Here is a 72,089-nt window from a genome sequence, read left to right as displayed (position 1 = left end):
CTCCACCAATTTTTGTATCATCTGCAAACTCACTAATTAGACCAGCTACGTTTTCCTCTGATTCATTTATGTAGATCACTAAGAAGCAGAGGTCCCAGCACTGATCCCTGTGGAACACCACTAGTCATAGCTCTCCATTGCAAAAAGCATCCTTCCACCACTACCCGCTGTCTGCTATGACTAAGCCAGTTCTGTATCCATCTGGCCAGCTCACCCCCGATACCATGTGACTTCACGTTTTGTACCAGCCTGCCATGAGGGACCTTATCAAAGACTTTATTGAAGTCTATGTAGACATCGACTGCTTTTCCCTCATCAATCACCTTTGTCACCTCCTCAAAAAACTCAATCATGTTAGTGAGGCATGATCTGTCACAGACAGAACCCTGCCACCTATAGCTAATAAATCCATTTGCTTCTAAATGCGTATAGATCTTGTCCCTGAGAATCTTTTCCAATAATTTCCCTATCACCGAGGCCTGTAATTTCCAGGATTATCCCTGCTACCTTTCTTAAACAGTGGGGCAACCAGCCATTGTCCAGTCCTCTGGGGTGTCACCTGTATCCAAAGAGGGTACAAAGATGTCTGTCAATGCTCCAGCAATTTGTTCTCCTGCCTCCCTCAATATTTCGGAATAAAGCCCTCCCAGGGGCTTATCCACTTTAATATTTTTTAAGATGCACAACACCTCTTCCCTTATAATAACAACTTGGCTTAGAAACTCGACTCTGCCTTTGCTGAGATCATGCTCTATCAATTCCTTCTCTTTGATGAATACTGACACATGTGTTCATTTCGGATCTAACCCATCTCTTCTGGCTCGACACACTTTATTCTGACATCATGCTCAAGCAGCTTTAATAATAATTGAACATCAGCAGATTTTGATATTTTGTTATCTGGTCTCTCTTATATTTCCTCGAAACTCAAGTGCGGCACTCATCTTTCAATGATTTCTGCATTTTTATTTCCAATAGGTGATGCCACCCCCAGTTTCCCCACCAAGTCAATCAACCTGGTCTTCTGAAGTTTTTTTGAAACTTTCAGGGATAATTCTGCGACTGGTAGGAGATGTATTTTGCTACTTCCAGTGCAATATCTGAAATGTAGTGTAGAACCCACCACATTCCACCACCTATATTATTTACCTGTATCACATTGATTTTTAATCTCTTCCCTTACAAATCAGTCCCAGATGAACCCCTAAACTTAACTGCACCTCACAGGGCAAATACTGAAAACTTAAACAAAGCTACCTTATTCTCAGAGAGGACACAAAAGTAAAACATTGTAAAATTGTGTAGAGTCCCCCACTACACATGCATGCAGTTAGGAACAGGCACAAAAAAATTGGGTATTATGGGCAGAGGAAAAGATGGAGAAACTAGTTTGCGAATTCCTGTCCTATCCAGGCTATCAGAGATGATCCTTTTGCTGATCAGCTTCTCAATATTCCTGCTCCAGATATCTTCCCTTGTTTGCAGGATGCGTGGGTGATTGTTTCACTCTTAGAAAGGTCTCTGAATTATTAATTAATGATTTCACAAACTGATGAAGGCAAATAAATGGCGCATCTTTGGGCTTGAGATGCTTTTTAACTGAAGAAACATAGAAACATAAAAGATAGGAGGAGGAGGCGGCCATTCAGCCCTTCAAGCCTGCTCTGTCATTCATCGTGATCATGGCTGATCATCCAGCTCGATAGCCCAATCCTGCTTTCTCCCCATACCCTTTGATCTCATCCGCGCTCATCCCCCGAGAGGGTCACAATTTCAAGGTGAGAGGCGTGCAGTTTAAGGGACATATGCGTGGAAAGTTCTTTACGCAGAGGGTGGTGGGCGATGCCAGCGGAAGTGGTAGAGGTGGGCACGATAGTGTCAGTTAAGGCGTATCTAGACAGATACATTAATGGGCAGGGGGCAGAGGGACACCAATCCTTGGAAAATAGGTGATAGTTTAGATAGAGTATCTGGATCAGCGCTGGCTTGGAGGGTCGAAGGGCCTGTTCCTGTGCTGTAATTTTCTTTGTTCTTGGTTCTTCTTTTGTGGAACAGTCTGAAGATATGACATTTCGACACAAGAGGGCAAACTTCATTTAAAATAAACTTGTATTTGAGGAGGACGAAAGACAAATTTAGTTTTTCAGTGATAAATTCCCTTCATTACCTGCCGCGTTAAATACCTTATTACTGACAGTGACTGACTTCCTCATAAGTGAGAATAACATCTTCAGTAATTGGGTATTAACTCTCATAATTACTGAGAAATTAAACCTTAAAATACTGGGAGGTTAAATCCCTCAGCTATTGAAACACTACCTTACTCGTACAGCAGAAGATACACTGTCTAGGCCAGTGAGAGACTACATTTTTCAGTCACTGAAACATTATGTCGCCAATTATTGAACCACTAACTCTTTCAGTTACGGATAGATTAAATCCCCTAGTTTCAGAAAAACGAATCCCCCTGGTTAGAGGAATATTAACTCAATTATTGACTGGGAGTTTTAAAATCCTCAGGTCCTGAGTGGGCAACTCACTAAAATACTGCAAGATCCTCAGTGAGAGGAAGATTAGGCCCCCTAACTCCTGAGAGATGAACTCCCTCAGCGACTGAGATACTAACTCCCTCGGTGACAGAGACACTAACTCCCTCAGTGATTGAGATAGTAACTCCCTCAGTGACTGAGATACTAACTCCCTCAGTGATTGAGATAGTAACTCCCTCAGTGACTGAGACACTAACTCCCTCAGTGAGTGAGACACTAACTCCCTCAGTGACTGAGACACTAACTCCCTCAGTGAGTGAGACACTAACTCCCTCAGTGACAGAGATACTAACTCCCTCAGTGAGTGAGACACTAACTCCCTCAGTGAGTGAGACACTAACTCCATCAGTGATTGAGATAATAACTCCCTCAGTAACTGAGACACTAACTCCCTCAGTGAGTGAGACACTAACTCCCTCAGTGACTGAGACACTAACTCCCTCAGTGACAGAGATACTAACTCCCTCAGGGACTGAGATACTAACTCCCTCAGTGAGTGAGACTCTAACTTCCTCAGTGACAGAGATACTAACTCCCTCAGTGACTGAGACACTAACTCCATCAGTGATTGAGATAATAACTCACTCAGTGACTGAGATACAACTCCACAAGTGACTGAGACATTAACTTCCTCAGTGAGTGAGACACTAACTCCCTCAGTGATTGAGATACTAACTCCCTCAGTGATTGAGATACTAACTCCCTCAGTGATTGAGATACTAACTCCCTCAGTGAGTGAGACACTAACATCCTCAGTGACTGAGACACTAACTCACTCAGTGATTGAGATACTAACTCCCTCAGTGAGTGAGACACTAACATCCTCAGTGACTGAGATACGATCTCCCTCAGTGACTGAGACACTAACTCCCTCAGTGACTGAGACACTAACTCCCTCAGTGACTGAGACACTAACTCCCTCAGTGACTGAGATACTAACTCCCTCAGTGAGTGAGACACTAACTCGCTCAGTGACTGAGATACGATCTCCCTCAGTGACTGAGACACTAACTCCCTCAGTGACTGTGATACTAACTTCCTCAGTGAGTGAGACACTAACTCTCACAGTGACTGTGATACTAACTCCCTCAGTGACTGAGACACTAACACCCGAGGTGAATGAGAAACTAACTCCCTCAGTGACAGAGATACTAAGTCCCTCAGTGATGGAGATATTAACTCCCTCAGTGACTGAGATAGTAACTCCCTCAGTGAGTGAGACATGAACTTCCTCAGTGACTGAGATACTAAATCCCTAAGTGACTAAGACACTAACTCCCTCAGTGACTGAGATACAAACTCCCTCAGTGACTGAGACACGAACTTCCTCAGTGACAGAGATACTAACAACCTCAGTGACTGAGACAGTAACTCCCTCAGTGATTGAGATATTAACTCCCTCAGTTATTGAGACACAAACTCCCTCAGTGATTGAGATAGTAACTCCCTCAGTGAGTGAGACACTAACTCCCTCAGTGACTGAGATACGAACTCCCTCAGTGAGTGAGACACTAACTCGCTCAGTGATTGAGATACTAACTCTGTCAGTGAGTGAGACACTAACTCCCTCAGTGAGTGAGATACGAACTCCCTCAGTGAGTGAGACACTAACTCCCTCAGTGAGTGAGATACGAACTCCCTCAGTGAGTGAGACACTAACTCCCTCAGTGACTGAGATACGAACTCCCTCAGTGAGTGAGACACTAACTCCCACAGTGACTGAGACACTAACTCCCTCAGTGAGTGAGACACTAACTCCCTCAGTGACTGAGATACAAACTCCCTCAGTGAGTGAGACACTAACTCCCACAGTGACTGAGACACTAACTCCCTCAGTGAGTGAGACACTAACTCCCTCAGTGACTGAGATACAAACTCCCTCAGTGAGTGAGACACTAACTCGCTCAGTGATTGAGATACTAACTCCGTCAGTGAGTGAGACACTAACTCCGTCAGTGAGTGAGACACTAACTCCCTCAGTGAGTGAGACACTAACTTCCTCAGTGACAGAGATACTAACTCCGTCAGTAACTGAGACACTAACTCCATCAGTGATTGAGATAATAACTCACTCAGTGACTGAAATACAACTCCACAAGTGACTGAGACACTAGCTTCCTCAGTGACTGAGACACTAACACCCTCAGGGATTGACATACTAACTCCCTCAGTGAGTGAGACACTAACTCCCTAGGTGAATGAGAAACTAACTCCCTCAGTGACAGAGATACTAAGTCCCTCAGTGATGGAGATATTAACTCCCTCAGTGACTGAGATAGTAACTCCCTCAGTGATTGAGATACTAACTCCCTCAGTTACTGAGACACAAACTCCCTCAGTGATTGAGATAGTAACTCCGTCAGTGAGTGAGACACTAACTCCCTCAGTGAGTGAGACACTAACTTCCTCAGTGACTGAGACACTAACTCCCTCAGTGACTGAGACAGTAACTCCCTCAGTGATTGAGATAATAACTCACTCAGTGACTGAAATACAACTCCATCAATGACTGAGACACTAACTCCCTCAGTGACTGAGACAGTAACTCCCTCAGTGATTGAGATAATAACTCACTCAGTGACTGAAATACAACTCCATCAATGACTGAGACACTAACTTCCTCAGTGACTGAGATACTAACTCCCTCAGTGATTGAGATACTAACTCCCTCAGTGAGTGAGACACGACCTTCCTCAGTGACAGAGATACTAACTCCCTCAGTGACTGAGACAGTAACTCCCTCAGTGATTGAGATAGTAACTCCCTCAGTGACTGAAATACAACTCCCTCAGTGACTGAGACACTAACTCCCTCAGTGACTGAGACACGAACTCCCTCAGTGAGTGAGACACTAACTCCCTCAGTGATTGAGATATCAACTCCCTCAGTGACTGAGATACAACACCACAAGTGACTGAGACACTAACTTCCTCAGTGACTGAGATACTAACTCCCTCAGGGATTGACATACTAACTCCCTCAGTGAGTGAGACACTAACTCCCACAGTGAGTTAGACACTAACTCCCTCAGTGATTGAGATACTAACTCCCTCAGTGATTGAGATACTAACTCCCTCAGTGAGTGAGATACTAACTCCCACAGTGAGTTAGACACTAACTCCCTCAGTGACTGAGACACGAACTCCCTCAGTGAGTGAGAGACTAACTCCCTCAGTGATTGAGATATCAACTCTCTCAGTGACTGAGATACAACTCCACAAGTGACTGAGACACTAACTTCCTCAGTGACTGAGATACTAACTCCCACAGTGAGTTAGACACTAACTCCCTCAGTGACTGAGACACAAACTCCCTCAGTAACTGAGACACTAACTCCCTCAGTGACTGAGACACAAACTCCCTCAGTAACTGAGACACTAACTTCCTCAGTGACTGAGACACTAACTCCCTCAGTGACTGAGACAGTAACTCCCTCAGTGATTGAGATAATAACTCACTCAGTGACTGAGACACAAACTCCCTCAGTAACTGAGACACTAACTTCCTCAGTGACTGAGACACTAACTCCCTCAGTGATTGAGATACTAACTCCCTCAGTGATTGAGATACTAACTCCCTCAGTGAGTGAGATACTAACTCCCACAGTGAGTTAGACACTAACTCCCTCAGTGACTGAGACACGAACTCCCTCAGTGAGTGAGAGACTAACTCCCTCAGTGATTGAGATATCAACTCTCTCAGTGACTGAGATACAATTCCACAAGTGACTGAGACACTAACTTCCTCAGTGAGTGAGAGACTAACTCCCTCAGTGATTGAGATATCAACTCTCTCAGTGACTGAGATACAACTCCACAAGTGACTGAGACACTAACTTCCTCAGTGACTGAGATACTAACTCCCACAGTGAGTTAGACACTAACTCCCTCAGTGACTGAGACACAAACTCCCTCAGTAACTGAGACACTAACTCCCTCAGTGACTGAGACACAAACTCCCTCAGTAACTGAGACACTAACTCCCTCAGTGACTGAGACACAAACTCCCTCAGTAACTGAGACACTAACTTCCTCAGTGACTGAGACACTAACTCCCTCAGTGACTGAGACAGTAACTCCCTCAGTGATTGAGATAATAACTCACTCAGTGACTGAGACACAAACTCCCTCAGTAACTGAGACACTAACTTCCTCAGTGACTGAGACACTAACTCCCTCAGTGATTGAGATACTAACTCCCTCAGTGATTGAGATACTAACTCCCTCAGTGAGTGAGATACTAACTCCCACAGTGAGTTAGACACTAACTCCCTCAGTGACTGAGACACGAACTCCCTCAGTGAGTGAGAGACTAACTCCCTCAGTGATTGAGATATCAACTCTCTCAGTGACTGAGATACAATTCCACAAGTGACTGAGACACTAACTTCCTCAGTGAGTGAGAGACTAACTCCCTCAGTGATTGAGATATCAACTCTCTCAGTGACTGAGATACAACTCCACAAGTGACTGAGACACTAACTTCCTCAGTGACTGAGATACTAACTCCCACAGTGAGTTAGACACTAACTCCCTCAGTGACTGAGACACAAACTCCCTCAGTAACTGAGACACTAACTCCCTCAGTGACTGAGACACAAACTCCCTCAGTAACTGAGACACTAACTCCCTCAGTGACTGAGACACAAACTCCCTCAGTAACTGAGACACTAACTTCCTCAGTGACTGAGACACTAACTCACTCAGTGAGTGAGACACTAACTCCCTCAGTGATTGAGATACTAACTCCCTCAGTGATTGAGATACTAATTCCCTCATTGACAGTGAAGCTAACTCCCTTAGTGACTGAGACATTAACTCCCTCACTGATTGAGTTACTAACTCCCTTAGTGAGTGAGACACTAACTCCCTCAGTGAGTGAGGCACTAACTCCATCAGTGAGTGACACATTAACTCCCTCAGTGACTGAGACACTAACTCCCTCATTGACAGTGAAGCTAACTCCCTTAGTGACTGAGACATTAACTCCCTCACTGATTGAGGTACTTACTCCCTTAGTGAGTGAGACACTAACTCCCTCAGTGAGTGAGGCACTAACTCCCTCAGTGAGTGACACATTAACTCCCTCAGTGATTGAGACACTAACTTCCTCAGTGACTGAGATACTAACTCCCTCAGTGACTGAGACAATAACTCCCTCAGTGACTGAGACACTAACTCCCTCAGTGACTGAAACACTAACTCCCTCCATGACTGAGATACTAACTCCCTCAGTGACTGAGACACTAACTCCTTCAGTGACTGAGATGCTAACTCCCTCAGTGAGTGAGATGCTAACTCCCTCAGTGATTGTGACACTAACTCCCTCAGTGACAGAGATACTAATTCCCTCAGTGAGTGAGACACTAACTCCCTCAGTGAGTGAGACACTAACTCCCTCAGTGAGTGAGATGCTAAGTCCCTCAGTGAGTGAGACACTAATTCCCTCAGTGAGTGAGCCACTAACTCCCTCAGTGACTGAGACACTAATTCCCTCAGTGACTGAGAGTTGTAATCCTTGTATTCCTAACATGTTAATCTAACTTCTATTTGAAGGTAATGCATAATGATTGATTAAAGATCCATTTTAAATGAAAATGCTGTGATGATTTGCAGAAGGATTTTGGAAGATATGCAATTGGATTTATTTGGGAAGCCAGGAAAGTGAAATCTGTGTCAGTAGATTTCTGCTTTCATGAATGTGCACAGTGAGAGAATGCAAAGTTTATATTAACTCCTTTGTTAGCACATTTCAGGTGGGAGATCATCTTCAAAAACATTATCTGTGAAATTCTTCGGGTTATCATGAAATCCTAAAAGGGGCTACTGAAATGCAAGTCTTTCTCAATTTCTTTCACGGGGGTGCAGAGGAGGCTAGGGTGTATCAATATCCTGAAGGAATTTAAATTTAACATTCTGTGCAGAGTGAACAGGCAACAATAGCAGTATATTGCATTTACACAGTGCCCTACACAGAGTTAACAGGGATTTGTCACAGCAGCTTTATCCAACAAAAAATTGGACAATGGGACACAGATAAAGGACAAGTCTCCAAATCGCTTGGTCCAAGGCTTCAGTGTTAAGGAGAGTCCTGGAGAACTTGAGATTCCGAGAGAAATTTCCCAAGCTCTTTTCATTGCTAGCACTAATTGGTCGAAAGTTACCGAACTATACTAAAGTTTTAATCATTGTATATTGTATTTTACATAATGTACTGCACTCTTCTTAACAATAATTTTCAGGACGTAGGACAACAAGCATAATTCCACCTGAATAAATCTCCCCCGTGCCCTCCATGTCGATCTGATACCCTCCCCAAAATGCCACACCCACCAGTGGGCTCAAACACTCTGGCCGAAGTCTGACCCAATAATTGAAGTCAATTCAGTTCACAGTTGAACACCAGCCCCCTGCAACTTCCCCTCCAAGCCACTCACCATCCAGACTTGGAAATATATCACCGTTCCTTCACCATTACTGGGTCAGAATCCTGGAATTCCTTCCCTCATGGCATTGTGGGTCAACCAAAATTACACGGACTGCAGCGGTTCAAGAAGGCAGCTGACCCCCACCTTCTCAAGGGGCAACTAGGGATGGGTAATAGCAGCTGGGCCCAGCCAGCAATTTGCACACTTCCTGTATAAATAACAGAAAGTGCATACTTGGCATTTGCACAAGCTTCCTGTTCTTGTTGCTGCGGTATGGAATGCCCCCGGAATAGAATCAGAGAATTCAGACGTCGGGGCGATGAGAGAGGGTGGGTTTCATTCCCACAGATAGCCCCTGGCACAAGCCAGGAGCTATGCAGCCTGTCAGAGGTCTCCATGAGTTGCGGGTCAGGTATAATCAGCTGGGTATTTCACCATAATAGACAGTGTTTCTCTATCGCTGTCACCTCCTCCAGTTCCAACACCCCTCCCTACCTCTGTAACCCCCTCCAATACCTACACCCCTCCCTATCTCTGTATCTCCCTCCAGCCCCAACACCCCTCCCTATCTCCGTAACCCCCTCCAGTACCTACACCCCTCCCTATCTCTATAACCCCCTCCAATACCTACACCCCTCCCTACCTCTGTAACCCCCTCCAATACCTACACCCCTCCCTATCTCTGTATCTCCCTCCAGCCCCAACACCCCTCCCTATCTCTGTAACCCCCTCCAATACTTACACCCCTCCCTATCTCTGTATCTCCCTCCAATACCTACACCCCTCCCTATCTCTGTATCTCCCTCCAGCCCCAACACCCCTCCCTATCTCTGTAACCCCCTCCAATACTTACACCCCTCCCTGTCTCTGTATCTCCCTCCAATACCTACACCCCTCCCTATCTCTGTATCTCCCTCCAGCCCCAACACCCCCTCCCTATCTCTGTAACCTCCTCCAGCCCTAACACCCCCTCCCTATCTCTGTAACCTCCTCCAGCCCCTATACCTCTTCCACCTCTGTCGCCTCATTCAACCCAGACTCCCCTCTGTGTGTGTGTAACCTCGTCCATCCCAGACTCCCCTCCCTATCTCTGTAACCTTCTCCAGCCCCGAAACCCCTCCCTATCTCTGTTATCTCCTCCAGCCCTACAAAAAAATTGAAATCTCTGCACTTCTCCAAATATGTCTCTAACTACTGTTTGGAGACTGGATATTTTGGCCTTTCTTCTGTGTTAGCTGTGTGAAAGGCATTAACCCAGCAATTACAGTGAGTGAGGAAATTCAGAACGGATTCTTGTCACTGCGTTCATCGCAAATTTCAAACCCTAGACACAAAGCCAGTTCTCCCAGGGTCAGTAAGAGGTGAGAGCAGTGACAATGGTCTTTATCATCCAGATGGCAACTGAAGCAGTGTGGTCGTCAAGGGGGGATTGATTCAGATTCACATCTCTGTTTCTACAGGATGACGTAATCATTTCCAAAGCACTTTGGTTAACCACAGAAATCAGCTGGCTAGAATCGGAAGATCCAACTTTCCAGATGAGTCGTTCCTGAAAGCCTGACCACTTTCAGATCCTGACTCTCCTCCATGTTGTATTTCCCAGGGACCACTACTGCCACCTTGTGGCGTTTGCCACCTTTGCTGGCATGTGAGAGACTGGGTAAGGGGTGTTTCAGATCATTCATTGCCGTTAGTACACCTTTGTCTTTCCTTTTCGAGTCTATCTACTATAGAATATTTACAGAAGAAGACCATCTGTTCTTAGATAACAAGAAGGTACAAGACATAGACCAATAAGTACAATTACATTTGGCCAGGCACATTGACTTAGGCCTTAGGGAGCTGGTACAGATTTACCTGTTCCCTCTGAAAGCTAAAGTAGAACTTCCTGTCTCCACCCATGGACTGTGTGTGATGTCGGTGGAATGGGCGGATCCAATGTGCCATGAATATTAACCCTTTTGGAACAACTACCCGCTTAACACATGCCTCACCCCAATCCTCAATCTCATCTCTCACCCCATCAAAGGCCAGCGTTCATAAATACCTTTCAGAAAGTGGTGGTGAGTTGCCCTTTTGATCTGCTTCAATCCATTTGGTTTCGGTAGACCCACAGCATGGCTATGGGCTGTACAGGACGGTGAGTGGCTTAGATGGGAATTTAAAAGGAGTGCTGCTCCCCTGTATCTGCTCCCTTTGCCCTTCCAGATGGAAGTGGTCCTTGATTGGGAAGGTGCCACTCATCATGGAAGGAGCAGCTTCACATTTTGTTGATACATTTAAAAGATGTGGCTTGATAGTTTTATTTGAAAATTTTCTAATTGGCAGGGGACTGTAGCATTCACAGTTATTTAATTTTTGATGGTTTCTGGCTTCTAATTCAAGTCAGAAAACTAAATTGCAGCATAGATTCTTCACACTTGAAAAGCTAACATTTGCTTAACTGTTCATTTTAAATTTCTGTCGAGTTTCAACTCGAGTACGACTTAATCCCAGCATCTGCAGCTTTTCCTGGAAAAGATGGATTTGTTCTTGGAAGAGAGAAGGCTAAGGGGAGATTTAATTGAGATAGTCAAAATCACAAACTTTTTAAAGAGGAATACTTTCTCTGTCCCTGTAGCTTCCTTAAAAACAGAGCTATTTTTCCAGCAATGTCACCCTTCATTTATTTTCTGTGAGCCAATGCATCAGAGAATACGTGACAAAAATGTCTATTTTCTGTCATGTGACAGCCTTTGCATTCATGTAAATGGGCCATGGGCTAGCCCCACGGTATGAAGTTGGTGTTCTGATAAAAGGACGTTGAAGCGACAGAAAAACCCCAGACTGAAAGGATCCAAAGTGTGGGAGGTGGTGACTGGTGGTTAACTTGCCCAAGTTAGAATATTGTTACAAACGAGCAAGTTCCACAAAACAACTTCTGAGCAGAAATGCTTGCATCAGAAACCCTGCCCCCACCCCGACCCCGCTCATCCAAAGTTTAGAACTAATCTTTTCCCTGCTTCCCTTAGGATTGAGAAGAGCGCAGAGGATTAGAAACTGCCCCTTACTGATTCATGTGGGAGCTTTAAGATTCTTGAACCAGGAGAACAGGCTGTGAGTTCACTGTGTTGTGCTGGAAGATAACAGTTACATAAAGCATGGAGCCATAGTGATAAAGATATAAATAATGATCCCTCAGATATAGCAAAACTGCAGTCAAGTAAGATGGACCTGGTCACTCACTTGGAAATCCAGCATGGAGAGCTCGCCAGTGGAATGACTACCCAGAGCAAAATTTGGCACATGGGTTAATTAACCTTTCTAAAGAAGGATCTAGGCCCGAAACGTCAGCTTTCCTGCTCCTCTGGTGCTGCTTGGCCTGCTGTGTTCATCCAGCTCTACACCTTGTTATCTCAGATTCTCCAGCATCGGCAGTTCCTACTATCTCTTTAAGCTACTGGTATGTTTAGCACATACTACTGTTTAATTTCGTAATAAAGTTGTAATGGAAATAGCATTCAGACTGATGTGTGCCATTGATATGTAGAGTAGATGCCAGAGCATGTAGACTAACTAATGTATAAAGGAAATAAAGATGTCAGACTCCATCTTACCCCAGGATGACTTGAAGCATGACACTATACTTGAATGATACTGCTCTGTTGTAACCAAGTACCTTAATGCTAACCAGAAATGTGCGTAATTTAAAACAGCCAGCTCTCACAAATATTTGGTGGATCCTTCAATACCATGTCACCCTCTGCCAGTGTCCTAAAGAGTAACAGAATCATTGCCACGTCAGATAAAGATACCACGACTGAAGACAAACCTACATCAAGTCAAACATCTTGTATCTTTTAACATGTAACACTTCAAATCTTTCAGTGTAAAGGGTAAATGATTGAAGCAGATAAAATAACTATGTTAAAGAAACACTTAGACAGAAGCATGAACAGACAGGAAATAGAGGGAGATAGTAGGAACTGCAAGTGCTGGAGAATCCGAGATAACAAGGTGAAGAGCTGGATGAACACAGCAGGCCAAGCAGCATCTTAGGACTAGGAGCACCTTGTTATCTAGGAAACAGAAGGATATGGCCCATGTACAAATAGATGGGGTCATTTAGAATGGCATTGTGGTTAACACAGATGTGGTGGGCTGAAGGGCCTATTCCTGTGCTGTACTGTTCTATGTATTAAATTGCATCATCCTGTATTTTGTTCCGTTAGACACTGGTCCAGTCAGGCTGACAGGTGTTACAAATAAATCTTCTCTTGGAATCCAACAACAAAAACAACACCATGGATTTATGCAGCTTTTCCAACACAGGAAAAACTCTAAGCATTTTAGTGGAGCAATTATTGAACTACCTTTGACACTAAGCCACACATTGACATTTGAATGCCGATGACCGAATGCATGGGTAAATGTTTTGGCTCATTTCAGGAGGGCAGAGAGATTTTAGGAGGGAATTCCAGAGTTTGGGGCCCAGGCAGCTGAAGAACCTGAAAGAGCCAACAGTGGAGCGATTAAAATCAGGGACGCAGAAGAGGCTAGAATTATAGGAAGGTGGTGATTTGGTGAGATTTGTAGAGCAGATGGAAGTTATTTTTGCACTATTAGAAATATTTACAAATGCTCTAGTAGCTATGCAAATGATTATGCTAAGTAGCCTCCATTAGAATAAATAGGCAGTGATGCTTAGGTGATAATGGGAACTATAGGTGACACTTGACATGTCTTAATTTGACCTGTATGCTGTGTCGCACAAGTTTATGAGAGTAGTGGCAAGGATTTCCACGGCTCACAACCCTCTGAGAGAGGAAATTCCTCCCCATCTCAGGTCTAAATTGGTGCCCCTTAATTCTGAGACTATGCTTTCTGGGCCAAAATCCTGGAATTCCCTACAGCACATGGACTGCAGCAGTTTGAGCAGGCAGCTCACACCACCACCTTCTCAAGGGCAACTACGAACGGGCAATAAATGCTGGACCCCCAGTCAGCCACACTCATGCCTCACGAGTGAATAAAATAGTACACTTGAAAAAGCAGATGGTAAATTTATTCGAGATGTTTACAGTCATGAGGGGTGTAGATTGAGTAACTAAAGAGGAACTGCTGCCAAGGACTGAAGGATTGGGAACCAGACAAAAGGAATCACAGGCGACTGGTAAGTCAACCAGTGATTGGTTAGGACATTGACTGACAGAGTGGTAGGGGCGTGGAATGCATTGGTGGAGAGGGTAGTGGAGTCGGCCTCGTCAGGGGCATTTAAGCGGCTATTAGATAGGCTTATGGATGACAGTATAAGGTAGGGGTGGAGGTTAGATAGACCTTAGGCTTAGGGTAAAAGATTCTAATGCAATGGGTACAGGGTCAATCATGGTTTTAAAAGGGAATTGGAAAATATCTGAACGGGAAGGGAAATTTATGTGGTATGGGAGAGACAGTCAACTTAATGGACCACATACTCTACTCTGTGCTGTACAACAATTATCTGAAATAGTGCAATGTGCAAGCATTGTGGAGTTTGTACCCAAGAGTCAGATTGGGTTATGATGCCCACAGCCTGATGGGAGAGAACCAGACAGCTTGAGGGGTACATTGCCCATGTTAGGGTAGTGTAAGCTGATTCGGTAATCGATTCCCAAAGGAAACTGAATAAAGACTTGAATGAAAAGTATTCTAAAAGCTCTGGAAAAAAAGAGGAGAGAAGCATGGATTTTACAAAGAGCCAACACCAGGCTGAAAGGCCAGAGGGTTTCATGCTGTTCTCAATGATTCCAACAAATTCTCTTCCTAAAACCTCTGCCCAGCACTTACATTCACCAACCTGTTAATTTTATATATCCGTACTGTCGCCCCTTTTATCACCTGAGCTCTAATTTTGCTCAGACCTCCATTGTGCAGCACATTATCAGACATGATTGGAACTCCATTTGTGCCACATTAACCACATTACCCCAACACCCCTTTTATGTTGTAAGTTGGTGGAGAAAGAATTAAAAAAAGACATGAGGGCCAATGTTTTTACAAAGATAGTTATGGATTCAGGTACAGTTGCAACATTTAAGAAAACATTTGGATAATTACATGAATAGGAAAGATTTGGAGGGATATGGGCCAAATGCAGACAGCTGGGACCAGTATAGTTGGGTATTATGGTCGGCATGAACTTGTTGAACTGAAGCATGTGTTTCAATGCTACATGACTCCATGACACTAAAGGGCAATCTCTTTAACCTAGTTTCCCGTTAACTATCCTACTTCTCCTCATCCTGTCAAGGAATTCCTTGGGTTTTAGTCACGTCAAACTAAACCTACCAGTTGGATATTGGTCAAATGGCTGTGAAAGGTCAGGATGGGAGGGACTGAAGGCGAGAGCTACAAGAGGGATTATAGATGGCTTCAGTCAATAGTGTGACTTCTTGTTGATCATAGAAACATTCAGCCCCCTTCCAGCTTTCACCCCCAACAAGTCCATGCAAGCCTCCCCTACATCTGCTCATCCCATCCACCTCCATCGGCATGTCCTTCCACAGCTTTTCTCAGGGTTCGGAGTGTTAATTACATGGATAGTTCACATAAGCAGAGCATGCCCTCGGGGTTAGAGAGAGTGGTAATCTCCCAAAAAGCATTTGGTAAAGTTCTTATGGAGAAATCAGCCCCTCATGAGGTTGGGGGGGGTGGGGGGGGGGGTGGGGGGGTCAGGAAATAGCTGACACAATTTAAGGATTTGAAGCCAGGTCACTCAGGGGTGAGGTCAGGGAGAATTTTGTCACCACAATTGAGAGTGAGAAGTTGTCAAGTCAATGATAATGGCCTAATAATCAATAGTTCACTGGGGGTTGGCAAAGTCCAGATTAGTTTATTTCAAACAATAAACGGCCACAATGCTGCCAGGCAGAGTCACAGCATTTGATACACAGTACAGTGGACTCCTCAAGGACGAATAATTACAGAAGTTGCTGGAAAAGCTCAGCAGATGTGGCAGCATCTGTGAAGGAAAAAGTAGAGTTAACGTTTCAGGTCAGGTGACCCTTCCTCAGAACATGTTCTGAGGAAGGGTCACCAGACCCAAAACATTAACTCTGTTTTTCCCTTCACAGATGCAGCCAGACCTGCTGAGCTTTTCCAGTGACTTTTTTTTTATTCCTGATTTACAGCATCCGCAGTTCTTTCGGTTTTCCTTAAGGATAAAGTCTTGTAAAGCCTTGGGGTCACGTACTACAGAAATCTGGAACTTTCTCCCTTGCCACGTATGGGCACTCAAACACAATTAAAGTTCAAAACTGAGATTGAGCAATTATTAAATATCCCTCTGTCTCTGTCTCTCGCACTCTCTGAGCTCTGTCTCCACCTTCCCCACATCCCCTGTCATCAAGCTATTTACCACTTCCAGCCAGATGCCCTCAGTTCTGACAAAGGGTCACCAGAATCAGAACATTAACTGTTTCTTGCTGCACAGATGCTGCTAGACCTGTTGAGATGCTCCAACACTTCCTGTTTTCATTTCAGATTTCCATTATACACAGTTCCTTCTTTCATATCATTGAGTGCGATTTGTATAGGTAAGGCTGTGAAGAGATGTATAGCCGAGACAGATAAGTGGAGCTAGGATGCAGATCTAGCATAGATCTGTTGGAAAGTTAGAACCACCTAAGTGGGCCAAATAAACTGCTCCTGCCCCTCCAATGGCCATTGTGCATCACATTATTAGAATGTGGCACAGAAATAACACTTTGCAGTGAAGAAAAGAGGATGTGAAAACACAAGTAAAACACTCTTCCGGAAAGTAAAGAGAAATTAAGAGTATGTTGACTTTAGAATGTTCATTATATTTTAGTCAGAGAGGAAACATCTGTTCCTTGGTGGGGTACATTTCATGTGTAGATTTCTATCAAGGGGGCCATGTAGACAGGAAGGTGCTGTCCTCTGGAAATAAAAGTGTAGCAAGTTGACACCAACAGTTTGCCTAGAAGGGCCCCTCTCTCTATTCTAGAGCCCCCATCCCCTTCCCCATTTTCTGAAGAAGGGTCCAGACCTGAAACGTCAGCCTTCCCGCTCCTCTGATGCTGCTTGGCCTGCTGTGTTCATCCAGCTCTACACCTTGCTATCTTGGATTCTCCAGCATCTGCAGTTCCTACTATCTCTGACTGCTTATCCCTACTTTACCTAGGTTTCTGTGGAAGCACATCGAATTTGCAGTGTGGAACAGGCCATGGGATATGGGCTTTGCTGGCAAGACTAATACTTGTTGCCTATCGCTCTGACGAGCATTTATTTCCAGATTCTTATGACTGTTATTTGATTGAAACATATAAAACGTTAACTGGGCTGGATAGACTCGTTCAGGGAGGACTGCTTCCCCTGGGTGGCAAGTCTAGAACCAAGGGGCACGGTCTCAGTATATGGGGTGGACCAATTTGGACCAAGGTGAGGAAAATAGTCTTCATTCACAGGGCTCTAAACCTGTGGAATTCTCGACCTGTGGAGGCCAAGTTACTGAATATATCCAAGAAAGGAGTGGAACTAAAAGGCATGATGGTGTGTAGGTAGGGAGTGGGAATAGCGAGCCAGCCACGATCATGTTGATGAATGGCAGGTTAGCCTTGAGGCGCTGAATGGTCCACTATTGTTTCGAATCACTGTTTGGCTGAAAATCTATCCACCTCAGTTTGGAAAAGTACAATGACCCATTCCCATCTTGTCCAAGGAGACTTCCTACACATGTATCCTTCATTTAGAAATGCCATTAAATGATCTAAAGATGGCAGATGGGTGCTGTGCAGATTCATGAGAATAATTATAGGCCTAAAGGGATCAGTTATCAGGAGGCTAGAGTTGTACTCCCTTCAGTGACAAAAGCCAAGGTGTGATCTTATTCAAGTTGTTTGAAACAGTAACAAAGATTTGATAACACAGGCATGGAGAAGTACTTCCTCTGGTTGGGCAGCCCAGAACAAGGAAACACATATTTTACAAGTAGAACCAGATGATTTAGGAATGGAATGTAGAATATTTCTCACACAATGTAGAAGGAAATCTAGAATCTCTTCTCCAGGCTTTGTGGGGGTTTTGGTTTTATCCTTTGATGCGATATGGGCATCATATTTGTTGTCCATCCCCAACTACCCTTAAACTGAAGGCCTTCCCAGGAGCCAACCCATCCTTGGGCAGTTAAGAGTTAAGCACATCTTTTAATCATTCGTGGGATGTGGCCATTGCTGGCTAGGCCAATTTTATTGCCCATCTCAAATTGCCCAGAAGGCAGTTGTGAGTCAATCACATTGCTGTGGTTGTGGAATCACATGTAGGCCAGACCAAGTACGGATGGCAGTTTCCTTCCCTAAAGGGCATTAGTGAACTAGATGGATTTCACTGACAATCAACAATGGATTCATGGTTATCATGGGATACTTTTATTGGATTCAGATTCCACCATCCACTTGACAGGATTTCGAGCCTCGATCCCTTGACTATTACTAGGGTCTCTGGATCAATAAATTAGCAACAATATCATTGCCTCCCTACACACTGCTGTAGGTCTGGAGTCACTTTTAGGTCAGACCAGGTTATGTTGGCAGATTTCCCCTTCCCTAAAGAGCATCAGTGAACAAGGTAAGTTTTTACATTCATTGGTGATAGTTTTATGATCACCTTCGCTGAGACTAGCTTCCAATATGGATTGTGTAAATTGACTGTCAGTTCCTGTGGATGTGGTGGGATTTGAGTTTTGGACTGGGTCTCTGCATACTAAGCCTCTGCATAAGCTGCACACAAACATATTAGTGTTTCACCAGAATCTCCTTCTTAACCACTTAGGACCAAGAGGACTTCTGAAAGCTGTGGTGAATCAGTTCGTGTAAGGTAAGGAAATTAGTGCAAGATACATCAGAAGCAAGCAAACAGAAGCATTACAAGCACAATCAAAGACAGAAATAAAACCAAATACTGATGTTATAAACATAGGCCACGAGACTAGTGCTGGCAACAATTACATGAGAAATTATGGGGATGGAAGCAAAACAGAAGGAAGAAAATGCAGCTGTGTGGGTAACATGGAAATTGAAGAACTGAAGAAGGCTTGAAGAAACCCAAACAGGAAGCAAGAAGATGGCAATAGCCCCCCTAAGGCTTTGGTATCAGCCAAGAGATGAACACTATATTGATGGGGTATGGAGCTAAAGCAAGTACATGGAACTGAGGTGCAGATTAGCCATTCTATAATTTGGTTTGTGCTACTTCATGACTTGAGGTGATAGCACTGTTACCAAGGATTGTTCTGTCTTCATGAATTCTGCCTGCCATGAAGTCTCAGGAGTCGAGTTCCATTCGGCACTACAGACAAGAAGCCCTGACTTTGAATTGGCTACATCTCTGTCTTAACCTTATCTGAGTGTGACTATTGCCCAATAAATTCTTTACATACAGACTGGTATACACAACACTGATTACAGCTGCCGAACACACTTTCTCCATTCCCCTCTCTTCTCAGACTGTTGATGGCATGCCTTTTGATATCAGACTTACGTCATCATCTCAGTAATATGTTCCTTCACTCTTGCTGGGTCAAAATCCTGGAATTCCCTCCCAAAGGGCTTTGCGAGTCGAACTACAGCACATGGACTGCAACGGTTCAAGAATGCAGCTCACCCCCACCTTCTCAAGGAGGCAACTAAGGATGGGCAAGAAATAAAAGCCAGCAATGCCCCCGTCCATGTGTGAATTTGAAAAGATAATTCTCAGAAAATGACACAATTGACTGCAGGACTGATTCAAGGGGTCTTAAGTGTTTGTATAAGTCCCGGAAAAGATCAGCAATAAGTCTGATAGGTGTCCACAGACCCTTTTGCAAGTGTATTAATTCAGCATAAAAATACAATATCAGGTTTGACTGGGCAGTGCCGTGGGCTGATCCAATCAAGTGGTGTTTCAGATGATTAAAGGATTTATAGTTAGAGGAAAATTAATTCCTTCAGGAGAATTCCCAGCCAAAGGCAATTTACTTTGGAAATATATCAAACTGGGAATTTGTCCTTCAAACAAAAAATGGTTGGAAACCTGGAATACTTTAAGTTCGAAAGCTGCTGAGGACAGATTCCAATTAAGAGTGAGGTTTAAGGAGCACAATTGTTTCTCAGAGGCGGGGGTACCTAAAACCAATGGCCTGAGAGAGGGGGGTAAAGGCAAGAGCCAGCAGAACATTTAAGAAGTATTTAAAACTGAACACTTGAAAAAGCAGGACGACATGGGCCAAGTGTGGGAATGAGAGAGAAAATAAATTCTCTACACGGGTCAGAGATAATGGGAACTGCAGATGCTGGAGATTCCAAGATAATAAAATGTGAGGCTGGATGAACACAGCAGGCCAAGCAGCATCTCAGGAGCACAAAAGCTGACGTTTCGGGCCTAGACCCTTCATCAGAGAGGGGGATGGGGGGAGGGAACTGGAATAAATAGGGAGAGAGGGGGAGGCGGACCGAAGATGGAGAGTAAAGAAGATAGGTGGAGAGGGTGTAGGTGGGGAGGTAGGGAGGGGATAGGTCAGTCCAGGGAAGACGGACAGGTCAAGGAGGTGGGATGAGGGTAGTAGGTAGCTGGGGGTGCGGCTTGGGGTGGGAGGAAGGGATGGGTGAGAGGAAGAACCGGTTAGGGAGGCAGAGACAGGTTGGACTGGTTTTGGGATGCAGTGGGTGGGGGGGAAGAGCTGGGCTGGTTGTGTGGTGCAGTGGGGGGAGGGGATGAACTGGGCTGGTTTAGGGATGCAGTAGGGGAAGGGGAGATTTTGAAACTGGTGAAGTCCACATTGATACCATATGGCTGCAGGGTTCCCAGGCGGAATATGAGTTGCTGTTCCTGCAACCTTCGGGTGGCATCATTGTGGCAGTGCAGGAGGCCCATGATGGACATGTCATCAAGAGAATGGGAGGGGGAGTGGAAATGGTTTGCGACTGGGAGGTGCAGTTGTTTGTTGCGAACTGAGCGGAGGTGTTCTGCAAAGCGGTCCCCAAGCCTCCGCTTGGTTTCCCCAATGTAGAGAAAGCCGCACCGGGTACAGTGGATGCAGTATACCACATTGGCAGATGTGCAGGTGAACCTCTGCTTAATGTGGAATGTCATCTTGGGGCCTGGGATGGGGGTGAGGGAGGAGGTGTGGGGACAAGTGTAGCATTTCCTGCGGTTGCAGGGGAAGGTGCCGGGTGTGGTGGGGTTGGAGGGCAGTGTGGAGCGAACAAGGGAGTCACGGAGGGAGTGGTCTCTCCGGAAAGCAGACAGGGGTGGGGATGGAAAAATGTCTTGGGTGGTGGGGTCGGATTGTAAATGGCGGAAGTGTCGGAGGATAATGCGTTGTATCCGGAGGTTGGTAGGGTGGTGTGTGAGAACGAGGGGGATCCTCTTGGGGCGGTTGTGGCGGGGGCGGGGTGTGAGGGATGTGTCGCGGGAAATGCGGGAGACGCGGTCAAGGGCGTTCTCAATCACCGTGGGGGGGAAGTTGCGGTCCTTAAAGAACTTGGACATCTGGGATGTGCGGGAGTGGAATGTCTTATCGTGGGAGCAGATGCGGCGGAGGCGGAGGAATTGGGAATAGGGGATGGAATTTTTGCAGGAGGGTGGGTGGGAGGAGGTGTATTCTAGGTAGCTGTGGGAGTCGGTGGGCTTGAAATGGACATCAGTTACAAGCTGGTTGCCCGAGATGGAGACTGAGAGGTCCAGGAAGGTGAGGGATGTGCTGGAGATGGCCCAGGTGAACTGAAGGTTGGGGTGGAAGGTGTTGGTGAAGTGGATGAACTGTTCGAGCTCCTCTGGGGAGCAAGAGGCGGCGCCGATACAGTCATCAATGTACCGGAGGAAGAGGTGGGGTTTGGGGCCTGTGTAGGTGCGGAAGATGGATTGTTCCACGTAACCTACAAAGAGGCAGGCATAGCTGGGGCCCATGCGGGTGCCCATGGCCACCCCCTTAGTCTGTAGGAAGTGGGAGGAGTCAAAAGAGAAGTTGTTGAGTGTGAGGACGAGTTCCGCTAGGCGGATGAGAGTGTCGGTGGAGGGGGCCTGGTCGGGCCTGCGGGACAGGAAGAAGCGGAGGGCCTTGAGGCCATCTCCATGCGGAATGCAGGTGTACAGGGACTGGACGTCCATGGTGAATATGAGGTGTTGGGGGCCAGGGAATTGGAAGTCCTGGAGGAGGTGGAGGGCGTGGGTGGTGTCACGGACATAGGTGGGGAGTTCCTGGACCAAAGGGGAGAAAATGGAGTCCAGATAGGTGGAGATGAGTTCGGTGGGGCAGGAGCAGGCTGAGACGATGGGTCGACCAGGGCAGGCAGGTTTGTGGATTTTGGGAAGGAGATAGAAACGGGCCGTGCGGGGTTGGGGAACAATGAGGTTGGAGGCTGTGGGTGGGAGGTCCCCTGAGGTGATGAGGTCATGAATGGTGTTGGAGATGATGGTTTGGTGCTCGGGTGTGGGGTCATGATCGAGGAGGCGGTAGGAGGTGGTGTCGGAGAGTTGGCGTCTGGCCTCGGCGATGTAGAGGTCAGTACGCCATACTACCACTGCGCCACCCTTGTCTGCGGGTTTGATGGTGAGGTTGGGGTTGGAGCGGAGGGAGCGGAGGGCTGCCCGTTCTGCGGGGGAGAGGTTGGAGTGGGTGAGAGGGGTGGAGAGGTTGAGGCGGTTGATGTCTCGACGGCAGTTGGAGATGAAGAGGTCGGACCAGTCACGGTCGGACATAGAGCAGTTTTTCCGCCGTCTTCGCCTACATGCCCACTTCTTCAACCGGGAACCCAACCCTCCTTCCACTGACCCCTTCACCCGCTTCCAACACAAGTCCTCCTCCTGGACACCACCCCGAGGCCTCCTACCCTCCCTCGACCTCTTCATCTCCAACTGCCGTCGAGACATCAACCGCCTCAACCTCTCCACCCCTCTCACCCACTCCAACCTCTCCCCCGCAGAACGGGCAGCCCTCCGCTCCCTCCGCTCCAACCCCAACCTCACCATCAAACCCGCAGACAAGGGTGGCGCAGTGGTAGTATGGCGTACTGACCTCTACATCGCCGAGGCCAGACGCCAACTCTCCGACACCACCTCCTACCGCCTCCTCGATCATGACCCCACACCCAAGCACCAAACCATCATCTCCAACACCATTCATGACCTCATCACCTCAGGGGACCTCCCACCCACAGCCTCCAACCTCATTGTTCCCCAACCCCGCACGGCCCGTTTCTATCTCCTTCCCAAAATCCACAAACCTGCCTGCCCTGGTCGACCCATCGTCTCAGCCTGCTCCTGCCCCACCGAACTCATCTCCACCTATCTGGACTCCATTTTCTCCCCTTTGGTCCAGGAACTCCCCACCTATGTCCGTGACACCACCCACGCCCTCCACCTCCTCCAGGACTTCCAATTCCCTGGCCCCCAACACCTCATATTCACCATGGATGTCCAGTCCCTGTACACCTGCATTCCGCATGGAGATGGCCTCAAGGCCCTCCGCTTCTTCCTGTCCCGCAGGCCCGACCAGGCCCCCTCCACCGACACTCTCATCCGCCTAGCGGAACTCGTCCTCACACTCAACAACTTCTCTTTTGACTCCTCCCACTTCCTACAGACTAAGGGGGTGGCCATGGGCACCCGCATGGGCCCCAGCTATGCCTGCCTCTTTGTAGGTTACGTGGAACAATCCATCTTCCGCACCTACACAGGCCCCAAACCCCACCTCTTCCTCCGGTACATTGATGACTGTATCGGCGCCGCCTCTTGCTCCCCAGAGGAGCTCGAACAGTTCATCCACTTCACCAACACCTTCCACCCCAACCTTCAGTTCACCTGGGCCATCTCCAGCACATCCCTCACCTTCCTGGACCTCTCAGTCTCCATCTCGGGCAACCAGCTTGTAACTGATGTCCATTTCAAGCCCACCGACTCCCACAGCTACCTAGAATACACCTCCTCCCACCCACCCTCCTGCAAAAATTCCATCCCCTATTCCCAATTCCTCCGCCTCCGCCGCATCTGCTCCCACGATAAGACATTCCACTCCCGCACATCCCAGATGTCCAAGTTCTTTAAGGACTGCAACTTCCCCCCCACGGTGATTGAGAACGCCCTTGACCGCGTCTCCCGCATTTCCCGCGACACATCCCTCACACCCCGCCCCCGCCACAACCGCCCCAAGAGGATCCCCCTCGTTCTCACACACCACCCTACCAACCTCCGGATACAACGCATTATCCTCCGACACTTCCGCCATTTACAATCCGACCCCACCACCCAAGACATTTTTCCATCCCCACCCCTGTCTGCTTTCCGGAGAGACCACTCCCTCCGTGACTCCCTTGTTCGCTCCACACTGCCCTCCAACCCCACCACACCCGGCACCTTCCCCTGCAACCGCAGGAAATGCTACACTTGTCCCCACACCTCCTCCCTCACCCCCATCCCAGGCCCCAAGATGACATTCCACATTAAGCAGAGGTTCACCTGCACATCTGCCAATGTGGTATACTGCATCCACTGTACCCGGTGCGGCTTTCTCTACATTGGGGAAACCAAGCGGAGGCTTGGGGACCGCTTTGCAGAACACCTCCGCTCAGTTCGCAACAAACAACTGCACCTCCCAGTCGCAAACCATTTCCACTCCCCCTCCCATTCTCTTGATGACATGTCCATCATGGGCCTCCTGCACTGCCACAATGATGCCACCCGAAGGTTGCAGGAACAGCAACTCATATTCCGCCTGGGAACCCTGCAGCCATATGGTATCAATGTGGACTTCACCAGTTTCAAAATCTCCCCTTCCCCTACTGCATCCCTAAACCAGCCCAGTTCATCCCCTCCCCCCACTGCACCACACAACCAGCCCAGCTCTTCCCCCCCACCCACTGCATCCCAAAACCAGTCCAACCTGTCTCTGCCTCCCTAACCGGTTCTTCCTCTCACCCATCCCTTCCTCCCACCCCAAGCCGCACCCCCAGCTACCTACTAACCTCATCCCACCTCCTTGACCTGTCCGTCTTCCCTGGACTGACCTATCCCCTCCCTACCTCCCCACCTACACCCTCTCCACCTATCTTCTTTACTCTCCATCTTCGGTCCGCCTCCCCCTCTCTCCCTATTTATTCCAGTTCCCTCCCCCCATCCCCCTCTCTGATGAAGGGTCTAGGCCCGAAACGTCAGCTTTTGTGCTCCTGAGATGCTGCTTGGCTTGCTGTGTTCATCCAGCCTCACATTTTATTATCTCTACACGGGTCATGTGTCTTTGGAATTCCCTTCCTCAAAAGGTAGCAGATGCAGCATCTATAAATTTTTTTTATGGCAGAGCTAGATAGATTCTTAATTACTCCGGGGATGAAAGATTTTATGCAGGAATGTAGAGTTGTGTTTTGAATGAGATTGGCCCTGACCTTAGTAAATCGCAGAGCAGGCTCACGTGGCTGAGTCACCTGGGTCTCTGGATTTACAGTCCAGCGATAATACCACTATACCATCGCCTCCCCTATACTACAACACTCTATGATTAAAAATCACTAACTGGAGGTTAATCACATTTTCTTGGACAAGGAATCCCCTAAATGTCGAGTAGATGAATCGAGTTAAGATAGAAATGTAATTGAATAAACCTGACAGGCTTAATGTGTCAGAGATAATGGGAACTGCAGATGCTGGAGAATTCCAAGATAATAAAATGTGAGGCTGGATGAACACAGCAGGCCAAGCAGCATCTCAGGAGCACAAAAGCTGACGTTTCGGGCCTAGACCCTTCATCAGAGAGGGGGATGGGGAGAGGGAACTGGGATAAATAGGGAGAGAGGGGGAGGCGGACCGAAGATGGAGAGTAAAGAAGATAGGTGGAGAGAGTATAGGTGGGGAGGTAGGGAGGGGATAGGTCAGTCCAGGGAAGACGGACAGGTCAAGGAGGTGGGATGAGGTTAGTAGGTAGCTGGGGGTGCGGCTTGGGGTGGGAGGAAGGGATGGGTGAGAGGAAGAACCGGTTAGGGAGGCAGAGACAGGTTGGACTGGTTTTGGGATGCAGTGGGTGGGGGGGAAGAGCTGGGCTGGTTGTGTGGTGCAGTGGGGGGAGGGGATGAACTGGGCTGGTTGAGGGATGCAGTAGGGGAAGGGGTGATTTTGAAACTGGTGAAGTCCACATTGATACCATTAGGCTGCAGGGTTCCCAGGCGGAATATGAGTTGCTGTTCCTGCAACCTTCGGGTGGCATCATTGTGGCAGTGCAGGAGGCCCATGATGGACATGTCATCTAGAGAATGGGAGGGGGAGTGGAAATGGTTTGCGACTGGGAGGTGCAGTTGTTTGTTGCGAACTGAGCGGAGGTGTTCTGCAAAGCGGTCCCCAAGCCTCCGCTTGGTTTCCCCAATGTAGAGGTAGCCGCACCGGGTACAGTGGATGCAGTATACCACTTTGGCAGATGTGCAGGTGAACCTCTGCTTAATGTGGAATGTCATCTTGGGGCCTGGGATGGGGGTGAGGGAGGAGGTGTGGGGACAAGTGTAGCATTTCCTGCGGTTGCAGGGGAAGGTGCCGGGTGTGGTGGGGTTGGAGGGCAGTGTGGAGCGAACAAGGGAGTCACGGAGAGAGTGGTCTCTCCGGAAAGCTGACAGGGGAGGGGATGGAAAAATGTCTTGGGTGGTGGGGTCGGATTGTAAATGGCGGAAGTGTCGGAGGATGATGCGTTGTATCCGGAGGTTGGTAGGGTGGTGTGTGAGAACGAGGGGGATCCTCTTGGGGCGGTTGTGGCGGGGGCGGGGTGTGAGGGATGTGTTGCGGGAAATACGGGAGACGCGGTCAAGGGCGTTCTCGATCACTGTGGGGGGAAAGTTGCGGTCCTTAAAGAACTTGGACATCTGGGACGTGCGGGAGTGGAATGTCTTATCGTGGGAGCAGATGCGGCGGAGGCAGAGGAATTGGGAATAGGCGATGGAATTTTTGCAGCAGGGTGGGTGGGAGGAGGTGTATTCTAGGTAGCTGTGGGAGTCGGTGGGCTTGAAATGGACATCAGTTACAAGCTGGTTGCCTGAGATGGAGATTGAGAGGTCCAGGAAGGTGAGGGATGTGCTGGAGATGGCCCAGGTGAACTGAAGGTTGGGGTGGAAGGTGTTGGTGAAGTGGAAGTGTCTTCCTGCTGTGCCCATGCACTGATGGCACAGTGGCTCAGAGGCTAGCACTGCTGCCTCACAGCACCAGGGACCCAGGTTCAATTCCACCCTCTAGATGACTGTCTGCGTAGAGCTTGTGCATTCTCCCTTTGTCTGTGTGGGTTTCCTCCAGGTGCTCCAGTTTCTTCTCACAGTCCAAAAGTGTGTAGGCTCGATGGGTTCCCCATGAGAACTGGAGGGAAACAGTGATAAAGTAGGGTTAGGTGGATAGAATGCTTTTCAGAGGGTTAGTGTGGGCTTGATGGGCCAAATAGCCTGCTTCCACACTGTAAGGATTCAATGACCGGAGAAGCCGAGAACATCCACCTTACAGCAGAGAAGGCTATAGTCAGGTTTAACAGAGATTCAATACCATGACAATTTTTTTGAGAGTAAATAAGGAGAATATGTTCCCACTGACAAGATTGTCAAAAATGAGTTGGGACAGAAGGATTTCAGATCCAGCTCAGTGTGATCTAACCAAATGGTAAGAATAGACGCCAAGGGGTGAATGGCCTCTTCCTGTTCCTATGTTCTAGGTTCCTGGGCGTCACATTAACTTGCCGAGGTTCATTCACACACAAGCCTTTTCACGATCAAAAGTAGATCTTCAAAGTTCTGAAATTTAATGCCAAACGGATCCTGTCTGTGGGTTTTTTTGTTCACTTAAACCGAATCAGGAAGTTCTGGTTTTGGGGACTTTCTACTCCAGCTGGTTGCTAGGTGACATGTTTCGTGCCTCTCGGTTTTCATGGAAGAGGTATGCAGTGAGTGTGGTTACTCTCCCACACGGAAAATCCCTAAGTCGAGAGTCCAACTCAGAGAACCGTTTTCACAGAGTCATAGTGGATAGAGGCTATTTGGCACTTTGTATCCTATCTATGCCAATTCCTTGTGGGTCTGTGCCACTCCCCTTCCTTTCTGCTCGCAGTTCTGTAGTTCTTCCTTCCTGCCGGTACTTTTCCAATTCCCTTTCAAAGGATCCTGCTCAACCACCCTTACAATCTGCGAGGCCACAACTGTTCGATAACTTATGCCACACAAAGCGTCCGAGGTGAAAAACATCGTATGTTTCCAAGAGGGAGGTCTCAGAGCTAAAGGGGATCAAAGGAAATGGGCATTATTGGCGGTGACATCCTTCAGATGAGATAAGCCTCTCATTGCTCCATCTCCAAACTCACTAGTGGACATAAAACATCTCACAGAACCTCTTGGGAAAACAGCTCTCACTATGCCATTTTTGTTTATCTTTTATGGGATATAGGTGGCACTGGTGAGGTCAGCATTTGTTGCCCATCCCTCATTACCCCCAAACGCAGTGGTTTGCTTGGCCAGTTAAGGAATTACAGGTAGACCAGACCGGGCAAACATAGACAAGTATAGAAACATAGAGAACAGAAGCAGAAATAGGCCATTCAGCCCTTCAAGCCGGCACCACCATTCAATATGAGCCTGGCTGATCATGCCATCTCAATATCCCATTCCCACCTTCTCTCTATACTCCTTGATCCCTTCAGCTGCAAGCCGCATATCTAGCTCCCTCTTGAATATATCTAACAAACTGATTCCGGCAGCTTCCTGTGGGGGAGAATTCCACAGGTTCACAACTCTCTGAGTGAATAAATTCTTCCTCATCCCAGCCCTGATTGGCACAGTCCTTATTCTTAGACTGTGACCCCTACTACTGGAATTCCCCAACATCAGGAACATTCTTCCCAGATCTAACCTATCCAGTCCCATCAGGATTTCCATGAGATTTTGCACCTCCTTCTTATAAGTTCAAGTGAGTACAAGTACAATTAGAACATAGAACATTACAGCACAGTACAGACTCTTCGGCCCTCGATGTTGTGCCGACCTGTCATACCGATCTCAAGCCCATCTAACCTATACTATTCCATGTACGTCCATATGCTTGTCCAATGACGACTTAAATGTACTTAAAGTTGGCGAATCTACTACCGTTGCAGGCAAAGCGTTCCATTCCCTTACTACTCTCTGAGTAAAGAAACTACCTTTGACATCTGTCCTATATCTTTCACCCCTCACTTTAAAGCTATGCCCCCTCGTGCTCGCCATCACCATCCTAGGAAAAAGGCTCTCCCTATCCACCCTATATAACCCTCTGATTATTTTATATGTTTCAATTAAATCTCCTCTCAACCTTCTTCTCTCTAACGAAAACAGCCTCAAGTCCCTCAGCCTTTCCTCGTAAGACCTTCCCTCCATACAAGGCAACATCCTAGTAAATCTCCTCTGCACCCTTTCCAAAGTTTTCACATCCTTCTTATAATGCGGTGACCAGAACTGCACGCAATACTCCAAGTGCGGCCGCACCAGAGTTTTGTACAGCTTCACCATAACCTCATGGTTCCGGAACTCGATCCCTCTGTTAATAAAAGCTAAAACACTGTATGCCTTCTAAACAGCCCTGTCAACCTGGTTGGCAACTTTCAAGGATCTGTGTACATGGACACCGAGATCTCTCTGCTCATCTACACTACCAAGAATCTTACCATTAGCCCAGTACTTTGCCTTCCAGTTACTCCTACCAAAGTGCATCACCTCATACTTGTCTGCATTAAACTCCATTTGCCACCTCTCAGCCCAGCTCTGCAGCTTATCTATGTCTCTCTGCAACCTACAGCATCCTTCGTCACTATCCACAACTCCACCGACCTTAGTGTCATCTGCAAATTTACTAACCCATCCTTCTACGCCCTCATCCAGATCATTTATAAAAATGACAAACAGCAGTGGACCCAACACCGACCCTTGCGGTACACCACTAGTAACTGGTCTCCAGGATGAACATTTCCCATCAACTACCACCCTCTGTCTTCTTTCAGCAAGCCAATTTCCGATCCAAACTGCTATATCTCCCACAATTCCATTCCTCCGCATTTTGTACAATAGCCTATTGTGGGGAACCTTATCGAACACCTTGCTGAAATCCATATACACCACATCAACCGGTTTACTCTCATCCACCTGTTTGGTCACCTTCTCAAAGAACTCAATAAGGTTTGTGAGGCACGACCTTCCCTTCACAAAACCATGCTGACTATCCCTAATCAATTTATTCTTTTCTAGATGAGTATAAATCCTATCCCCTATAAATTTTTCCAACACTTTACCAACAATTGAGGTAAGGCTCACTGGTCTATAATTACCAGGGTTGTCTCTACTCCCCTTCGTGAACAGGGGAACCACATTTGCTACCCTCCAGTCATCTGGCACTATTCCTGTAGACAATGACGAGTTAAAGATCAATGCCAAAGGCTCGGCAATCTCCTCCCTGGCTTCCCAGAGGATCCGAGGATAAATCCCATTCGGCCCAGGGGACTTATCTATCTTCACCTTCTGAAGGATTTCTAATACATCTTCCTTGTGAACCTCAATCCCACCTAGTCTAGTAGCCTGTATCTCAGTATTCTCCTCAACAACATTGTCGTTTTTGAGAGTGAATGCTGTTGAAAAATATTCATTTCGCGCTTCCCCTATCTCATCTGACTCCACACACAACTTACCACTACTATCCTTGATTGGGCCTAATCTTACTTTCGTCATTCTTTTATTCCTTAAATACCTATAGAAAGCCTTGGGGTTTACCCTGATCCTATCCGCCAACAACTTCTCATGTCTCCTCCTGGCTCTTCTGAGCTCTCTCTTTAGGTCTCTCCTGGCTACCTCGTAGCCCTCAAGTGCCCTAACTGAGCCTTCACATCTCATCCCAACATAAGCCTTCTTCTTCCTCTTGACCAGAGATTCCACCTCCTTCGTAAACCACGGCTCCCGCACTCTACAGCTTCCTGCCTGCCTGACAGGTACATATATATCTAGGACACACAGGAGCTTTTCCTTGAATAAGCTCCACATTTCTAATGTGCCCATCCCCTGCAGTTTCCTTCCCCATTCTATGCTCCCTAAATCTTGCCTAATCTCATCGTAATTGCCTTTCCCCCAGCTATAACTCTTGCCCAGTGGTATACATCTATCCCTTTCCATCACTGAAGTAAACATAACAGAATTGTGATCGCTATCACCAAAGTGCTCACCTACTTCCAAATCTAACACCTGGCCGGGCTCATTACCCAGTACCAAATCTAAAGTGGCTTCGCCTCTTGTTGGCCTATCTACATACTGTGTCAGGAAGCCCTCCTGCACACTCTGGACAAAAACTGACCCATCTATAGTACTCGAACTATAGTGTTCCCAGTCAATATTTGGACAGTTGAAGTCCCCCATGACAACTACCCTGTCTCTCTCACTCCTATCGAGAATCATCTTTGCTATCCTTTCCTCTACATCTCTGGAACTATTCGGAGGCCGATAGAAAACTCCCAACAGGGTGACCTCTCCTTTCCTGTTTCTAACCTCAGCCCATACTACCTCAGTTGACGAGTCCCCAAACATCCTTTCTGCAACTGTAATACTGTCCTTGACCAACAATGCCACACCTCCGCCCCTTTTACCATCTTCTCTGTTCTTACTGAAACATCTAAATCCCGGAACCTGCAACAACCATTCCTGTCCCTGCTCTATCCAGGTCTCCGAAATGGCCACAACATCGAAGTCCCAGGTACTAACCCATGCTGCAAGTTCACCCACCTTATTCCGGACTTTCCTGGCATTGAAGTAGACACACTTCAAACCAACTTCTTGCTTGCCGGTGCCATCTTGCTTCCCTGAAACTTTATTTCGGACCACCCTACTCGCAACCTTTTCTATAGTCGAACTACAATTTTGGTGCCCATCCCCCTTTGATCCGACCTTTCTTCATATGTAAGCCCTGTCATCATGGGAATCAGTCTGGTGAACATTAACTGCACTCCCTCAATGGCAAGAATTATAATAGGAAGGATGGAAGATCACCATTCTGATTCCTGGGATGGTGGGGCTGACATGTGAGGAGAAACAGGATCCATTAGGGAAATAGTGATTTTGTTGCCAGCACAATAATTTTCTCAAATACAAAGGGATAGTTCATAGAGACTGGAAAGGCTGGGGAAAACCACCAGCTTTCAGAGGCAGAAAGCTGGGCATTAAGATGTTTGGAAGCCCCACAAAGAGCAAACAACACTGCAGTTTGCAGTGGGTCAGCAAATTAAATAGGGGTAGGACGGTCCTGTGCTATTAGAAAGGGTCAGGACAAAGTCAAAAAGAGTTAAAAAGGAAGGGGTTCGACATGTGATCATAACCAAAGGCAAGAAAAAATCTAAGGAATGCTTGAGATAGCTATTTACAGGATGCCTACCCTGAGTGTCAGGTAACTTTGTATCAGAGATAATAGGAACTGCAGTTGCTGAAGAATCTGAGATAACAAGGTGTGGAACTGGATAAGCACAGGTCAGCTAGAAAGGGTTTCGGCCCGAAACGTCAGCTTTCCTGCTCCTAAGATGCTGCTTGGCCTGCTGTGCTCATCCAGCTCCACACTTTGTTATGTCAGGTAACTTGTTTTGCAGACTGAAATAACAACAGACAGGCCATTAGTGGTAATGGGAACTGCAGATGCTGGAGAATCCAAGATAATAAAGTGTGAAGCTGGATGAACACAGCAGGCCCAGCAGCATCTCAGGAGCACAAAAACTGACGTTTCGGGCCTAGACCCTTCATCAGAGAGGGGGATTGCGAGAGGGTTCTGGAATAAATAGGGAGAGAGGGGGAGGCGGACCGAAGATGGAGAGAAAAGCAGATAGGTGGAGAGGAGAGTATAGGTGGGGAGGTAGGGAGGGGATAGGTCAGTCCAGGGAAGATGGACAGGTCAAGGAGGTGGGATGAGGTTAGTAGGTAGGAAATGGAGGTGCGGCTTGAGGTGGGAGGAAGAGATGGATGAGAGGAAGAACAGGTTAGGGAAGCAGAGACAGACAGGGCTGGCTTTGGGATGCAGTGGGGGGAGGGAAAGAGCTGGGCTGGTTGTGTGGTGCAGTGTGGGGAGGGGACGAACTGGGCTGGTTTAGGGATGCGGTGGGGGAAGGGGAGATTTTGAAGCTGGTGAAGTCCACATTGATACCATTGGGCTGCAGGGTTCCCAAGCGGAATATGAGGTGCTGTTCCTGCAACCTTTGGGTGGCATCATTGTGGCACGGCAGGAGGCCCATGATGGACATGTCATCTAAAGAATGGGAGGGGGAGTGGAAATGGTTCGTGACTGGGAGGTGCAGTTGTTTGATGCGAACCGAGCTGCGGTGTTCTGCAAAGCGGTCCCCAAGCCTCCGCTTGGTTTCCCCAATGTAGAGGAAGCCACACCGGGTACAATGGATACAGTATACCACATTGGCAGATGTGCAGGTGAACCTCTGCTTAATATGGAAAGTCATCTTGGGGCCTGGGATAGGGGTGAGGGAGGAGGTGTGGGGGCAAGTGTAGCATTTCCTGCGGGTGCAGGGGAAGTTGCCGGGTGTGGTGGGGTTGGAGGGCAGTGTGGACCGAACAAGGGAGTCATGGAGAGAGTGGTCTCTCCAGAAAGCAGACAAGGGTGGGGATTCCAGAACCCTCTCCCCATGCCCCTCTCTGATGACAGAGAGGCCATTATCCTGTCAACAAATTTACCCTGCATTTACACATACACAGCACATGGTCCTGACCAGCCAGCTCAAAGCCAGTCCCTAGGATAAGGAGACTTTCTGTACCTCCTGTTTATATCTGTCCGCCAGAGCTCCCTGATTGGCCCGGATTAACAACCTGAATCAGGGATCTCACAGTCAATAGGATTCACTTGACCCTGGTTCCACGTACTATACACACATTCCTTCAATATAATAGTTCTGAAACAATTCTTTCTTATTTCAGTCCACACTTTTAACAATCACTAGAAGACTTAGTTTTTACACGCTTCATGTCGACATTGTAAACAAAAGGGAGAAATATTGTGTGTAATTCTTCTTTGTGGTATGGAGGAATCACAGCAGTGATAGAAAATGTAGATTTTCAACTTTAATTTTCAATTTCCATTGTGGTTCTAATATTGGAGGCCTTTCATAAAGTAAAACAGCTTTAAAGGGGTAAACACTGACCCTGGATGGCTGTAGACGTCACCTGAATACAGATTGAGGAAAGTTTTGGAAACTAATGTAAACTAACGTGAACAACCTGAGCGGAAATTCCAATTTTACCTAATTAAAAATGGCAGGATTCACAGGACATAGGCAGCATTTATCATCCTTTCACAAATGTCTTTGAGAAGTTGGTAGTGAGTTTCTCTCTTGAACCACAATGGTCCATGGGGAACAAGCACAATCACAATGTTGTCTGGGAGGTGTTCCAGGATTTTGATCCAGCGACATTAAAGGAACAGTGATATAGAAGACAGAATGGTGAGTGGCTTGGAGGGGAATTTACAGGTGGTGGTGTTCCCAATCACCTTCTGCCCTTGTCCTTCCAGATGGTAATGGTTACAGAATTAGAAGTTGCTGTCTAAAGAACATTGATGAATTGTTTGCGGTGCATTGTGTTGACAGTATAAACTGCTGTTATTAACCATTGGTGCTGCTGGAGATGAGGTGCGCTCAAACAGGTTGGTCTGTTGTGGATGCTTATGAGCCTCTTGATTATTGGCTGCACTCACCAGGTAAGTGGGGATTCTTCCATCACACACCTGTCTTATGTCTTCCAGAAAAGGCTGGCTTTCAGAAGTCAGAAGATAAGTTATCCACTGCATGATTCTTAACCTCTGACCTGCTGTTGAAACCACAATGTCTGTATGGCTGTTGTAGTTCAGTTCAGTGGTAACCCGCAGGATGTTGATAGTGATAATGTTATCAAATATCAAGAGGTGATGGTTGGATTCTCCTTTGTTGGAGATGGTCATGGCCTAGGACTTGTGTGGAATGAATGTTACTTGTCTCTTAATAATCTAACTCTCAACGTTGACGAAGTCTTTCAACTGTGAACACAGACTGCTTCAAGATCTGACGAGTTGCAAACGGTGCTGAACATTGTGCAATCATCAGTGAACATTCCCATTTCTGACCTTATGATAGAACATAGAACATAGAACATTACAGCACAGTACAGGCCCTTTGGCCCTCGATGTTGTGCCAACCTGTCATACCAATCTCAAGCCCATCTAACCTACACTATTCCATGTACGTCCATATGCTTGTCCAATGACGACTTAAATGTACTTAAAGTTGGCGAATCTACTACCGTTGCAGGCAAAGCGTTCCATTCCCTTACTACTCTCTGAGTAAAGAAACTACCTCTGACATCTGTCCTATATCTTTCACCCCTCAATTTAAAGCTGTGCCCCCTCGTGCTCGCCGTCACCATCCTAGGAAAAAGGCTCTCCCTATCCACCCTATCTAACCCTCTGATTATTTTATATGTTTCAATTAAGTCACCTCTCAACCTTCTTCTCTCTAATGAAAACAGCCTCAAGTCCCTCAGCCTTTCCTCGTAAGACCTTCCCTCCATACCAGGCAACATCCGAGTAAATCTCCTCTGCACCCTTTCCAAAGCTTCCACATCCTTCTTATAATGCGGTGACCAGAACTGTACGCAATAATCCAAGTGCGGCCGCACCAGAGTTTTGTACAGCTGCAGCATAACCTCTTGGTTCCGGAACTCAATCCCTCTATTAATAAAAGCTAAAACACCATATGTCTTCTTAACAGCCCTGTCAACCTGGGTGGCAACTTTCAAGGATAAAGGGATGGAGGGAAGGTCATTGATGATGCAGCTGAAGATGGCTGGGCCTAGGACACTACCCTGAGGAACTCTTGCAGAGATGTCCTGGATCTGAGATGAAGACCTCCTACAATCACGATCATCTTCCTATGTGTCGAATGACTCCAACTAGCAGAGAGTTTGCCCCCGATTACTAGTGATTCCACTTTTGCTGGGGCTGTTTGATGCCACGCTCAGTTGAATGCAGCCTTGATGTCAAGGGCTGTCAATCCCCCACCTCCCCTCTGGAATTTAGCTCTTTTGTCCATGTTTGAACCAAGGCTGTAATAAGGTCAGGAGTTGAGTGGCCCTGATGGAACGCAAGCTGGGCGTCACTGAGCAGGTGTTGCTTGATAGCGCTGTTACCGACACCTTCCATCACTTTACTGATGATCAATAGTACACTGATGGGGCAGTAATGGGCTGGGTTAGATTTGTCCTGCTTTTTGAGTGCCTCTTGGACACCCAGTCTTCAACTTCTACATTTGTTTGAAATCTATCCCATTTAGCATGATGGCAATGCCATGATGGAGAGTATCTCCAATGTGCTGGGGTTACAATTATTGACAATACATGGAAATAGCTTGGATGAGGAGAGTGAATGTACTGTAGCCAGGTTTATGGAAGACACAATGATAAGTGGGAAGGCCAGTGGTGAAGATAATGCATTGAGTCTTCAGTGGGATAGAGGCAAATCAAGTGAGTGGCAAAACCTGGGCAGATGGAATATAATGTGGGAAAATGTGACTTTGCCAGGGAGAATTGAAAAATTGGATATTATTTAAATGTGGAAGGAATGCAGAAAGCTGCAGCACAAAAGGCTCAAGCATAAATCACAAAGTTCAGCAAATAGCAGGAAAGGCAAATGGAAGTTTAGCCTTTATTTTGATGAGAATGGAATATGAAAACAGGGAGGTCTTATGAAAACTATACACAGCACTAATCAACCCAGAGCTAGAATACCATGAACAGTTTTCAGCCCCTTATCTGAGGAAAGGTAGGCCAGTATTGGAGGCACTCTAGAGGAGCGGTCACTTGGCTGACACCAGGTATGGAAGGACTGTCTTCCAAGGAGAGGCTGACTAGATTGGGCTTGCACTCATTGGAGTATAGAATGAGAGGTGACCTTATTGAAACATCCACAATTCTTAGAGAACTTGACAAGGTAGATGTGGAAAGGTCGTTTCCCCTCTCGGGAGAGCCTAAGACCAGAGAGCATAGCCTCAGACTAAGAGCACGCTCATTTAAGACAAAGAGGAGAAGGCATTTCTTCTCTCAGATGGTAGTGAATCTGTGGAAGTCTTTGCCACAGTGGGCTGTCAAGGCCGAGTCATTGAGAATATTCAAGGCTGAGACAGACGGATTTTTAACCAGTAGGAGAATTGAGCTAATGCAGGGAAGTAGTGTGGAGGATGGTTACATCATACGCGAATGACAACACAGACACAATAGGCTTATTTCTGTCCCTGTCTAATGGTCGTGACTGAGTGGTTTGCTCAGCCATTTCAGAGCCAGGTGGGTCTGGAGTCACATGTATGTCAGACTTGGTAGGTGTGGCTAAATCAACTCGGTCTTTTCTGCTCCCTCTCAATCAATCGCAGCAAAGGTTTTTATTTAAGCATGCAGCTATTACGCTTCAATTTTCACAAATCAGTTGTAAATATTTATGTTTTCTTGAGTACAAGAAGGAGGAGTCTTATTATTGACTAACCTTAAGAAGAATAATAAAATGAGACAGTGAACAGATAATGGAGAAGTCCCATGCACTGACAGGAAATGTAAGGTTACAAACAGTTTCAAAGTCCTTGGAGTTCTCAAGATGTTAGATTTTAAATTGAGACTGCAGTCATTTAATAGCTGATTTTTTAAAAAAATTTGAGTTGAAATCTGTAGAAATCTTTGAGTTCTTGGTAAAAGAGTGGTCTCTCCAATTTAGTTTTCTGCCAGGCGCAGACTTTGAGATAGTCATGAGGAGATGGGGACAATGGGTCTCCATCTCTGACTCCTATCATAACTCACTCCACAGATTCCAACCACTCCTCCCCGTCCTACGTTAATACAATCTCTTTTAGAAATCAGGTTCCAGGAGCAATTCCGTGCCACCAACAAATCCCAGAGAAAGACTTAGGCCTGAGCTGCAGGGTTTTGAAAAGCATGATAAAGGAGGAGCAGGAGAGCAAGTGGTTCAGGATATTATTCCAGAGTTTGTGGCCGAGACAGCCGAAAGCACAGAGAAAGGATTATACTCAGAGATGAGCAAAAGGCCAGATTTGGAGGGATCTCAAGGGGTTGCGGGTCTGGAGGAGATTACAGAGAAAGGGACAGGGTGAACCCGTGGCAAGTATTTGCAAAACAAGGATGAGAAATTTAAAATTGAGTGGTCATCATGCAGAGAGCCAATAGTGATCAGTGAGCACAGGGGGTGGTAGTGAACAGGAGCCAATATGAAACAAGCCACAGGGATATGGATTGGATCAAGTTTACAGAAAGGGCAAGATAGGAAGCTGATGGGCCATTAGAATCTAGGTGTAACGAAGGCATAGACGAGCATTCAGGAACAAATGGACCACATGGTCCACAATGGTAGCTCACCAAACCCCACCCCCACACCAAGGGCAGTTAGGGATGGGGCAACAAATCCTGGTCTTGCGTGTGACACTAACATCCCAGCAAGGAACCAAACTAAGGTGAGAGCAGTAATGTCACACACAGAAGAGAGACTGTCATGTCCTTCTCCTCTGACCTTCTAAATGTTATTGCAACAAATCCAAATATTTCACTGACTTTTACAGATCACATTAATCAGGGTCCACTCTCTTAGCTCCTATGGGTTTCAAAATTATCCGTAAAACCCACCAAATGCTGAACACGGATTTAACACTGTACCTCCGCTCAGTTCGCAACAAACAACTGCACCTCCCAGTCGCAAACCATTTCCACTCCCCCTCCCATTCTCTTGATGACATGTCCATAATTGGGCCTCCTGCACTGCCACAATGATGCCACCCGAAGGTTGCAGGAACAGCAACTCATATTCCGCCTGGGAACCCTGCAGCCATATGGTATCAATGTGGACTTCACCAGTTTCAAAATCTCCCCTTCCCCTACTGCATCCCTAAACCAGCCTAGTTCGTCCCCTCCCCCCACTGCACCACACAACCAGCCCAGCTCTTCCCCCCCACCCATTGCATCCCAAAACCAGTCCAACCTGTCTCTGTCTCCCTAACCTGTTCTTCCTCTCACCCATCCCTTCCTCCCACCCCAAGCCGCACCCCCAGCTACCTACTAACCTCATCCCACCTCCTTGACCTGTCCGTCTTCCCTGGACTGACCTATCCCCTCCCTACCTCCCCACCTACACTCTCTCCACCTATCTTCTTTACTCTCCATCTTCGGTCCGCCTCCCCCTCTCTCCCTATTTATTCCAGTTCCCTCTCCCCATCCCCCTCTCTGATGAAGGGTCTAGGCCCGAAACGTCAGCTTTTGTGCTCCTGAGATGCTGCTTGGCCTGCTGTGTTCATCCAGCCTCACATTTTATTATCTTGCAATTCTCCAGCATCTGCAGTTCCCATTATCTCTGACACATTTATTTTGGAACTGTCTTTGTGAGAGATTAAGGACTTGCATGTGATAGACATGAGGAGACATTGGTCTTTTGTACCACCAGTCTCATCGGTGTTTAAGTTTCACTGTGGAGCACCATGGTATGTTGGAGAAAAGAAAGATCAAGCAGATTTCGTCAAGTCTTTATTCTCATGGCCTTTCAGATTTTACTTTTTCTTTCTAGAATAGTTGCCTTGATCCTGAGTACATGAATGCGCAGGAAACAAAAAAAAAGACAAAAGCACTGAAAAACTGAGTTCTGAATGGTAGTCTGTCATATTCCAGGAGGCTTCATCATATGACCTACTATCCCCATCTCCTCATCCAGAAATTCCTGCCAATGTTCACCCAACCTGCACACCCATCCCAAATAACCAGGCCCGTAGCTCGAAGATTAGGCTGAGGCTCCAGTGTCAACCAAAGTGGCTTTTTTACCCACACTACCACCCATAAAGGCTCGAAAGAAACAACACACAGAATTATTTTGATATGTGCCAATGATGATTCTTCACTAGCATTGTCCTGTCAATTGATTGGTCATTTTTGAAGGCTCCCAGAAATTTGGCAACCCTGCCATTAAATCGTTTCCAGTCACTACTCACCCTCATCGGCCTTGATAAAAGGATTAAGGCCTTGTTTCTGGGCTCCAAGAACCAGACACAGACTTAACTTTTCATTTGAAGCCAGATCTAGACACCTCTATTGTCCAAAATAGAACACACGAACAGAATTCCCTCCCTTTATTGCAAAATAATTATCCCCATCGACAGTTAAGCGATCACCATTGCGTTACAAATAATAATTAAAAAAATCAGGAAGCAATGACAGTTTTCACAAGTAGCTTACAGACAATACCAGCTTTTTAAAAAAGCGATTGTGTATAATGACCTTCTGCTGATGGTCCCTCATCAGGATTATATCCACCTTGTTATTTATCATCAAGCCTTTGTGGGAGAAGGATTACGATGGCCAATTTAGGTGAGAAAATAAGGGAGAAGAGCCTAGTGAAGTATGAACACCAGCATGGATTGGCTGAGCCGTTAGGTCTATTTCTGTTCTACATAATCAAAAACAAAACAGTTACACAGTTATAATATGGGATCTGGTGAAGGATGGCTTGGGAATATAAAGTGATATCTCGCCAACAGGCTCAAACTCCGAAAGTATGGACTGGTGGGCAAAAATCACTTCACTTCAAAAAGCAAAACTATCAAGGAACGTGTTTCTGCCCACTGACAAACCCAAATATGTGTGTGTGTGTGTGTGTGTGTGTGTGTGTGTGTGTGTGTGTGTGTGTGTGTAGGGGGGGATGGTGGTGCAGGCAAGGCCAACATTTACTGTTTCTGCCCACTGACAAACCCAAATTTGGTGGGGGTGGGGGCTGTCAAAGCTGACATTTACGGAGCATCCCAGTTGACGCAGGATGATAATCTTCTTCTGCTGTCTATGTGGTGATATTCCACCACTGCAGTTAGTCCAGCGTAGTAAACCAGAGTAAATGAATGAATTGGGGTCTTAATTTCAAATTGAGGTGGACAAGCCAGGAGGGTTGGAACTCATCAGCAGAACGCCTCCTAATGAAGAGAGCCAACTTCAAAACCATCATCCTCTTTTGTATCTCATCCAGGTTTTTTGTGTTACCGAAAGACTATTACTAATTCCGGGGTTCCACTACAAGGCTACTGATTTTCCTTTGTAGCAGTCTAGAATTCTTTGGGATTCACACAATTACATCGGTCCTGTGTGGCATTTTAAAATCCAGGTCTCTTGAATTTCCAAAGCAACTCATTGACAAGCTTAGGGGACTTTGAAATCTGTGGGATGTCATTCTAGTTCTCCAGCCATAATTGGCAGGAGAACAGAACAAACTTCTGGTGAGGGTGCTGGGCACAATCAGGTGTTGTAACCACACTCTGCAAGGAAATGGGACCAAAATATTCCTATGGAATGTCTAGTGGAAACAGTACTCTTTTTAGGGAAGTAACGTGAGCGATGTCAAAGATTTGGGCAATTTGTTTTTCTGTTTAAAATAAAATCAGAGGGTAAGTCTTGAACAAAAATGGAAAGTACATCAGCCAGATAAGGAGATCAGCTCTCAACAGTTAGCAATCATACCCAAGGTTAATAAAAATCAGAAGTTGCAATTAATGTATAATTTCTGGAGTGAAGCCAGTCAGATTTTGCTTGCTTGTCCACCGCGAGCTCTTAATTCACTGAAATGAAGGAGAAAGTTTACGTGAGTTTACAAAATTCCACGCAACATTTGGCAATTTCAACAATTTTCTTCATGTTGCTTTCAAATGGATTTTGTTTCCAAAGATTTAAAATAAAGAAAGGCTAGTATTTCACATCATTTGTGCCTTTCATGGCCTTATGATATCCCAAAGCACATTACCCAATGAAAAGTCTTCAAAGTGCAATTTATATTATAATGTAGGCACTGTGGCTGGCAAAACATGCATTAACAACAAAGGGATAATGAACAAATAATTTGGTTTTGATATGGTCAAATTGATGAATTAATTCAAGATAAATATTGGCAATAACAGCAGCAGTATGAAAAAGTGCTGACAGGACATTTTAAATTCACCTGAAAGAGTGCCTGGAACCTCCAACAGCAATGGAAAGAATCCATTTACATTTTGTGTTCAAGTCTCAGGAGCGAAATTTGAACACAGTCAAGGTCAAGGCAGTGACTCAATGAGGAAAAGCTGATGTAAAACTGTCCCCTTTAATATTTAGTTTGCAACATATTCTAATTTCCATTGAACACAACTTTCGTGAGGACATTTTTCCCTGGGTGTGTGCATTGCTGACTCAAGCATGATTTGTTCCTTACCCGTTAATGCGCCTTCACACTAAGCCGTTTCAGAGAACACTGCTTTAGATCTGGAGTCACATGCAGGCCAAAACAAGTGATGATTAGTGAACCAGGTGGCTCCTTATGGTAATGCACAACAGTTTCACAGTCACTTTTACTGAGGCTCACTTTTAATTCCACTGTCTTTGATTGAATTTAAGCGACTCCCACAGCGAGATTTGCACTCTGACCCCCGAGCTTTGCAGCAACCAGCTCAGCAATACTACCACCACTAAACTGTCTCTGCCATACTTGCAAACAGAACCGCCAGTTATAAGCAGCACAATTCCCTTCCCTACACGCTCACACCTCTCTATCCCAGCCGCACGTAAGGGCAGGTGGAATTGACTGGACTAAGGGTGTTAAATTAGGTCATTGTCTAAACAGGAATAAATGTAGGTTGGACAGGACATTGAGAGGGGGACCTTGGAGCCAGTTGAGGTGTGGGCAGCAGAGTTTTGGACAAGGGGATAAGGTCAGAAGGTTTATGAGGAGCCTGTACACAATGAAACTGCTTGGTGTGGTGTGTCTATGTGAGAAAGTTCTGTTCAAATTCTGATTTCATGAACTTGATTTAAAACAAAATCTCTTACTTACTTGCTGCCAAGCCAGACACGCTCAGATCATCTTAGTTTATAAAGCCTAAAGATCGAAATGAACCTCAATTAAAGACAGGCAGACGAAATAGTTTTTAAAAAAAGTGACAATTAATTATACCTTCAATAAAATCCAGCCTGTTGAAGGCATTTCTTTGTATAATCTAAGCAGATTAATCTTTGATAGTGAAGGAGGGTTGGATGTTTGAGTTGAATCTGTCTGGAATTCCAGGAACATTGCTTATGAAGTTTCCCTCATGAATATAGATGAACAGGTAAAATCCTCAAAAGGACACAGAGTACAGAGCAAATTACACTGACAGGTAGATTCCGATGGGGAGCATGTATGTAGGAGGAAGTTAAATAGGTTAGGCAAGGTATATTACACTATAGTACATATAGTGTACAGCCTTTGTGTAGTTGCAATAGTTTGGCTGGTTTTCTGTCAGCTCCTGCTTTATTAATTTGCTCTTTGAAGAACCAGTGTAGGCACAATGGGCCAAAGGGCCTCCTTGCACATTATAACACGCTTGCAATTCTTTAGGTTCACAGGATATTGCTTGTACATGCACACAGGCCTCTCTAATCTGAAGGGATAGAATATTACTACAATTCAGCGACCTGAATACGAACATCAAAGGAATTGACAATCCAATTCTTTTCAAGATCCAAATCATCTTAAAAAGTCTTCCTCAAGGTGTGCTGCATTGGTTATCAATGCTGGAATGGCATTTATGACTCTAATGAACAATTACTGATCTCAATACCCAAGAGCTCTCACTCCTGCTACCTGCAGATCCCAATACTTGGGTCTTGTGCAATCCTGCCCTTGGACTTTGCTGAACTTGTATTTCCCCTGAGGCCTGATAATGAACGAAATGTTTAAAAATGATTCAGAAGAATGAGGGGGTGGGGAGATCCTATAGAAACATTGAAAATTATGAAGGGAATAGATAAGCTAGAGGCAGGGACATGGTTTCCATTCGTGAGTGAAATTAGAACAAGAGGGCATAGCCTCACAATAAAGGGGGAAGCTGATTTAGGAGGAATTTCTTCACCCGAAAGGTTGTGAATCTGTAGAATTCCCTGCCAGGGAGGCTCCTTCCTTGAATGTTTTTAAGCCAAAGATAGATAGGTTTTAGTACAGTGAAGGAATTAAGGGTCACAGTGAGCAGGTGGGTATATGAAACTGAGTCCATGGAAAAGCCAGCCATAATCTTATTGAATGGTGGAGCAGGCTTAATGGGCCAGATAGCCTACTCCTGCTCCTATTTCTTATGTTCTTATGTTACGCTAAAGAAAGATAAAGACTTAATGCTGATGTTGGGGGTGTGGGTGGTGGAGTGGGGGACATCCAGATGAGAGAACCTAGCCTGTAAATTGGACAAAGACACATTTCATAGTGAAATCAGGCAGAAGGTCTTCACAAAAAGGTTACAGAAATTGGGAACACCCTGAGAAAGTTTTGGATGATGGTGATCCATTGGATCAGTGAGGCCGAATCTAGATGGCTTTTATGAACAGGTGATCAAGAAATCTGGGCAGGCTCCAAATGGGCTGCTTCCTCGACTTGTTTTATTCATTAATGTTAGCATTGCTGCCTAGGCCAGTAGTCATTGCCTGTCCCTGAGGGAGGGAGAGAACACGCTTCCTTACGCTACCGCAGGCTTTGGCATGCAGGTAAAACCGACAATGCTGTTAGAGAGGGAAGTTCAGGATTTTGAGCCGGAAGTGGAGGTATAGTGATATATTCCCATATTAGAATGATGTGTGGCTTGGAGAGGAACTTGCTGATGGTGGTGTTCCCATGTGCCTGTTGCCTTTATCCTTCCAACCAGATGATCTTGTCAGTTTGGGAGATTATCAAAAATATATTGGCAAGTTGCTGAAGTACATCTTGTAGATGGTACACACTACTGCGACTGTGCATCGGTGGTGCAGAGACTGAATGTTAGTGCATGTCATATCATTGAAGTGTCTTGCATCAGCCTAGGTGCTGCCGAGTTTCTTTAGTGTCGTTGGAGCTGCACCCATCCAGGCAAGTGGGGAAGGAGTATTCCATCCCACTCCTGACTTGTAGACCGTAACAGACTTAGGGGAGTCAGGAAGTGAGTTACTCAGCACAGGACTCCCAGTTTCTGACTTGCTCTTGTAGCCATTGTACTTACATGAACGATCCTGTTAAGTTTGAGGTTATTGGTGACATTTATGATGTTGTCAGTGGGGGATTTATTGATGATATTGCTACTGAATGTGGAGGACTGAAGCCCAGCTTCTCTTATTTTCAATGTTCTTGTACAGTCTGAGTGTTACTAACCCGTGGATGTTGCCCAGGTCTTGAGGTGTACGGGCAAAAGGATCCACCTGTGTCTGAGAATCCATTTCCCATAACATGGAGGACTTTTAAATCACATTCACACTATCACGTAGATGAAGAAAACGGAAACGTACGTTCGCAGCTTAAATGCCCGCGTGTGGATGTTCCTGAGATCTCTGTTCCATTCGGATAGGAGCACCAGCAGAAGCCTGTGCTCGGCCAACATTGCTTTGCCTCATAATTTCCCATCTCATCACAAGTGGGGCGGTAAACTCCAGGAACAATCTTCGCTTGGCGACGTCTCTCACACTCGGTGTCCACGCTGCGCACTGAACGAGGGAAGATAGTGGTTGACATCACAAATGATGCTTTTCTTCCCCCACATTCCACTGCCTGGAGCCCACTTTCAGGATTTTACGATCCTCACCTCTCGTGTTTAACCCCATCGTGGTCTGTCTGCTCCCCGCGCCCCCCCGCCGCCGGTCTGCGTAACCTCCAAATGTGCCAAGGCTGCTACCCCCTGCTCAGTCTGACCTCTTGTGTACACTTAGTTACATCGATACTGTCAGCCATTCCTTCAATTGCCTTAGGTCCTCAACTCTGGAATTCCTCTTCCAAACCTCTACAGCTCTCACCCCAACTTTCTCCTGAAAAAGCTACTTCTTCGAACATGTTTGTTCTGTTCTCTCCTTGCGTGTCTTGGTGTCAATCAGTCCAGCGAAGTACATTACAATGTGAAAGGCACTAAGTAAATGCACTTTATTGTTGCCACTTTTATTCTCCTTGTTCAACTTGATGCTGCCAAGTTTCTGTCCAAGGCCTGTCTAATTGGATGGTGTTATTGGAGATGTGATTTGCGAACCCTGTTAACTCATGGATGTTCTCCAGTAAAAGAAGGGATTTGAAGGAGGAGTGAGAGGTTGGTAAATGGGACATTGAGAAACGAGATCAAACATTCAGCTTAAGACCTCCCTGTTGAGAAGGTTATCAGGAAATCTGGGCAGGCTCCAAATGGGCTGCTTCCTCGACTTGTTTTATTCATTAATGTTAGCATTGCTGCCTAGGCCAGTAGTCATTGCCAGTCCCTGAGGGAGGGAGAGAACACGCTTCCTTACGCTACCGCAGGCTTTGGCATGCAGGTAAAACCGACAATGCTGTTAGAGAGGGAAGTTCAGGATTTTGAGCCGGAAGTGGAGGTATAGTGATATATTCCCATATTAGAATGATGTGTGGCTTGGAGAGGAACTTGCTGATGGTGGTGTTCCCATGTGCCTGTTGTCCTTATCCTTCCAACCAGATGATCTTGTCAGTTTGGGAGATTATCAAAAATATATTGGCAAGTTGCTGAAGTACATCATGTAGATGGTACACACTACTGCGACTGTGCATCGGTGGTGCAGAGACTGAATGTTAGTGCATGTCATATCGTTGAAGTGTCTTGCATCAGCCTAGGTGCTGCCGAGTTTCTTTAGTGTCGTTGGAGCTGCACCCATCCAGGCAAGTGGGGAAGGAGTATTCCATCCCACTCCTGACTTGTAGACCGTAACAGACTTAGGGGAGTCAGGAAGTGAGTTACTCAGCACAGGACTCCCAGTTTCTGACTTGCTCTTGTAGCCATTGTACTTACATGAACGATCCTGTTAAGTTTGAGGTTATTGGTGACATTTATGATGTTGTCAGTGGGGGATTTATTGATGATATTGCTACTGAATGTGGAGGACTGAAGCCCAGCTTCTCTTATTTTCAATGTTCTTGTATAGTCTGAGCGTTACTAACCCCTGGATGTTGCCCAGGTCTTGAGGTGTACGGGCAAAAGGATCCACCTGTGTCTGAGAATCCATTTCCCATAACATGGAGGACTTTTAAATCACATTCACACTATCACGTAGATGAAGAAAACGGAAACGTACGTTCGCAGCTTAAATGCCCGCGTGTGGATGTTCCTGAGATCTCTGTTCCATTCGGATAGGAGCACCAGCAGAAGCCTGTGCTCGGCCAACATTGCTTTGCCTCATAATTTCCCATCTCATCACAAGTGGGGCGGTAAACTCCAGGAACAATCTTCGCTTGGCGACGTCTCTCACACTCGGTGTCCACGCTGCGCACTGAACGAGGGAAGATAGTGGTTGACATCACAAATGATGCTTTTCTTCCCCCACATTCCACTGCCTGGAGCCCACTTTCAGGATTTTACGATCCTCACCTCTCGTGTTTAACCCCATCGTGGTCTGTCTGCTCCCCGCGCCCCCCCGCCGCCGGTCTGCGTAACCTCCAAATGTGCCAAGGCTGCTACCCCCTGCTCAGTCTGACCTCTTGTGTACACTTAGTTACATCGATACTGTCAGCCATTCCTTCAATTGCCTTAGGTCCTCAACTCTGGAATTCCTCTTCCAAACCTCTACAGCTCTCACCCCAACTTTCTCCTGAAAAAGCTACTTCTTCGAACATGTTTGTTCTGTTCTCTCCTTGCGTGTCTTGGTGTCAATCAGTCCAGCGAAGTACATTACAATGTGAAAGGCACTAAGTAAATGCACTTTATTGTTGCCACTTTTATTCTCCTTGTTCAACTTGATGCTGCCAAGTTTCTGTCCAAGGCCTGTCTAATTGGATGGTGTTATTGGAGATGTGATTTGCAACCCTGTTAACTCATGGATGTTCTCCAGTAAAAGAAGGGATTTGAAGGAGGAGTGAGAGGTTGGTAAATGGGACATTGAGAAACGAGATCAAACATTCAGCATAAGACCTCCCTGTTGAGAAGGTTATCAGGAAATCTGGGCAGGCTCCAAATGGGCTGCTTCCTCGACTTGTTTTATTCATTAATGTTAGCATTGCTGCCTAGGCCAGTAGTCATTGCCTGTCCCTGAGGGAGGGAGAGAACACGCTTCCTTACGCTACCGCAGGCTTTGGCATGCAAGTAAAACCGACAATGCTGTTAGAGAGGGAAGTTCAGGATTTTGAGCCGGAAGTGGAGGTATAGTGATATATTCCCATATTAGAATGATGTGTGGCTTGGAGAGGAACTTGCTGATGGTGGTGTTCCCATGTGCCTGTTGTCCTTATCCTTCCAACCAGATGATCTTGTCAGTTTGGGAGATTATCAAAAATATATTGGCAAGTTGCTGAAGTACATCTTGTAGATGGTACACACTACTGCGACTGTGCATCGGTGGTGCAGAGACTGAATGTTAGTGCATGTCATATCGTTGAAGTGTCTTGCATCAGCCTAGGTGCTGCCGAGCTTCTTTAGTGTCGTTGGAGCTGCACCCATCCAGGCAAGTGGGGAAGGAGTATTCCATCCCACTCCTGACTTGTAGACCGTAACAGACTTAGGGGAGTCAGGAAGTGAGTTACTCAGCACAGGATTCCCAGTTTCTGACTTGTTCTTGCAGTCACTGTACTAACAGGATCATTCCTGTAAGTGCCCGTGCTGCTGTTTGATTAGGGTGGACACGGTCAGAAACCACACAACCCAGGTGATAGTCCAACAGATTTATTTGATATCACAAGCTTTCGGAGCACTTGCTCCTTCATCACGTGACAAAGGAGCAGTGGTCCGAAAGCTTGTGTTTTCAAATAAACCTGTTGGACCGTAACCGGGGGTCGTGTGGTTTCTGACCTTGTCTCTGTTGTGACGGTGTACGAGTGAAAAGCTGTATCTTTATCACTCAAAAGAACCTGAAGGAACTCAACTCTTTGGAAATTGTCGCCCTGTACAGGATGAGTAGATCAGTCCTGGATTTAACAACAGAGAAAGGCAGAGGCCTCTGGGGTGAAACGGAACATCCAACACTCACTTTGGCTCTGAGATCAGCTTGCAGCCAGCTCTTCAAATCCATAGTTTGCAAATCCATGAAAGTCCAGTGTTGAATAATGTGAATTCAGCTTGAATTTGCACCTTAGAAGATTATTTGAGAATTTTGATATGGAATGTGTCTTTCAAGTGATCAGTCTGGGTGCACATTAACTGAGGGAGATCAAAAGGTTGGGAAGGGTCAATGATATAGGAGACAGTTCACAGGCTGTGAGAGGCAGTTCATGGTTAATTGTTTCACTAATGTTTGTAGGATTGCATATTAAACCATTGTGTTGTATTTTTGGCTGGACCCTTTAGTTTTACAAACCTCTGGATAATGTCAGCAACTCTACTTGCAGTCCTACCATGGCAGCCTGTAGGTTGGGAGTGCAATTCAAAAATATGACTCTGAAGTGGAAGCAACGCTATCAGTGAAAGTGACCAAGAAGTTGTTGTGTTGTCCATAAAACAGCGAAACCTGCTGTGCTTACCTGGTCTGAGCTGACACATTATGCCACCGGGAGTGACTCGGAGCTGTTCTCAGAAAGTAGCTCAGCAAAACCTTAATTTCTCACAGAGTGCAGGGATTCAAAAGCAAAAGGACCCCACCATTACCCTCATCGATCGCTCTTGCCATCAATCAACAACTAATCATCATCTCTCTCCAAAAATAAAAAACGGCTATTACTGTTTGTGACCGAGTTTGTTTGGAACCAGGTTGTCTTTCCCGATTCAGCAATAATGATTCAGGGCCTTTCGTATCAGCTGGGCTCTGCAGTTGTACAACCTCATAGTTGAGCCTTGACCTCTAAGGACAGGAGACTGTTCTGCCCATCTGTCTGTCCTCTGGTTCATCAAACTAAAGCGGCCCAACAGCCAGTTTTACTCCCGGCATTATCAGTACTTGCCTGTCTCTTCCTTAGATGCAAGATCAACCCAGCCTCAAAAAAATTCCCAGTGGTAAAAATTCTCCCTACCTCAAGATAAAAATGTTTCTCTTAACACCATTATGATTGTTTCCTATGACTGGTAAGTCAATCTTTCCTTTAAATTGACTCCTTAATCAAAGGCAAATCTCATCTAAGACTTCTGTCTCTAATGCAGGCAATTCCAATGTCATAAGTCTGTCCGCATAACATGACTTATCCCTTGCACTATTCAGGTGAATTCAACCCTGTACACATTATGAGCTTTGGTTCAAAGTCGCACTTACATGAACACACCCACAAACTGGAGGAACAGCACCTCATATTCCACCTTGGGAGCCTACAGGCCAATGGCCTAAATGTGAATTTTACCAGTTAAAATCTCCCCACCCCCAGCCTCATCCCATGACTAACCCTCTTTCTCATCTCTGCTTCCTTGACCTGACACAGCCTGTCCATCTTCTCTCCCATCTATCCACCCCTCCCGTCCCACTGACCACTCCCTACCTGTACTTGCCTATCGCCATCCCACCGATCTTTCCCAGCCCAACCTCGCCTCACTATTTATTTTTCAGCTCTCTTCCCCTTCCGCATTTCTGAAGAAGGGACCTGACCTGAAACGTCAACTCTCCTGTTCCTCTGGTGCTGCCTGGCCTGCTGTGTTTCTTCAAGCTCCACACTGTTATCTCTAACATTGTGTGCATGTTGTAACCGGTGACAATGCATCTGCTATATGAGACCTACATGAGGGAGACAAAGTCATCTGTTCCTCCCAGCTTGTCAGCCTCACCCATACACATGACTCAGAGTCACCCAGAGACTGTATTTGAAAACTCTTCTGAATGAAACCGACTGCAATTGCATTTCAATAAACCATACGGGCTCCTTAGCCTGTCCCACAGATCAGATATTCATTCAGTCATCAAGTCTCACAATCTATTCACTTCCTCGGGAGCCAAAAGCAAGTTCAATATTGCTCCCACAGATTAGTTGTGAACCTCTGCCTTTGTGTGTGGCACTCCCTGGTTCTGGACAATGTGATTGTGAACAAGTGCAAAACATCATGATGCCAATCCTGACTTTCTCGCCCATCCATTTGAGTCTGTGATCTCCACAATGGGATGGGGCATGGGTCTACTCTCACTGCACCCAGGCCAGCCCCTTCCAAACCAATATTTGCTCTGGACTGAACAGTGGATTTTTTAAAAAGTTACCTTTCTTTGATACAGGAGCTTTTTCAGGTTCTGGAAGGTTAACCATCATTGGCTTCACCACAACACTGGAGAAAATCTTTCTCTCTGTCGTAAACAGGAACAAAGAAGGGGTTTCAAACACACCAAAATCATTCTAACGTCTTTCTTTCATCACTGGTAGAAGAGCGCAGCTTGGTACCAATGGGATTCACATCCTGTCCCTCCCACAGTGCATGCAATTTTAAAGGCGCTTAGTAGAGTCTCACTTGAAGATCCTCAGATTTGATTTCAAATGCCCCCTCACCACCCCTGCTCAGTGCCCTCAACCCTCCTTCTCTGGCCCTCTGTGCCCACCCCCTTCTCCAACCCCAGTCCTCAATCTCCTCACCCCTTCCTCTCCAGCCCTCCATGCCTTCGCCCCTGCCTCTATGAACCCCTAGCTCTATGGCCCTCCGGATCTAACTGCCATGTTCTGATTCTAGTTTTGCGCAAATCTTTGATTTTTATTCCCTTCCACGATTGACTTTGACCTTCCCGGACCAAAATTCTGGAACAGGCTCCCTAAACGTCCATCACCTCTACCTTTCCTTCTCGCTCCTCCTGTTTTCCCTAGCAGGGACACATATTGAAGATGACTGGTAGAAGGATTGGAGTGGACAGGAGGAACATGTTGGGTGGGTGACTGGAATCCACTGCCCAGTTTGGTGGTTGAGGCAGAGACCCTCACCTTATTCACAGAGGTGAGGAACATGCCCTGAAGTTGGAACCAGCAAAGCAACACACCAGGTGCTGGACAGTGGGATTACAATGGACTAGCCCCTGCTGATGTGATGGGGTTGAATGGACCCCCTTCTGTACCATATCTTTTCTCCAGTTCTATGTTCTATGAATGTTTCCCTTTCAAATGTACAACCAATGAAGAAAAGGCCATACAGTAAATGAGAAAGTAAGCAGATAATTTGTTTTTTTTCCTCCCAAGTAAAGTTGGTTAAGGGACAAATATTGGCCTCCCCTTTCTATTTGAGATTTTTAATAGTCTCCATGGAGACCACTCGAGATGTACTTCACTAACTGTACAGGTCTTTGGGGCCTCTTCAAATTCCTGTATTTGTTTCTTCAGGTGATCTTTACCAAAGTGAGCATTTGTTGCCCATCCCTAACAGCCCTTTGATTTGAATAGTTGGGGGAAGCAGTTAAGAGCTAATCACATTGCTGAGAGTCTGGAGTCACATGTAGACCAGACCAGGGTAGGATGGCAACATTCCTGCCTGAAAAGGACACGAGAGAAGATGATAGGTGTACACTGCACCTGACCCTTATCATGACTAGTTTTCAATTCCAGGTGTTTCAAGTGAATTGAAATCCCACCAATGTTCCCAGGGTACAAGCCTGGATCTCAGAATTGTTAATTTTGTGACATTACCACTCCATCGCAACACGTGCCATTTCAATGCTAACCCGTTGTTGTAGCGGTGATCCCGTAGACGAAACCTGTGCTCTCCGATCACAGTTTCCATTTGTCAAACAGGTTGGTCACTGATGTAGGCTACAATCATTGGTCAATATTGCAGACCAACAGTGATTGTACTTCGGATGATGTCCATTGCCTAAAACATGCATTGGCATGCCCTTAGAACGTGAAACAAATAAATGCAAGACCCTCATTCTTTCCAATGTACGGTGAAGGCGAGCCAGCACTGTGAGATCACCTCCTTCAGGACAAGGAATGAAATACAAGGCAGTCACGTACCACTTGGTTTAGGTTTAGGTTCAGGCATAGGGTCGAATCGGGGTGCACTGGTTGTTGGAGCAGGCTTCTTCTCTTGAATGAGCTGGAAGAAGAGCCAGTTTCGGAGCCAAGTTTCGAAGCCCTGTAAACAGAAAAGATAATATCAACTGCCAGCTTTTGTGAATTGGGCATGGGTCATTAGAACTGGTTTGTGGGATTTCACCCACAACGCCCCCCCCCCCCCCCCCCCACCCCAGCCAAGTGAGGGAATTAAATTTTAGTGCAACTGAAACAAAAACCGAATGGCGCCTAAACTTTCTGTCCTGCGCTCATCGGCACAAATGCAAGAATGCTAAATTTCAAAGGGAACATCAATTTATACAATTTGAAAAAAGAAGGCATTTATTGACTAGCAAGTGAAGAACACACTATGGAATTAATGTCCTAGGCAGTTGTATTTAATTTTAAAGAGGGACGATACTTGGAGATGTTCCTTTCTCCTGGGGAGGACAAGTCCCTGTGTCTGAATATGTGTACCTTCTGGCAAGCATAAGGAAGCCACATTAAGAGTTTGACTGGTAGTGTTAAATTTGTTGAGGGTATAATTTGTAATACACTCAGACTTGTTCAGTAAGTGCTGCACAATTGCAGAACCACATTTAACATTAAGTTCGGAGTTTTGCAATAAATGGGCTGGTTGGATACAGTCATCAGTCTATTTTGAGCAGCAAAGGGATGCGCTGTTTGATATCATCCAACAGTCCCTGGGATATCAGCCTATATACCTGACGTCACACAGCCACTCCAATCCATATAACATCACTTATTTGTGTGGTAAGCCCCCAATGCGCTGAATGGACACTTCCAGTTCCTACTTTGTAGAGGAATTCAAAGTGAGGAGTGAATGTGTAACATGTTAAATTTCTCCTGCTTATTGGATTTATTATGTTCACCAGAGAAAGTGTGTTGCAAATCTGGAATTCACTACCACTGGGAGTATTTGGGATGAAAATTACAGAAAGTAAGCCAGGCAGACACCCAATGAATGCCTGTTAATTTATTTTAATAGATGCACAATATTTATTGGTATCACATGGGAGAAAGGAATAGAAGGTTTGGGTGAGTAGGTTGAAGGGATGTTTGACAGCAGGTAGTTATTTTTAGCGTGTAGAAGCCAGTATGGAGCAAATGGACCAAATGGCCTGTATCTGTGCTATAATTCAGTACCATGAACACTAACCTGCCATTCAGATTCCGTCATGCTGCTTCGCAGCAGGTCGAGGTTGGCAGAGAAAGTGCTGTTAAATTCTGGAATCTCGTTGGTTACATTCTCTTTCTGCCAATGAAAAGTCAAAGACAATGTCATCATTTGGCTGACCATTTTCCCATCAGTCAACTCTTCATTCCAGTTATACTAAGCCAAGGACAGGCCACACCCAAATAGCTCTAGTATTCATGAGCTGCCTTTTTACCATGGATGGCAAAGTTGAGTTGTCAAAGCCTTTGATAATTTGTGCCCTTTTTCTAGAATTCCAGAATTCCTGCACTGCAAGCCAGGGCCCACTGAGTCCGCACTGAGCCTCCGAACAGCATCCCATCCAGATTCACCTTATCCCTGTAACCCTGCATTTCCCCATGGCCAATTCACCTAGCCTGCACATCCCTGGGGACCATGGCCATGCTAAGCTGCCTGATTCTCCCAAGCTGCACATGTTTGGACTGTGGGAGGAAATTGGAGCACCTTGAAAGGTTAGGCAGTAGATAATGTGCAATTCCACAAAAAAATGTCACCCAAGGCTGGAATCAAACTTGGTTTCTGGCAAGATGCATGGATTTTTGAACAGCAAAGGACTTAAGAGTTATAGAGAAGAGGCAGGTAAGTGGACTGGAATCCGTGAGAAAATTGGCCATGATCTTTCTTATGCCCCTTGCGCTGCGAGGCAACAGTGCTCTATTTAGGTCACAATGTGAGAGTGAATTGATGCTGCAGAACCAAATCAGTCTATTGAGCCTAGGCCAGCTCTTTGAAGGAGCTCCCCAATTTGTTACCCCTGTGGACTAACCATTCATTTTCCACACAGTCCTGACAGTCCTTGGCATTTACAATCTCATTCAGCAATCTTTAAATCAGTAGATCAGCTCCAGTTGGGACACTGCGGCCAGTTCCGTACGGTGTCAGAGGGGAAGAGCTTCAGGTAATGTGAAATAATGGGAGAGCAGGGGATGGTCTCCTCTGACCACAGGAGGTTATCACGCAGTGACTTGCTGGAATGCATGGCTAGAAATAGGTGGTGGCACATTAAATGGTAAACGCTCAAAATATTTTGCATAAACACTCAATTTGCCTTTTTATGCAATACATTGATGGGCTGGGAGCTAAGCCACTATTTTTGTTACCTATCCTGAAATAACCTAGAGAAGTTGGTGATAAGGTGCCTTCTTCAGCTGCTACCATCCCCATAGAGACGTCCCAAGTGCTGACAGAACTCCAACAGATTGGCCCATCAATACTGAAGGAAAAACAATGCATCTCCACATCAGGGGGATGATGGAACTTGCAGAGGGATGGTGATCCCATGTATCTGAAGCGCCAGCCATTCTAGGTGCGGGCAGTTGGTGGAATGGGACTAAATAGATAGCTCTTTCCAGGAGCTGGCACGGGCATGATGGACTGAATGGTCTCCCATTCTGCTACAAACAACATTTTATTGGTTCACAACAGCTTTGAAAAGATTCCCCTTCAACAATACCTTCAGCAGTTCCCGCACTTGTTCCAGCACAGTCAGGGGTTTGGCAGGAGTGGGTTTCGGAGACTGTTAGAAAATAAATATTAACAATAAACAAAGTGACTGTTCACTTCCACTTTTAACTAACCATTATAAAGCACTTTTAAATCAAAATGCACCACAATGCCTTGCTCCGGTCCTGACCACATGATTACAGTCAATTTTAGGCTCTGCAAGGTTAAGTGGCACAGAGTAATTTTCTCAGGTTGCTGCTTCAGGTCCTGAGGAAGTACTAGAGCTGCTACCTTGCAGGAGACAGGCTGAATCCAGGCCCTCTCAGCTAGGTGCAGAAGCTCCTACTGTATCTATTGTACATACTGCAGAGCTGTTCCCGGTTTAATCCTCAGCTGGTCATGAAAAAGACTCAGCCAGGTCAACGCGATCACCATCAAGATTAGTAAAGAGACAATCCAAAAATCTTGAATATCAAAGATGGGACGGAGAGCATCAACTTGGTGGAATTAAAGCCAAAAGTGATTTTAAACGGAGGTAACCTCAGCCTCTGAATTTGGGAGCTTTCACTGCCCATGATGTGGCGAGGTTTTTATAGCTAAGAAACATGATAGGTTCCTGGGCATAGTGAGGGAGACAGAATGGGAAGCGAGGCGCCCATCCTCTCTCCCATCCCCCCAGCTTAGTGAGACAAGTATCAACAGCTAACTGGAATTCTAAGATCTCTTCATCCAACAAGTTGGTTTTGGAGATCAATCTCTGCATTTGACCAAGACGAAAGCAAAAGTCAATGTTGCGCCCAGCAAAATCCAATTTAAAAAACTGCACATGAGATAACCGCGAGTGCTAGTTCTAGGTTTTCTAGAAGTTGGACATTACCTTTGGATGTTCTGCATTTGGGTCAATGTAGGCCATGGGCATGTCTAAAATCATAGGTTTGACATGCATCATTGGCTTAGATGCTGAAAAAGAAAAAGAAGAGAGTGGCATTTTTATGAGTATGACTTAGTGGCAACATGAAAGGAAGATCGGGGGTTGGACATTGGTCTCCCGATAGGGGTGCAAACTGGGTTCAGAAGGACAATGATGAACCCTGCTTTCTTTGAGCAGGAAAATCAATTTTCCAGTACTTGCCCAACTCCGCACTATTTTCACATGGCCTTCTCATAGGTCAAGAGGACTTCAGATACAAAACAGAAACAATCCTTCTGCATGAGCCTGTTGTGCTACTGTGAAGACCAGAGAAAAACTGAATCATCTCCCACACACTACTTTCATTTCAATCATCCCCCATGAACAATTCTCCTTGGAAACTTTATGAACATTGGAGAAAGACTGCCAAGGAATCCAGGACATGCTGGCAGCTAGACTTTAAATATTTTCATATATCCAAATTCACTATTAGATGTCATGCTATAATACTGATGCACTATTAACGGGGTCTATTCCACAAAAGGTGAACACCCCACAATCTTGGTCACCAGTGTACAAGTATTGACCTGCATTCAAGCATTTTTTTCCTCAAAATGGGCAAAGTGCCCTAATGCATTTAAGCTGTGGAAAGACATGTGGAAAATCCTCCCCTTAATTGGCAGTGGGATTTAAATGCACAGAGACAGTAGGAGCTACAGATGCTGGAGAATCTGAGATAACAAGGTGTGGAGCTGGATGAACACAGCAGGCCAAGCAGCATCAGAGGAGCGGGAAGGCTGACATTTCGGGCCTAGACCTTTCTGAAGACGAAACGTCAGCCTTCTTGCTCCTCTGATGCTCTTTAAATGTACAAACATCTCTGACTGTGAAGAATATTCTAAAGATCTCCTTCCTGTCCTTAAATTGACAGAAAAGCAGATGAAACAATCTATTCTTTCCATATCAGACTTCAGAGCGAGGATGCTAACATTATAATGGCTGTCATCATTCTGAATCGCAGATTCTAATCATGTCCCACATTTTTAATTCAAATTCCAGCACAGTCACAAGCTTGAAAATCCAATCTTTAGACGGATTACGAAAGACTTATGGAGCCAATGTGGATAGAGTAGGGAAGGACAAAGGTTAGCGATCATCTCATTGAACAATACAGCAGGCAATAATTCTAGCCTTGAATTATAAAAATCTAAAACCTTACAACAGAAAGAGGCTGTGCAGCCCATTCTGTCCATTGGGAAATATCTAATCTAGTCTCACACCCAGCTTTAAACTCCAATGGGTTGGTGCTGCTGTTTGACCGGGGTGGACAAAGTCAGAAATCACATGACACCAGGTTAGAGTCTAACAGGTTTATTTTAAATCACAGCACTCCAAAACCTAGCGATTTCAGGTAAACCCATTGCAATATAAATCTGAGATAACAAGGAGTAGAGCTGGATGAACACAGCAGACCAAGCAGTATCAGAGAAGCAATTGGACTGACGTTTTGGGCCTAGACCCTTCATCAGAAATATAAGTTTGGTTTCATGTGACTTCTGACTTTAATCTCAGAAGCTTGCAAATTATTCCTCTCCAAATCCATTTGGTTTTTGAAATTTCTGACTTAATCTGACTCCACCACCGTTGCCGATTATGAGTTCAAGGTCGTATCAACTCCTCACACTCCCCATAGCGTTTTTGGTAGCTAGTTTATATCCTGTGCCTATCTGCCAGCCAGAAGGGAGAAACTGAGGAACAACTCAATGGAAGTTTTGAAGATTATGAAAATGTTTGGTGGGGTAGACAAAAAGTTAGTTCAACTCATCAGAAGGGGTGTTGGGGCATCACAAACGTGAGGAAGTCACAATTAAAAACAAGTCAGAAAAATCAGGAGAGCTTTTTTCTCCTCTGAAAAGAGGAAGGAATACTTTACCCAGAGAACAGTGAGAATGTAGAATACGTTGCTGTATGGAGTGATTGGGTCCATGGCGTTGGTGCATTTGATAGGAAATGATGGATAAAGGAATAGAGGGATACTTTGATGGGGCTAGATGAAGAAAACCAGGAAGAAGCTGATGTTCAGCATGAATATTGGGATGAATGGCCTGTTTTAAAGACTAGGCCACCATGTAATATCAAAGCACTTAATGTTTTTTCCCAGTTACAGCATGAAAAGTAATGTAGCAATCAGTAACCCTACTAAATCTCTCCTCACCACTAACTACTCCAAAAGAGAATAGTCCAACTCATCACAATCACCACAAACCATCCCACCCTCCACGGTGACTGATGGAACATAAATGGGAGTTCCCGGTGGAATCATCTGGAGCTGGTGTTTAACTCAGACTTGTGAACCATTCTGGTGGCAGAATTCAAATTACAATTGCTGATGCCGTCTTCCTCAATCCATTCACCGACTGGTTCTTTGTTGCTCTGCTCACACCCACACCCAGCCCCAGCCCTCAGATTGGTTTAGACGATAACAGTTCGTTGGGGAAGGGGACACGGTGTACGTACGGAGTCGGTTCTGGCTTGAGGTGTACTTCTGCTGGATGAGATTGGTCGTCTGCTGCAGGCGGGTTATCGTGCCCTGCTGCTTCACCAAAAAAACAACGCTGGCAACTTGCCCGGCGATCAGTATGGCCGCCAACACGGTCACACCACCCCAGAGAAGGCCCTTGGAGCGGGTGCGGCTGCTGTAACGAAGAACAATGAACGAATACCATTAATGCTAAGTTCAAAGCAGTTGCCATAACTCTGTCCAGGTGCATGCTGGGTGTTTTTACCATGTGACCTTCCAACTCTTCCCACAACCCCATTCTTCTCACAGCCAGTCAACAGGTACATTCTTGCTGGATTGGTTAGCTCTTAATTGTTGACCAAACTGTCTTTGAATCTCCCTCACCATAACTATCCCTCCCACTCCAATACCCTTAAATCTCATGACATTCGTTTAACTGCTCAGTAAAAGGCTTGTTTTGGCAGGAGTAGGCCATCGAGCCCATCAATCTGGTCCACCATTCAGTGAGGCCATGTCTCCCAGTTCACTGGTTGGACTGAAGGGCCTGTTCTGTGCTTTGGTATAACAGAGTCCACCACATCTGATCAGGTGATGGGCTTGTTTCAGCGAACCAGACGATGTAACTTAGCTCCATTTGTGTTAACGTGATAATGGGAACTGCAGATGTTGGAGAATCCAAGATAACAAAGTGTGGAGCTGGATGAACACGGCAGGCCAAGCAGCACCTCAGGAGCACAAAAGCTGACGTTTCAGGCCTAGACCTAGTCTGATGAAGGGTCTAGGCCCGAAATGTCAGCTTTTGTGCTCCTGAGATGCTGCTTGGCCTGCTGTGTTCATCCAGCTTCACACTTTGTTATCTCCATTTGTGTTAATATTGCCTACCATCCACGGGTTTACTCACATCTCGAGATCACAATCTCTCCCCGTTTCTCCATCGATGTTTGGTGAAGAGCTGCAGGGCTTTGTTCTCCTACCCAGTGCATTAAACGTTCATTACTGAACCCATTCTGTCAAATATTACTGTTGTCCAAGTTTGAAGATTTCAACATGACCCACCCTAATTTGTGAATCTCATGAGAATTTGATCAATTCCTGTTGTGTTTCTGGAATTCGGGCTTCTCTAGATCAAACAGCATCAGGAAAGTCCCAAATATTTTCCACTCAGCTAATGCAAACAAGAGTCAGTAATCACCTCGATGAAAAAAAAAGGCAATGGACATGGTGGTAAAGAGGGGTCATGGTTAAGAGGGGCAACATTTTGTGGTAACAGTAGATATTAGGTTCAATAGTAATAACAGTAGGTTCTTGCCTTTAAGCTGTGCATCATCCCCCTGTGTTACTCCAGGTGACCTTTTCCCTCAGACAACATTCACTGCCCTAACAAGGAACAGCGGTCAAGATGATAAGTGTGGACAGCGGCTCAGTGGTTAGCACTGCTGTCTTACAGCACTGGGGACCCAGGTTCAATTCCAGCCCTAGGTAACTATCTGTGTGGAGTTTGCTCCAGTTTCCTCCCACAGTCCAAAGATGTGCAGGCTAGATGGATTGCCCATGGGATATTCCCCATAATGTCAAGGAATGTGTAGGTTAAGTGGATTGGTCATGGGAAATACAGGGATAGGATGGGTCTGGAGTGGGATGTCCTTCCAAGGATTAGTGAGGGGCTGAATGGCCTGCTTTCACATTGTAGGGATTTTGGGATTCTAGAAGTCTGGGTAAGTTGTGGTACTAAAGTAAGTGTGTTAGGGCTTTCCTCTGGAGGGATTAGGAGGGCAGAATTGTTCATTTGAGATGTTTCTGCAACTGGGACGTATTCAGGGAGCTGCATTATGGCATTTCTGGATGAACTATTGTGCTAATGACTTGGATTTATTATACTAAGATTTTTTTTGCAAGTTGCTGTGGAAAATCCCTCCTGCCTGAAAGTGAAACAATCTCAACTGCCATTGAGTCAGGAATTCTGGAAAATTCCACTGGCCTTTATAGCAAACAATCGCTCAGAGTGATTCAGATCATTCTAGGGTTCGTTTCTGATTTTTTTTCCACCCAGTTGGTTTCACTTCTTGCGGAAGCAGAACACTCACCCAGTTTCCTGCTCAATATTTATTGACACACACCAAGATACCTTGACCAAAAGCTTCAGGGTTGAGCAGACTCAATGGGCTGACTAGCCTGCTTCTGCTCCTATATTCCAGTCAAAAATGACTTCTTCTCTATTTGTTGGAGAGAGACCACGCGAGAGGCGCATCTGAAGCCGGCAAGGGCAACAAAATAATTCCGTCTTGATGAACTACCCTGGGCTACAAATGAAATCTAGTGCGATAAGTGTTGAATTAACTAGCCAGCGCTCACCAGCAACAGGCAGTAATCTGCCAGTGGATCACTCCATTATAGAGTATGGCATTGCAGCATGATAAACTGAAGTGAAAACTGAGCAGGTTTTATGACCCGAGATAGTAGGAACCGCAGATGCTGGAGAATCCGAGATAACAAAGTGTAGAGCTGGACGAACACAGCAGGCCAAGCAGCATCAGAGGAGCAGAAAAGCTGACATTTCAGGCCTAGACCCTTAATCAGAAATGGGGCAACGGAAGGGCATTCTGAAATAAATAGGGAGAGAGGGGGAGGTGGATAGAAGATGGATAAACGAGAAGATAGGTGGAGAGGAGACAGACCAGTCAAAGAGGCAGGGATGAAGCCACTAGAGGTGAGTGTAGGTAGGGAGGGGATAGGTCAGTCCAGGGAGGACGGACAGGTCATGGGGGCGGGATGAGCTTAGTAGAAAATAGTAGGTAGGAAATGGGGGTGCAGCTTGAGGTGGGATAATTAGATCTACAGTCCACTCGAGGCAGAAACTGAGGATTTACTCCAGCGCAATTGGTTCACAAAATTGTTTTAAAATACTTAAACAGTCTCTCAAATCCTCACAGAATCTTACAGCAGGAATAGAGGCCATTCAGCCCATTGGCTGTGTTGGGTCTTTGAAAGAGCCAGCCAATTCAGTGCTGCTCCTCAGTCTGGCTCCTCCAGCAATCACCCTGTTGTTCTGATTGCTGTACATTTAAAAGGAGATTGAATGGAAGGGATTAACGCAGCCAGAATGCGAATTCAAAATATAGAATGAGCTGGGGGAAAAAGAAAATCAATAATACTTGCAAATGACGTATACTGGTCCAAGTCATTTTGGGGACTTCAAAATAAAGCTCAAGAGTGACCTGTATATGCATGTCGAAGTTTGGCTGTTTGTGTTATCTGTTTTTCTGCACAGCGTTCGTGATTTCAGTGAGTTCATCCTCTTAAACATTTAAATGAGACCTTTTTGTTTATTAGACTCGGACGGCCAAAAGGAAGAACCGGTAAAGCTAGTAAATGGAGCATCTTGCTCAAAATCCTCAGGTACACCTGAAGTTCAAGTTCCTGTATGTTCATTTCAAAGCATTACAGATGTTTATTCTGTCCCCTTTCCCCCACCCTTCCCCGTCTCTAGATAAATTATTCACCAAATTGTTTCAAAAATATACCTCTCAGTTTTCACAAATTCTTTGTTGCACCCACTGGTAGAACAATGGCCATTTTTGATGCCATTTTGGCATTATTCCCCTCAAACAAATGGCCCATTTATTGATCAGCCAAATGAAAAATGTAACTTGTGGATCATGCCTGATTACGAGACTATTCCACAGGTTTTTTTTTGTGGAACTACTTCCCAGCTCCAACTCAGCTGAGATATCTCAACAAGAACATTCTGGCAACAGAAGGGCAGCTATTTTGTTTGGGAGAGGGAGCAAACCTGGTAAAAGAAACGTATGTGCTCCCATTAACTCCTCTTTGTTTTACTACCGGTGTTCGTGTTAATTGCTGAATCCCTGATTTTATTTTAAAACATTATTTTCTCTTTTAGGCTTCAGCTAGAGAGTCTCAGGAAAGAGGTGAGCTGCAAATCACATTCTAACCTGTGAGAATACAAACTCAATATAAAAGGTACTTATGACCAAAGATTCACCCTCCAAAGTCAATTACAGTTACAGGATTGTGACATCCCAATACACATGATCCACGTCTAATAATCTAATAACATAACACTGCAATGTAACTCCCTTTCTAGACAATGGTGAATGTATGTACCAAGATCCATCCAGATCTTGTTTGACAATGACTCCTTCAAAGGAAGGACACGTTTAAACATGTAAACTTTTCAACATCAGTTGAACCCAGACATTATCCTTAATGCCTGGTTCAAACGGATAGCAGCTTAAAACATGACTGAAAGTGTCTCACACCCAGAAAATTAAAAAAAACAAAAAAAGGGCTCAGTGATACTCTGGAGTTAGGAGAAAAATTCAAATATAGCTAAAGATCTTGTTCCTGGCCAATGCCCACAAGGCATGTGCTTTGTGTGTGGGTGTTCTGTATCCGAGTAGGCATCTGTGTATTTCTGCACAACTGTTTCTGCATGTGCAATGGGCAAGTACGTATTCATCTGTGTGCGTGAATGCCTATGTCTCCGAGCGTTAGTGTGTGCGAGTGTGGTGAGTGCACTGGTTATGGCATGTACCAAATGGAGTGTCAGCTGAAGGTATACATAGTCGAGATCCGAACCAAAACTAGTCATTTTAGAAAGAAAAGCCAAAAAAAATTGTGGTGGACAGGACAGACTGCTCTGACTGGCTTCTGCAGTTCAGAATGGAGCTTCGGTACAAACACACAAGAGTGCAGGAGGCCAGCAGTCAGGAACTAAGGAGCAAATACTTGATTGCTAGGATTTTAAAACTGGCTTTTCCCCCTCTGGAAAAGATTCACATTTTGTTCCTCCTGCTCACTTTCACTTGGATCTGCACTAAATCAGCAGCAATTCATGGCTCAGTAGCGACTCCTGGTGGGGTAATTGTTTGTGGATCTGAGTGTAGTTGAGTGACGTTGTCAGTCCTGTTTAAACTTGGCAAATAATGACAGAGAGCACAGAGCCGCATCAACATTTAAGAGACTCTTTTCTACTTGGCTGGTTTGATGTTTTTGAAAGGCAGAGATCTAGCTTCAGGAAACAGAGTAAGATCTGACAGGCTTCAAAGTTTAAAATACAATAAAAGAAATATACAGTTGCCTAAGGAAAACAAACAAAACAAAAATCTAAACTCAGATCCCAGATAGAACTGTTTAGATTCTGATCGAGCTGCTGCTAAGTCCCATGTACAGACATTAAACAGAGATAATGATTCATTTCACACAGAGTCGAGCTCCCTTTGTGTAGAGACTGAACCATCCGAAGAAAACTGACGCTTGCTCCCAGAATCTGGCAAAACTTCTCTGGTTTTGCAATATATAAAAGGTACAAGAATTAAAAATGGTTAGAGGAGAAATATTTGCAAACGTACAATGAATTTTATGAAGTCCTTTAAAGTTAGTAATGTAGAAAATACAGCCAAAAATTGCACAGCAAGATTCCACAAACAATGATGTAATAAAATGACCAAATCACGCATTTTTTTTCCCCAAATTGTGTGCGATGTTGGTTGAGTGATAATTTGACCAGGTCTCTAAAATACAAAATAAAATGTAGCTAGAACTATTGAGATTCTGGATCTGAGCAACTGTTACACGTCCCACATAGTGATATTAAAGAGAAAATGGTTCATTTCGCACAAAATGTCACAATCCTGAGGATGGGTCACTCAACCCGAAATATTATCTCTGCTTTCTCTCCACAGATTTTGCCAAACCCGCTGAGCTTTTCAGCAACTTCTAATTTCCTCACTGAGGGAACCACTCTCCGGTTCCTTTAATGATCAGCTACATTTACCACAGAAGGCAGAGTTTTGTTCTAAAATGCCTTAATCTTCTGCAGTGGAACACACCATCCCGACTTGGAACTATATTGCAATTCCACGCTGTCACTGGGTCAAAATCGTGGAATTCCCCCCGTTCACCTCTATCCCCAGGACTGCGGTGCTTCAAGAAGGCAGCTCAAGTGACAATTAGGGACGACCAGCAAATGCTGACAAAGCCTGAGAGTTTTAAGAAATAGACAATTCCCCGCAAAGAAAATAAAGCTAAGGCACCGCTCACGCATGAGACTCCACTAAGCAAGCAGCAAATAAAATGGCAAAACACTCCAGAGGGTGGAAATCTGAAAAAAAGATGCAGAAAATGCTGGAGATACCTATGACATCATGAGAGACAGAGAGAGTTAATATTTCCAGCCTGATTTAATTCTTTTTCTAGTACCTAGAACTGAGTTATGAAGTTACACCAGACTAGAAATATTAACTCTACTTCTCTCTGCATAGCTAGAGTCCCTCCAGAAAGCATATCCTTTCAATCCCAGCAAACAATTCCACAAAGATTTTCTTGTAGATGCTAAAACAGAAGGGCTGATCACGATCTGAATCTCACCTCTGGCTGGCGACAGTAGTCCTCGTTTCCACACTAGTCTGGCTAGCGATATCCTGCTGCGAATTGTTCAGCAAAGCATTCTGCTGCTCGTCGGCTGACATGATGAGACAGTCTCCACTAAGCTGAACTGAGACAGAGCTACCTACAACACAAGAGACTTCACTCCAGAGCTGAGACAGAGCGATATGTGCAGGTTGATCTGGGTTTTTTTTTAATTGCCGCTCAGCCAATGCTGAGGAGGAAGTTCGTGCTCAGACGGCTTGGAAAGTCCCTACCGTATTCCACCGAACACGAGTCGATCTCAAATATAAGTAGTCGGCGCTGCTCCACTAGCTCGTCCCTCAGGCAGAAGACTGTGAGCTTGCTCAAGACCTCAAGCATGCAGCTGACACTCCCTCACCAGCCTCTTCCCATGCAGTATTCAGAGAGGAAAGACCCAAGGGGAAAGCGTGAATCCATGATAAGCCTTACAATCAAACAGTGGCCCATTGAGATCAGAGATAATAGGAACTGCAGATGCTGGAGAATCCGAGATAACAAGGTGTGGAGCTGGATGAACACAGCAGGCCAAGCAGCATCAGAGGAGCAGGAAAGCTTCTCTGAAGGATGGTCCAGACCTGAAACATCAGCTTTCTTGCTCCTTTGATGCTGCCCGGCCTCCTGTGTTCATCCAGCTCCACAGATTGTTCTCTCTGGTGAAAATCAAATGTTTTTATTAAACAGTCACAGTTTCCAAATGACACAACCGTTTGATTCCAGATTTTGCTCATTGAAAATAAATGTCATTGGTGAAATTTAAGCATGTATCACAGAGCATTAGCTAGGAATTCTAGATTATACCTCCAGTGATGTTGCCATATCTCTCTCCCACAGCTACCTAGAATACACCTCCTCCCACCCACCCTCCTGCAAAAACTCCATCCCCTATTCCCAATTCCTCCGCCTCCGCCGCATCTGCTCCCACGATAAGACATTCCACTCCCGCACATCCCAGATGTCCAAGTTCTTTAAGGACCGCAACTTCCCCCCAACGGTGATTGAGAACGCCCTTGACCGCGTCTCCCGCATTTCCCGCGACACATCCCTCACACCCCGCCCCCGCCACAACCGCCCCAAGAGGATCCCCCTCGTTCTCACACACCACCCTACCAACCTCCGGATACAACGCATTATCCTCCGACACTTCCGCCATTTACAATCCGACCCCACCACCCAAGACATTTTTCCATCCCCACCCCTGTCTGCTTTCCGGAGAGACCACTCTCTCCGTGACTCCCTTGTTCGCTCCACACTGCCCTCCAACCCCACCACACCCGGCACCTTCCCCTGCAACCGCAGGAAATGCTACACTTGTCCCCACACCTCCTCCCTCACCCCCATCCCAGGCCCCAAGATGACATTCCACATTAAGCAGAGGTTCACCTGCACATCTGCCAATGTGGTATACTGCATCCACTGTACCCGGTGCGGCTTTCTCTACATTGGGGAAACCAAGCGGAGGCTTGGGGACCGCTTTGCAGAACACCTCCGCTCAGTTCGCAACAAACAACTGCACCTCCCAGTCGCAAACCATTTCCACTCCCCCTCCCATTCTCTTGATGACATGTCCATCATGGGCCTCCTGCACTGCCACAATGATGCCACCCGAAGGTTGCAGGAACAGCAACTCATATTCCGCCTGGGAACCCTGCAGCCATATGGTATCAATGTGGACTTCACCAGTTTCAAAATCTCCCCTTCCCCCACTGCATCCCTAAACCAGCCCAGTTCATCCCCTCCCCCCACTGCACCACACAACCAGCCCAGCTCTTCCCCCCCACCCACTGCATCCCAAAACCAGTCCAACCTGTCTCTGCCTCCCTAACCGGTTCTTCCTCTCACCCATCCCTTCCTCCCACCCCCAGCCGCACCCCCAGCTACCTACTAACCTCATCCCACCTCCTTGACCTGTCCGTCTTCCCTGGACTGACCTATCCCCTCCCTACCTCCCCACCTACACCCTCTCCACCTATCTTCTTTGCTCTCCATCTTCGGTCCGCCTCCCCCTCTCTCCCTATTTATTCCAGTTCCCTCCCCCCATCCCCCTCTCTGATGAAGGGTCTAGGCCCGAAACGTCAGCTTTTGTGCTCCTGAGATGCTGCTTGGCCTGCTGTGTTCATCCAGCCTCACATTTTATTATCTTAATATCTCTCTCCCTGCTCAGATTAAATGGCTGATCGGGGCACACAAATGTTTTGCTTTTAATCAAGTTTTTCTTGAGATGTTCCTAAGGGATATTTTTGAATATTGGGGCTACTGTTTTATTTGGTTTTCAAGGAATTATTTTTCAGTGTCATGAACTCCTTTAGAGCGTTGACAGGGATAGGCAGGAAAAGTGGGAGTACTGGAGCAGCTGCAATCCTATTAAATAACGGACCAGGCTCAAGGGCTGAAAGGCCTGCTCCTGCTCCTATTTCTTATGGATGGTCTTTATTAGGTGATTTAGTCACGTACTATATCAGTATCTGGGGCAGCACAGTGGCTCAGTGGTTAGCACTGCTGCCTCACAGCCCCAGGGACCTGGATTCCAGCCTCGGGGGAACTGTCTGTGTGGAGTTTGTCCATTCTTGCTGTATCTGTGTGGGTTTCCTCCTACAGTCCAAAGATGTGCAGGTTAGCTGGATGAGCCATGGGAAAGGCAGTGTTGCAACGATGGGTTGGGTGGGATGCTCTTCATTGTTGTAGTGTGGAGCCAAATGGCCTGTTTCCACACTGTAGGCGTTCTAGGATCTTCTAGACTTTACATGGATCTATTGAGTATTTGGACTCCCAGCAGCAGAAGTAGAAGAATTAAATGATATTCCCAATGGTTATCAAACTTCTTTTCTATGTAAATTCACGCGAATTTTCTAGACCTCACAGTACTTGAAGCTAAATTTTGACAGGTATTTTTGAAGTGAATTCACCTCCTCTCATCTCCATTGAGCTCTGAAATTAACCCTCACAACTGAGCTCCCCTCTGAGATCAATCACTTACATCAGATCATTAAAAAGGGAGTGTGGGAGTTCAGTGCCACTGAGAGGTTTGCTCAGATATTTCAGAGTCAGCTACATTGCTGTTGGTCTGCAGTCACATGTAGGTCAGACCACATAGGGATGGCCAATTTCCTTCCCTGAAGGACATTTGTGAACCAGATGGGTCTTTTCAACAAATGGTGACCATATAATTCCAGATTTTATTTGCCATGATGGGACTTGAATCCATTGAGCCATAAATACAACACAGAAGAGGCCCTTCAGACCATTGAATCTATGCTGAACTATCTCATCTAATCCCACTCTCCAGCACGAGGTTCATACGTTTGAATGTTATGACACTTCAAGTACTCATCCATGTACTTTTTAAAGATTGTGAGGTTAACTACTCTCCCAGGCAGTGCATCCCAGATCATGGTCTGGGCGAAGAAGAAATTCCTCAAATCTGTTCTCAACCTCCTGCCCAACACATTAAAATCATGCCCCTTCACTTTTCACCCCTCAACTAAAAGGAACTATCTGTCCTGTGCATGCCCCCAACCATTGGCAGGAGGTCCTAGATATCTCATCCATTGCCATTACCACCATGCCACTACCATGCAGGTGCGTGGGAACACCACTCCCTACAAGATCTTTCCCCAACCCTTGCACCATCCTAACTTGGAAATATATCACCATTCCTTCAGTGTTGCTGGGTTAGTCCTGGAACTCCCCTCCTGATGGCATTGTGGTCTTCCTACACCCCATGGACTGCAACGGTTCAAGAAGGCACCTCACCACCACCTTCTCCAGGACAATTACAGATGGGCAATAAATGTTGGCCCAGCCAGAGTCAACAATATTCAATGAGTGAGTATATTTTGAGGAAGAGGCAATGGTTTCAGGGGAGGAGGGAGAGGTGCCAGCGTTTCAAATTGGCAAAAGCCAGAGACAGGTTTCAGAGAGGAGCAGCTTTCAGTTTTACAATACACAATGAACATAGAGTTAGTAAAAACTGCTGATACTGGAGTCTGAGATAACACAGTGTGGAGATGGAAGAACACAGCAGGTCAGGCAGCATCAGAGGAGCAGGAAAGCTGACGCTTTGGGTCAAGACCCTTCTTCAGAATTTCAGTGTTCCCCCAGCTCCACACTGTGTTACAATGAACATCAATACTCATAGTCTCTGTGCTTCTGGTTTAACAGATGTCTGGTTCATTTTTCAAGGAGATATAAACCTGTTCATCTAGTTGTCTGCTGGGTGACTTTCCAGTTGTAAAGATCAAAGGAATAAAAAGAAAGAGAGTGCATTGCTTTAGTACCTTCCAACTTTTCAAGACCTCCTAAAGCCTTTCACAACCAATCAAACTAAAACAGAAATTGCTGGAAACAGTCAACAGGCCTGGCAGCATCTGTGGAGAGGAATCAGTTAACGTTTAAAGTTAAACAGTTAAGGTTGAACCTTCTTCAGAATGCAACCCTTGTTTTGAAGGGTCACTGGACCCGAAACGTTGACTGACTTCTCTCCCCACAGATGCTGCCAGACCTGTTGAGTTTTTCCAATAATTTCAGTTTCCATAATCTGTAGTTCGTTCAATTTTTTTCTTTTCCACGGCCAATGAAGTAGATTCTGTTACAATCGATGGAAGCATATTGGCCAATTTTGCAGACAGAGAACTCCCAAAATTAAATAACAATGTGTTAATTTGTGCTTTACTAATGTTGACAGAAGGGTAATATTGATCACAGTGGTGGGGATACTTCCCCTGTTCTTCTTCAAACTGTGTTCACAACATCTGAAAAGGTAAACAGAACCCTTGGTTTCATCCAAAAGACAGCACCTCTGATAGCACAGCATGCCTTCCACAGTGTTGTTAACTCTAACTGGGAATGTGTTTCTCAAGGTTTCATCAACTGCGTTGGACTAGCCAAATAAAATCTGTGGCTGCAAGAGCAGATCGGAGGCTGGCAATCCTGACGCGAGTAACGTTGACTCCTGACTCCCAAAAATCTGTCTGCCCTCTCAGCACTGTCCTGAGTGTGATGGAATACGCTGAATGAAGGCGAGCCCTGCAACATGCAAGAAGCTCAGCACAGTCTGAGCAGGTCTCAGTCTGTCTCCCTTCGCCATCCGCTCCATCCACCCCCGATGTTCAATATCAGCAGTGTGTACCATCTACAAGATGCATTGCAGCAGATCACCAAAGCTCCACGGACAGCATTTTCCAAACCCTTCTGCCATCCAGAAGGACGAGGGCAGGAGACAAACAGAATACCACGGCCTGAAATATCCTTCTCAAGCCACCCACCATCCTAAGACATATGTCACTGTTCCTTCAATGTCATGGGGCCAAAATCCTGGAACTCCCTCGCTGATGGTGTTGTGGGTCCAACCACGCCATATGGACAGCCAGAGTTCACAACAGGAGCTCATTGCCACTTTTTCAAGGGACAATTAAAGATGTGGAATAAATGCCAGCCCAGCCAACAATGGCCACATCCTAATAATAAGCTTGTTTTAAAACTTAGTTTACCACAGGGGGAGGGTGCACTCTTATTCTCAATGGCTCTGGCACAATAAGACCTTGTGTAACCTGTTTTTGTTTGTGCCCAGCTCTCTCTAGGCACTGACTGGCAACAGTTACCCACTCACCAAAATCCCTCTGGTTTCCCTGTCAAGAAAATTGTCTTCCATAGATAGTAGGAACTGCAGATGCGGGAGAATCTGAGATAGCCCCCAGTCTGCTTTTTGGAGGGAACCACTCTCTCCGTGACTCCCTTGTCCGCTCCACAGTCCCCTCCAGCCCCACCACACCCGGCACTTTTCCCTGCAACCGCAGGAAGTGCTACACTTGCCCCCACACCTCCTCCCTCACCCCCATCACAGGCCCCAAGAAGACTTTCCACATCAAGCAGATGCTCACCTGCACATCTGCCAATGTGGTATACTGTATCCGCTGTACATGGTGTGGCTTCCTCTACATTGGGGAAACCAAGCGGAGGCTTGGGGACCGCTTTGCAGAACACCTCCGCTCAGTTCGCAACAAACAACTGCACCTCCCAGTCGCGAACCATTTCCACTCCCCCTCCCATTCCTCAGACAACATGTCCATCCTGGGCCTCCTGCAGTGCCACAATGATGCCACCCGAAGGTTGCAGGAACAGCAACTCATATTCCGCTTGGGAACCCTGCAGCCCAATGGTATCAATGTGGACTTCATAAGCTTCAAAATCTCCCCTTCCCCCACTGCATCCCAAAACCAGCCCAGCTCATCCCTGCCTCCCTAACCTGTCCTTCCTCCCACCTATCCCCTCCTCCCACCTCAAGCCCTACCCCCCATCTCCTACCGACTAACCTTATCCCATCCCCGTGACCTGCCCATCCTCCCTGGACTGACCTATCTCCTCCCCACCTCCCCACCCACACTCATCTTTACTTGGTCCGTCCCCGCCTCTTTGGCCTGTCTGTCTCCTCTCCACCTATCTTCTCCGCTATCCATCTTCTATCCACCTCCCCATCTCTCCCTATTCACTTCAGAACCCCCTTCCCCTCCCCAATTTCTGAAGAAGGGTGTAGGCTTGAAATATTAGCCTTCCTGTTCCTCTACGCTGCTTGGCCTGTTGTGTTCATCCAGCTCTACACCTTGCGTACCCCTGTCTTCCATACAGGACCCCAAGGCAATTAAACATGTACAAGCTGGTCCCCCATGATCGCATTTTCTTTTGAAACACTG

The 72,089-nt window shown here is 46.0% G+C and overlaps 1 protein-coding gene across 2 annotated transcripts; it reads right to left on the bottom strand.

Annotated features, from left to right (window-relative positions):
* Nucleotides 1-39,517: 39,517 nt before the first annotated feature.
* On the bottom strand, nucleotides 39,518-65,635 carry cd74b (CD74 molecule, major histocompatibility complex, class II invariant chain b). Of its 2 annotated transcripts, XR_009446602.1 has the most exons (12): nucleotides 65,362-65,635; nucleotides 58,968-59,146; nucleotides 56,418-56,500; nucleotides 55,551-55,613; nucleotides 54,041-54,136; nucleotides 52,822-52,942; nucleotides 51,093-51,176; nucleotides 47,070-47,264; nucleotides 45,294-45,488; nucleotides 42,844-42,888; nucleotides 42,226-42,275; nucleotides 39,518-41,599 (listed from the first exon to the last, which is right to left on the bottom strand). XR_009446602.1 is itself a non-coding variant. In XM_059650558.1 (11 exons), exons 1-10 carry the CDS (start codon nucleotides 65,460-65,462, stop codon nucleotides 42,875-42,877), a joined length of 1,131 nt encoding a protein of 376 aa, XP_059506541.1. In that variant the 5' UTR covers nucleotides 65,463-65,635; the 3' UTR covers nucleotides 39,518-41,599; nucleotides 42,844-42,874. The 2 variants fall into 2 exon arrangements, 1 of the variants encoding a protein (XP_059506541.1); XM_059650558.1 differs by lacking the exon at nucleotides 42,226-42,275.
* Between the last annotated feature and the right edge of the window lie 6,454 nt (nucleotides 65,636-72,089).

Source organism: Stegostoma tigrinum, chromosome 13 (genome assembly GCF_030684315.1).
Source record: "Stegostoma tigrinum isolate sSteTig4 chromosome 13, sSteTig4.hap1, whole genome shotgun sequence".
Taxonomy (NCBI): domain Eukaryota; kingdom Metazoa; phylum Chordata; class Chondrichthyes; order Orectolobiformes; family Stegostomatidae; genus Stegostoma; species Stegostoma tigrinum.
Note: the sequence above shows the minus strand (reverse complement) of the source record. Positions and strands in the feature narration are given on the sequence as shown.

Excerpts from the sequence above, each read along its gene's own strand:
- cd74b (XM_059650558.1), bottom strand. The coding sequence starts at position 65,462 with ATGTCAGCCGACGAGCAGCAGAATGCTTTGCTGAACAATTCGCAGCAG. Across the intron at positions 47,265-51,092 it reads AGCTCCTGTATCAAAGAAAG|TGCGCAGCGTGGACACCGAG; the intron begins GTAACTTTTTAA and ends TCCCTCGTTCAG. Across the intron at positions 45,489-47,069 it reads CGGGCATTTAAGCTGCGAAC|TGCGCAGCGTGGACACCGAG; the intron begins GTACGTTTCCGT and ends TCCCTCGTTCAG.